We start from the raw sequence: 60,571 nt of genomic DNA on the forward strand, positions 1-60,571 counted from the left end.
AGAGAAAAATTAACAGCTCCCAGAGGTGGCTTAGAATTCAGGCTTAAATATCACCTTAAGAGAGAAAGGGGAGAGGAGGTCTCTTGGAGAGTAAATGTTTTTTAGGAGAGATGGACTTTTAGAGGAACAGGGTAGAGATTCCATAGTTTGACAGAACGTGTCTGGGTGTGGTGTTCACTTCGACTCTTGAAACTGCCAGAGAGGGGATTTACTGCAGCTGAGTTCCTTTTGGAGAGTCTGTCTTTAGGCCAATAAGGGAATTCAGAGAAAGCTTCTCCCTGTATTTGCTGTTTTTCAAGTGCCTGCGGCTCAAAATAACCAAAAAAAACCTACAGCAGCTTATGTGGAGTGGCATGACCTGAAGCCGACAGCGTATTTTAGGCCGGTAAATTCTGCTACCCAGCCCTAGAAGTTCATGACAGCAGAAGTTGGTTGCTGCTGTGAGCAAGCACGGCATATACGAGTCAGCAAGTATTTGTTAAATATTTACCTTTCCTGTAACATATACACATATTACATGTATAATCAGGACTTTAATTTCAAAAGGTTAAGCTCTAGATGACTGAAATTCTGCGGTATAAACTCTTAGCATCTGAAAGAAAAAAAAAAAATGTGTCCAAGGAATGCAAACGCCCTTGGACAAGTAACATGGAGCAGGGGCAGCCAGCCACTCTCATCCAGGGCTCCCAAGGAGAGGCACCTTCCCCGCTGACGATGACAACTAATAACACTAGCACATTTCAAAGCAAGGACGTGTTCGCGCGAGTGGGAAACCTGGGGGCCCCCGGGAGCATGCCGTGGACCCCACCTGACACGAGCCCAACCAGGACCTCCAAGGAAGGGCGCCGGCTCGGAGGCCCTCTGGCCCGCGTCTCTATGGTAAGAGCGAGGAAACAGGAAGTGGCCGCGGGAGGGGAGGGGCGGGGCCGGGCCGGGCCGGGCCGGGGGCGGGGTCTCCACCGCCTCCTCCGCTGCGGGCCGAGGAGAGATGGCGGCCGCCGACGGTGTCGGAGAGTCTGCGCAGGGTGGCGAGCCCAGTCAGCCGGAGCCGCCGCCGCCCCAGCCGCCCCAGGAAGAGGCGGTGGCGTCCCCTATGGACGACGGGTTCCTGAGCCTGGACTCGCCCACCTATGTCCTGTACAGGTAACACCCACAGCCAGGCCGCGGCACCGAGACCTGGCCGGCACGCGGAGTGCAGCGGGCGCGGCTCGGGCCAAGGCTCGCGCGGCTTCGGGGTCCGGCTGCCGGGGCGCGGCGGATGGGACCCGCGCCGTCACTTCGCCGGACCGTGGAGGTTCGGCGCCTCACCGCGCCGGCCTGCTGACTGTCCGAGCCGAAGGGCTTGGGTGCAGTTGGACAGCCCAGCAGGAAATAATTTAAATGAGGTCCACACATGCTCACTTTGGAAACGGGGCTTCCCTTGGGTGTTCTGCAGGAACGGAGGGAACTAACATAAGACCTTTAAGGACCGGGACGTTTTCATTCAGCGTTTTCTTTCATGGTTTTAGCGCCTAGCCTCAGACAGGCTCCAAGTTAAGCTGTGAGGATGATTGTACGAGCGCTGTGCAGTAAGGTAGTGCAGGGTACTGCTCTAACTTTCTTGCTTTTCCCCACTTTTGCCAACACCCAGTCCCGTCCCCTTTAGTTCTTTGCTTTCTATTGGTACTACTGATTCCTCAGCTCCATTTCAGCCTGTAGAGATGGTCCTTAGCTTTCCTATGTCTTTTTTTTTCTCCTGTAGTTCTACGCAAACCCATGAGATGGCTGATTTGCCTAGATTTTATGAATGCACGGAAGCCACTATCCACATTTTGTTATTGGAGTTAACGTTTCAGTGATTTCAGTTGGTTGAGGTGGCCCCATAGTGCTCACACCTCCTTTCTGAACTGTGTAATCCCTTTCCTAGCCTGTGCCTGATTTCCCTGTGTGTCTTTGCTTTTCTCATGCCGCTCCCCAAGCTAGATCTCATACCTAAGATAATTGTTTCCCCCCTGGATTTCTCCTTAAATATAATGGACACAATTTTAGGATTTGTCTAAATACCACAGAATCTTTGCTGTCAATAGCTGATCAGTGCTGAGACTTGAAAAGGGGGTAAGAGGAAAAGAATGAAAGTAAAAGAGTGGTTAAAACAAATTTCTGGAGTTCCCATCGTGGCTCAGTGGTTAGTGAATCTGACTAGGAACCATTAGGTTGCAGGTTTGATCCTTGGACTCACTCAGTGAGTTAAGGATCTGGCGTTGCCATGAGCTGTGGGTGTAGGTCGAAGACGCGGCTCGGATCTGGCTTGGCTGTGGCTGTGGCTGTGGCTCTGGCGTAGGCCGGCAGCTACAGCTCCAATTCGACCGCTAGTCTGGGAACCTCCATTTGCCGCTGGTGCAGCCCTAGAAAAAAGACACACACACACACGCAAAAAAAGCAAAACCAAAAAAAACCCCCCAAATTTCTCACACTGGGCAGTTCATACCGCAGTGTCTCTAGGCACGCATTGTTGCCCCTGTAATGTTATTTCAGCATTGATAGTAATGATTAGGATTCATTGAATACTTACATTCATTGTATCCAATATTTATAACATATAGCATATATATTTAAGCATACAGTAATATAGTATACTTAATGCATTTAATGTGTAATATGATAACTGTGTTAATGTATATTATAGTATATTTACTATGTACTCTATGCTTACTATTATGCACATTTTAAGTGCTTAACATATCTCACTTCTCCAAACGCCTTTTAGGTTTGGTTAATAATAGATCATCTCCATTTTATAAATGAGGAAATTGAGGCCCAGAGAGGTTAAGTAACTTTCTCAAGGTTACACAGCTGAAGTTAAATGGTAGAGCCAGTATTCCACAGATTCCAGAGCCTGCTCTCCACTGACCACCTGGACCACTGGTCAGCACACAGTAAACTGTATTAGGAGTTCCCATGTGGCTTAGCAGGTTAAGAACCTGACATAGTATCCATGAGGATACAGGTTCAAACCCTGGCCTCACTCAGTGGGTTAAAGATCCAACATTGCCATAAGATGTGACATAGGTCACAGATGTGGCTCAGGTCCCGTGTTGCTGTGGCTGTGATGTAGGCCTGCAGCTGCAGCTCTGATACAACACCTAGCCCAGGAGCTTCCATATGCTATGAGTATGGCCCTAAAAAATTCTTTTAAATAAATAAATAAACTGTATAGTAAACTATATTTTTATTTATTTATTTATTTATGTTTATGGCCACGGCCATGGCATATGGAATTCTTGTGCCAGGAATGGAATCCTAGCTAGAGTTGCAACCTATGCCATTGCTGCTGTGGGATCCTTAATGCAGTGTGCCACAGCAGGAACTCCTACCTTTATTTTCATTTTTATTTATTTGTTTTTCTAACTGAATGAATTTTATCACATTTATAGTTGTACAACAGTTGTCACAATCCAATTTTATAGCATTTCCATCCCCCCCCAACCTGTCTCCTTTTGAAACCATAAGTTTTTCAAAGTCTGTGAGTCAGTATCTAGTCTAGAAAGTTTATTGTATCCTTTTTTTTTAGATTCCACATATAATGGAATATGATGTTGGCCTCTCACTGTCTGACTAACTTCACTTAGCATTATAATTTCTAAGTCCATCCATGTTGTGCAAATGCCATCATCTCATTCCTTTTCATAGCTGAGTAGTATTCCATTGTGTATATGTACCACATCTTTATGTCCTCTGTCGATGGGCATTTAGGTTCTTTCCATGTCTTGGCTGTTGTATATAATGCTGCAATGAACATGGAGTACATGTCTCTTTTTGAGTCATGGTTTTCTCAGGATAGATGCCCAGGAATGGGATTGCTGGAACAAATGGTAATTCTGTTTTTAGTTTTTTGAGGAATCTCCATACTGTTTTCCATAGCAGTTGTACCAATTTACATTCCCACCAACAGTGTGGTAGGGTTCCCTTTTCTCCACACCCTCTCCAGCATTTATTGTTTGCAGACTTTTTGATGATGGCCATTCTGGGTGGTGTAAGGTGGTACCTCATAGTAGTTTTGATTTGCATTTCTCTGTATATCTTCTTTGGAGAATTTCCTGTTTAGATCTTATGCCCATTTTTTTGCGGGAGTGGGGGAAGGTGTCTTTTTGGGGCCGCACCCACGGCCCATGGAAGTTCCCAGGCTAGGGGTTGAATTGGAGCTGTAGCTGCTAGCCTATGCCACAGTAATGCCAAATCCAAGACATGTCTGTGACCTACACCACAGCTCATGGCAATGCCAGATCCTTAACCCACTGAGTGAGGCCAGGGATGGAACCTGTGTCCTCATGGATCCTAGTCAGATTCATTTCCACTGAGCCACGAGGGGAACTCCTTATGCCCCCTTTTTTATGGAGCTATGTTTATTTTTAAATATCATTTTCTAGTTATATGGATTATTCAAATTAAAAAATTGTCATTCCGATTTTTTAAAATACTGACGGACTCCAAAGAGTCATGTTAGACCAATGAATTTGATTGATTTCTAATTTAAAACTATTGTGTATTTGCTAACAAAACCTGCATTTGCATTTATGTAAAAATTTTAAATTTGAAAACTCTTTATTTATTGACTTGAAAAATTACTCATTTCAGTTTTATTTTGTTTTTAAGAGTATAATACAAAGTGGCAAAATTTGTTCATGAAGAATGTAACCATGATTACCTTATTTGTAAGTTAAAGTGTAATTGTTGCCATTTTTTAAAATGTGAGATTTCTTTTTTTTTCTTACATGCTTGAGTATAATCCCTGAAAATTTATGTATTTTCAGGGACAGAGCAGAATGGGCCGATATAGATCCAGTGCCACAGAACGATGGTCCCAATCCAGTGGTCCAGATCATTTATAGTGAAAAATGTAAGTGTGTTTTTTTATTAGGCAAAGGCCTGTAAGTCAAACTTAGTGGCAGAGTTGAAATTCAGAACTTTGTGGTTAGATAGATGATAGATTTTGTCTAATAAAGATGTAAATAACTTAAACTAAGCTAATCTTGTGATTTTTCGTCTTTTTTGTGATTAAAAACTTTATTTTGTGGAAAGAATAGACATATTCTAAGTGTAAATAATGAATGTTACATTATTACATATAATAGCTACTATATGATTGTGCTTTTCATTTACTATTTAATCTATACATAAGGTACAACATAAATGATTTACTTTTATATATCGAATAAACTTTGTTGAAATGTGAGCATTTTGGAATATATTTTAGCTATGAAATGTTAGGCTCAGTTGGAATACATTACTGATACTAAAATGAGTGGATTATTTTCTTTGACAAAGTATTCTTTCTTATTGAATGTGAAAATGCTTTGTAAATTGAAGGCCATGCAAATGTTAATTGTTAGTTGTTCTTCTCAGAAAGGGTAAATGGAATGCTAGTTTTATAGTTTTATGTATATATATATATTTTTTTTTCTCCTTAAGACTCTGTTATCCAATATCATTCCTCTTTTACAAAAAGCATTTATTGTTTTTTTTTTTCCTTGATTATGAGATAGTGCCCTGAAATGTTGGAAAAGAAAGAATAATGATGTAAGGGTTTGCCTTATCAAATGTGAAAATGTACTAATTAACATGCGGAACTTGTACAAAAATAAATAGATTAAGTAGATTAATACGGAATCTAAATATAGATAACTGATATAGGTGGGGACTTAGTATTTGATAAAAAGGACATTTCATACCTGTATGAAAAATATGGATTAATCAAATAATGGTTTTGTAACAGTTGGCATAACGAAGTTATATTCCTATCTCCTATCTTATATAAAAATATGTTACAGATGAATTAAAGTTCTAAAACCAAACTGTAAACATACTAGGAGCAAATAAAGTAACAGTCCCTCTTAGGGTAAAGAAATCATTAGGCAAGATGTGAAACTCAGAACTGATTGAGGAAAAGATCAGAAGGGATCACTGCATAAACTGGAAAATTTCCAAACTTAAACATGAAGAGATAACTCACTAGAAGAAACAGAAATATCTATAAAGAGATGTTAACCTCACTGGTGATCAGAGTTATGAAAACCACAGCTTTTCCTGATTCATGAGGTGTACCTTAGGAAAACTGACACAATCATACATTTCTTTCAGTTAAAAGTAATAAAACCATTTTTTGCTGGGTTAAAAAAAAAATCACCATTTAAAATTCTTACATATATCATTATTAGAAACCACAAAGGAAAAGAGAGAAATAGGACCCACCAGTCAAAAATTGATAAATGAATATATTAAAATTCAAAATTTGTGCAACAGAAGGCACCATGAATAAGTTAAAAGGCAACCAGCAGCGTGGGAGAAGATGCGTAAAACAGAGGATTGATAATTTAGAACCTTAAAAGGAATTCCTACAGAAGGTTAAGGAAATAGGCAGACTAATAAAAATGGACAAAGGGGGAGTTCCCTTGTGGCTCAGTGGGTTAAGGCTCTGGCATTGCCACAAGCTGTGGTGTAGGTCACAGATGCGGTTTGGACCTGGCATTGCCGTGGCTGTGGTGTAGGCTGGGAGCTGCAGCTCCAATTTGATCTTTGGCCCTGAAATTTGCACATGCTGCAGGTGCAGCCATACAAAAGACAGACAAAGGTATGAACTGGTAGTTATTTCATTGGACATTAAATGGGGAAGTCCATTATCACTAGGAATGAAGGATAATTTTAAACTTTTTTATGAGATCAGATATGGAGACACCTGAACAGAGCCATGTATCTCAGATGATAGTTTCACATGTTTAGGCACTTTGGAAAGCAGTATCACATATATATTTAATGGAAACTAGAAAATGCTCCTATCTTATAACATTAAAGTACTATTTCTAATGATATATTCTGGGTTTTCTCTGGCTTATGGCATCAGAAGACATGTACTAGGAGGCTAGGAGCACAGACCTCAGAGCCAGACCACCTGGTTCAAATTCTTTTTTTTATTTTTTTTGCTCTTTAGGGCCTCACCTTCAGCATATGGGGGTTCCCAGACTAGGGGTCAAATCAGAGCTACAGCTACCGGCCTGCATCATAGCCGCAGCAAGCCAGCTCTGAGCCACGTCTGTGACCTACACCACAGCCCACGGCAACGCTGGATCCTTAACCCACTGACTGAGGCCAGGGATCGAACCCACAACCTCATGGTTTCTGGTTTCTGCTGCACCACAGCAGGAACTCCTGGTTCGGATTCTTACATTTCACTGGCTTTGTAAACTTGGACAAGTTATTTAACCTCTCAGTACCTCTTTTCTCCTGTATATAACTACTTTACAGAGCAAGTGAATTAGACACGTAAAATGATAGAACAGTGACTGGCTCATAGAAGGCACTACATGTTTTAGCATTTTTTGAAAAACCAAAGTTTTAGAAACCACCTATATATTTGTGTTTTGGAGAATAACTGAATGTGTAGTTGTCTTATATTTGTATGTGTATAACCAATGAGAGGATCGAGATCTGTTATACTAGGTTCAGATTTCAGAAACAATATGAATAAAGAAAGGCACCTAAGTTTTAGAAATTTTAAGTATGACCGTATATTAAATTTTTAATTTTTTAATTAAAAATATTTCAATAGCAAAAAATTTTAATATCAGAAAAATCTAATATAAAATTCTGTTTACATAATCTTCAATTCATTTACGATCCTGTCAGGGTAAAATGTATAGCCCTGAGACTGAGTATCCTAATCCCATTTGTAGAAATCTGTAAAGAAATAGCATTGACACGTAAATTATGTCACCTCCACCATATGGAAAAGTGAAAAAGAGTGACTGATGTGGATGTGTATATCTGCGCATGGAAAGATGTATCACCGAGGGGGAAATGCCCAAATGAAATGCAGAATGAGTAACCAACTTCATTAAAAAATAAACAAGGGAGGGAGTTCCCATTGTGGCTCAGTGGTAAAGAACCTGAGTAGTTCATGAGGACTCAGGTTAGATCCCTGGCCTTGCTCAGTGGGTTAAGGATCCAGCGTTGCCATGAGCTGTGGTATAGGTCACAAATGGGGCTGCGATCCCACGTTGCTGGGGGTGTGATAGAGGCCAGCAGCTGCAGCTTTGATTCCACCTGTAGCCTGGGAACTTCCATATGTTGTGAGTGCAGCCCTAAAAATACAAATAAATAAACAAGAGGGTCCCATGTGGCTCAGTGGGTTAAGAATCTGCAGCTGCTTGGGTTCTATCCCTGATCTGGCTCAGTGGATTAAAAGGATCTGGTCTTGCTGCACCTGGGTCGCAAATGTGGCTCTGGATTCAGTCTCTGGCCTGGGAACTTCCGTATGACCTGAGTGTAGCCATAAAATTAAACAAACAAGAACAAAATTACATTTGTCTGCTTAGAAAAATGTGTGGAAAGACACATCAACTGGTAACAGCCATTAGGCACCAATGTAGATCTGGGGCATTGGGGAGCAAGCAGCATTGGAGTAGGGGGAACTTCATGTACTTTTATATGGTTTGCAATATTTACCTAGAACATATATTTCTTTTTAATTATAAATATTTTTTAGGGGCATTTTCTTGAGGCACAGCAGCTTAAAGATCTGGCATTGTCACTGCTGTAGCTTGGATCACTGCAGTGTGCGGATTGGGTCCGTGACCTTGGAACTTCATGTGCCGCAAGTGCAGCCAAAAAATTTAAAAACAAAAATCAAAATAAGATTCTCATCATCCAGAGCTAACCACTGTGAACATTTGGTGTATAGCCTTCCACTCCTGTGCAAATATTTCTACAGGGTTAGGTTTATGCTTTGTACCTGTGCAGGTGTATGTATGTTTTACATTTGTAGGTGTGTGTGTCACATAAAATGACATGTGTATACACCGTATATAGCATCAACATATTATAAGTATTTTGGACACACTTTATTTGATGTTTAGGAGTTCCTGTCGTGGCTCAGTGGTTAACCAATCCGACTAGGAACCATGAGGTTGTGGGTTTGATCCCTGGCCTTGCTCAGTGGGTTAAGGAGTCGGCGTTGCCGTGAGCTGTGGTGTAGATCGCAGACGCGGCTCAGATCCCTCATTGCTTGGCTCTGTGGCTATAGCTAAGGCTGGTGGCTATAGCTCCGATTAGACCCCTAGCCTGGTAACCTCCATATGTCCCGGGAGTGGCCCAAGAAAATGACAAAAAGACCAAGATAAATAAAGTATTTGGTGCTTAATCTTAATGACTGTACAGTATTCTATAATTATTTACCATATATGTTGTTTCTAAGTTTCACTCTGGCAATAAATTCAACTTTTTAAAGGTAGTATTTAGAAGTAGGTGACCTTTGTATGTTTAGAATTTGAAAGAGTTATAATTATTCCTGCTCTCCTCTGATAATCTTATGTCTGGGGTTGACCTGGAGTTGACCTGGAGTCGGGCATCAACCCCTGTATGTGCATTGAGCTTGGTCACACTTTATTGTGGCCGTGAACTAAAGCCTTAACAGGGGAGCAGTCATAGGCATTGGATTTTCCTCCTTTTGCTTAGTGTTATCAATCCTGTAGGAGTTCCCCTCATGGCTCAGTGGGAACAAATCAGACTAGCATCCATGACGATACAGGTTCAATCCCTGGCTTCGCCCAGTGGGTTAAGGATCTGGTGTTGCTGTGAGCTGTCGTGTAGGTTGCAGACTCGGCTCAGATCCCACATTGTTGTGGCTGTGGTGTAGGCTGGCAGCTGCAGCTCAGTTCAACCCTTAGCCTGGGAACCTCCATATGCTACAGGCGAGGCCCTAAAAAAGCAAAAAAAAAAAAGTACCGTATACGTGCAGTAAGATATCCTCCTCATAGAAGATAACATTTTGAATTATAATGCTTGGTGGTTTCAACAAGAAAGACAGTGCTAATGTTGCCGTGTGCTCTTGCTCCAGTTAGAGATGTCTACGATTACTTCCGGGCCGTCCTGCAGCGCGATGAGAGAAGCGAGCGGGCGTTTAAACTGACCAGAGATGCCATTGAGTTAAATGCAGCCAATTACACAGTATGGTGAGTAAATAATACACACTGTTACTATTCCCTGTCCAAATGTCTCAGGTTTCAGTTTGAATGGATTTTCTTTTTCCTGACTTTAATTTTTATCAAAATAATAGTTCCCCTATGAGTTTCAAAGTCAGAGGCCAAATGAAAAATGGCCATCTCTGCCCTGTTCCTTCTCACTGGAGTCCCACTTCCCGGAGGCAGTAACTCCCAGGAGATTTTTTCTTAAAATAGCTTCTATATTCTAAATAACATGCTTGGTTGTTTTAATGTCTTCATTTTAGGCATTATCACTTCTGTGGAAGATACAGAGGTGACTCTCTTGTCTCCACCTCAGTTTCTAGTTAAATCAGTAATCAGTTCGTGGTTCCTGCTGACCTACATTTCATAGTATAATTATGTTTCCTTTAACAGATTACCCATTTTGTTGTCTTTTTACCTGTAAGTAATTTGTCTCCCACCCTCTGCTTTTATAAAATGCCTCCTTAGTGGTGAACATAGCAGCTAACCCTTTGTCCTTCTAGGCAGATTTGGGCAGGCGCCTGCATTCAGTCTATAGCTCTTTTCCTGTGTTTGGTCCCTGCTTCCAGATCCCACATCTTTTTCTTGATTTACCCTCTCATTTTAATAGACCACATCCCTGAGTAGAGGGAAACTTTCAAAAAGATGTATGGGAAAATGTTTTTGAGATTTTGTGTATTTAAAAGTGTCTTTAGTCTCTTTGCAACTTTATTACTAGAACTCTAGATTGGAAATCATTTTCCTTCAGATTTTTTAAACCTTCTTTTAGTCTCTATTGAAAAGATTCCCATTCCTTCATTTTAGTCTTTTCTTTAGCTTCGGGGAATTTTATGTTCCTTTAATAATGTGTTTTCTTGGAGTTCCTGTCGTGGCTCAATGGAAATGAATCTGACTGGCGTCCATTAGGATGCAGGTTTGATCCCTGGCCTCGCTCAGTGGGTTAAGGATCCAAGTTGCCGTGAGCTGTGGTATAGGTCACAGATGTCGCTCGGATCTAACATTGCTGTGGCTGTGGTGTAGGCCAGCAGCTACAGCTCCAATTCGACCCCTAGCCTGGGAACTTCCATACACTGTGGGTGCAGCCCTAAAGAGATGATACTAATAATAATAGTGTTCTCTTACCAGACTGCCTTTGCATTGCATGTTGTACTTTTGAGATTGCCTTTTCTTATTTTCACCTCATCTTACATACTTGTAAAATATTTCCTCAGTTTTGTCTTTTTTAAAAAAAATTTAAAAAAAATTTTATTATAGTTTATTTACAATGTTCTGTCAACTTCTGCTGTACAGCAAAGTGACCCAGTCGTATACACACACACACACACACACACACACACACATTCTTTTTCTCACATTATCCTCCATCCTGTTCCATCACAAATCGCTAGATAATAGTTGCCTGTGCTATACTCAGTTTTATCTTCTGGCTCTTCTCTCTGCACCCATTTTTAATTTACAAGAGCTGGTTTTTTGCTCTCTGACTATTCTTTTTTCATAGCATCTTGTCTTTTATTTCATGGGTGTGACATGTCTTCATTTTTCTGTTTATTTCCTTTGGTCTCCTTCTTTCTTGTAGACATTTTTCTCACTTGATTGGTAATCCTTGGCTCTCCTTTAGTACTTAAAGTGGAAGCAGGAAAAACCTGATTGGCATCTATGCATGTTGCAGACTTGACACTCAGAGGGCTTTACGGTGAAGTGAGTGAGTAGAGGTGTGGCTGTTTTGTGTGAAATCTCCATGCCAGGATTTCTAGGTCTTTCCTCTTGGCTAGTTTGTTTCTCTGAAGAAGAGCTGTCTGGTTATCGTCTGAGGAGTGTACACTTGGTTGCCGCAATTGTGGGTCCGTTCTGCAGGGGAAGACAGGGGTAGGGTACAGTGTCTCAAATGTTTAGTATAGCAACGTTTTACATTTCCAAGTTTCCAGCCCTAAGCTCGCTCCACTTTCTTCTCTATCTGGTATTTCTTTCTGCTTCGGATTTTTCCAGAAAACGAAGGCACTTGTCTGTTGCCTGGTTTTTAGGAAAACCCCAGGCCTTCTCCTGGGTATTTTCTTCACTTCCACACAGTGCACTTCACTTCTGGCCCTTCCAGTTGCCAAATGTGTGTGGGTTTTCCCCCTTCCAAGCAGTTCTCTGTGAGCTCCATTCTGTCACTGTCTACCTGGAGAGGGCATCATGTGCCACAGGTGAAGGCTCATCCCATAAGCCCACCCCCACCCCAGTGCTGATCGTAAGTCCCCAGCTGCTGACTGGTGGGCTGTGAATGTGTGGTTCCACAGAACCCAGGGAGGCACTCACTTAGGTTTAGCACTTCATTAAAGGACATGGTAAAAGGACAGATGCACAACCAGATGAAGAGATGCGTAGGGTGAGGTCTGGGCAGGTCCTGAGTACAGGAGCCTCTGTCCCTGAGAAGCTGGGGTGCATCACCCTCCCAGTACATGGATGTGTTCATCCACCTGGAAGCTCTCTGAATCCCCTGCTGTGGGGAATTTATGGAGGCTTCCTCATAGGCACCATCCATTGTCAACTCCATCTGCAGCCCTTCTGCCCTGTCTGGAAGATGCAAGGGGAACTGAACATTCCATGCTTCTGATGAAAGCGTGGTCTTTCTGGTGACCAGGAGCCATCTGGGAGCCTACCCAGAGTCACCTCAGTGAAACAAGAGATGCCGAATGCTCTTACCACTTGGAAATGTGCTGGGGAAACACACACACGTACACACGAACGTGCACACACACACTCTCCCCAGGTCAGGAGAGGTCACCTCTCTGCCCATGGGTCTGTGCCAGGGAGAAACACACACTCCCCAGGTCAGGAAAGGTCACCTCTCTGCCCAGGGCTCTGTGCCACTTACACAGACACACCCAAACAGACACACACACACAGACACACACACACACATCCAGGTCAGGAAATGTCACCTCTCTGCTCAGGGTATGGGGAGGGGTCTTGGCTGCTAAGGACTCTTTCTAGACCTTATAGCATTTTCAGCCACAGCCTTGACTCTGAGTTTTGGAAATAACCTGACACCTTTGATTTCTAAACCTTTCTTTCTCATTTGACAGGTTTTTCACTCTTTCTGTTTTTCTAAGTCACTCAAAACTATCAGCGTACCGTTTTCCATAATCTTGTAGACCTCTTCTAACTGCTGTGGTATTCTTTTGTCCTGGTGGATTTATACTGGTTTTTCTTTCTTTCTTTTTTCTTTTGTTTGTTTGTCTTCATATGTCTTATGAACTGCCATATGGAAGTTCCCAGGCTAGGGATCAAATTGGAGCTGTGGCTGCTGGCCTACACCACAGCCACAGCAACACCAAATCTGAGCTGCATCTTCAATCTACACCACAGCCACAGCAACGACGGATCCTTAACCACTGAGTGAGTCCAGGGATTGAACCCTTGAGTCCTCATGGATACTAGTAAGGTTCGTTAACCACTGAGCCACAAAGGGAACTCCTTCCTTTTTCTTTTTCCTTTCTTTCTTACTTTTTTTTTTTTTTTTTTTTTTGGTAACTTCAGCATACAAAAGTAAGTTTCCAGGCCAAGGATCAAACCTGAGCCACAGCAGTGGCAAGGCCAGATCCTTAATCTGCTAGGCCACTAGGGAACTCCCCATTTTTATTTCTTTACTGTTGTTTTAGTAGTATTTCATTAGCGAGTGAAGATAAGCTATTTATTTAACCCACCATGTTTATTTGGAATTGTTAATGTGATATTGCATCACTTTTATGTCTTTAATTTGCACATTCTTAACTTGTAAGAAATTCCTGACCGTATAAGGCTCGAAATAACTTAGAATGCATTTGAGGAAGTTCCTTGTGCTGCAGATGTGCCGCAGGCTTAAATTGTGACGTGGGCTTGATCCCTAGCCAAGGAACTTCCACATGCTGCAAATGTAGCCAAAAAAGAAAAAAGCAAAGGCAGTATTCCTGAAATTAGCTGCTTGTATATGTATTGCTCTGTGAAGCCTAATTTTCTTTAATCCTAATAGAGAAATACTGTTATTTCCTCTATTTAGCATTTCATTTTAAAAGATAACTTTTAAAGTAATTTTTGTTGTCTCTTATTATATATTAACATGGAAATTTTTGAAATTTTGAAGTAAAAGTAGACCAGAACTAATCATGTCTTTAGGGAAAAGGTTTTTTTTAATGATTTGACTTCATTTATGAAGAAATTAAATAGAAACTTATTTATAAGTAGCATTGTTATGGTGTTTATAAAAGTAAAATATTTTATAGTGTGTGATGAAATTAATTTATTTTATGAATAATGTGTCTAAATGAACAAGCTGTAACATATAGGAAAGATATTTTGTGGGGATTTTTTTCGATTTTTATTTAATTTTCTTTATTATAGTTGATTTAAAAGAGATATTTTGGATCCTTATACAATAGAACACTGGTCTTACCTGAAAATCATCTGTTAGTTATCTTCTGTTCTATCTCACATTTGCTGCCTTTCGCTATTTTTGTTTCAAAATGCTTTATTCTTCCGATCACCAGATAGATGTATGAGTTTTGATAACTATAGTTAGTTAAATTCCTAAGTTATTTGTTATATAGAGTACCTAGCAAGAAAAGGCATCTGACTATGTTGCTGTACTTGGCTTTATTTGGCACGTTGACTGGGCAGTTTACGTGGAGTAATGAGACTGGGTGCTTGCTCTCTGCCATAGGCATTTTCGAAGAGTTCTCCTTAAGTCACTTCAGAAGGATCTGCATGAGGAAATGAACTACATCACAGCAATAATTGAGGAACAGCCCAAAAACTATCAAGTTTGGTAAGGAAGGAAATAAGTCTGTGCTTATAGTACCTGCCAGTGGATGATGATCTATAAGGAATGGTTTTTTAAAAAATAACTTTAGTACTTTAGAGCTAATGTTACCAGTCTTACAGAGTTGTTAGGATAAACTGAGATAACCATGTTTAGTGTTAAAGTGGGTCTTGACCCATAGTTAAGGCTCAAATGTTTGCTGCTACTATTTAAAACCTTGACGTTCGCATATAATACTACTAGAGTCAGGCAAAGTTTGAGTAAAAAATCAGAAACAAATGTTTTCTGTTCACTGTGTTATAAAACAACCTTCTGGTATTTTATCTTTTATTCATTTGTTTATTAAAGGTTTTTTTATTGATGCTGGGATTCAAAGATGAATGAGACACTGGAAGACTTCTGAAAAAAATCTTTCCCTCTAGGGTCTTCCTCTTGCCTTCTGGCCATGCCCATGGCATGTGGAAGTTCACAGGCCAGGGACTGTACCCCAGCCACAGCAGACAACACCTGGTCCTTAACCCACTAAACCACCAGGGAACTCCCTAAAAATTCATCTCAGAGACTATTAAGAAGGCAAGATTGGAGTTTACCTGGTGGCTCAGCAGGTTAAGGATCCAGAATTGTCACTGTTGTGGCTTGGTCACTTCTGTGGCTGGGGTACAATCCCTGGCCTGTGAACTTCCACATGTAGCCAGTGCAACCAAAGAGGGGGCTCAGGAGATGAATTTTTAGATTGTCCATACATGTAAAATAGGTCATCCATTAAGCATTAAATCTTTTTGCTTTTCCCCATCACCCCTCTTCACTTTTAGTATAATGAATACTAATGGATTTTTTAAAAAACAACTGCATTGAGGAATTCCTATCGTGGCCTGGCAGAAATGAATATGACTAGGAACCATGAGGTTGCGGGTTAGATCCCTGGCCTCGCTCAGTGGTTTAAGGGACCGGCCTTGCCGTGAGCTGTGGTGTAGGTCACAGACGCAGCTCAGATCTGGCTTTGCTGTGGCTCTGGCATAAGCTGGCAGCTGTAGCTTCGATTAGCCCCCTAGCCTGGGAACCTCCATATGCCTCGGGTGCAGCCCTAAAAAAATAAAAATAAAAACAGCTGCATTGAGATATAAGTCACATACTACATACTATTGACCCATTCGAGGTATTTATATGTGCAACCATCACCGCAATGGATTTTAGAGCATTTTTACTAAGAGATTTTTATAAATATTTCAGCTGAAGAAAATTATAAAAACAGAACCCAATAAAAAATTCTTAGAAGTATTTTCCAAGTACAGACACTCCTCTTTTGACAAACTTGCAATTTGTCACAGCTACTTGCCAGTGTAGAAGGGAGTTCAGTTCTGCCCATGAGCTGATGGAAAGAGCAGTTGCTTAAATGTGGCACCGTGGACTTCAGGGAAACTGGCAGCTAGCTTAACCACTTAATAAAGCAGTATTCCATTTCCCATAATCTCATTAGGCCATCTGGGAATGTTGACAGTTCTTTGATGGGATATTATGGTTGTCCTGAGAGATTTAGCTTGAGGTAAACCTTTAAGCCCAAAGTACCTTGTCTCATTTTACACATATCACTGTTCATTCCTCAGCTGTCACCTCGTCCTCTGAAACTGTCTCTCTTGGTGTTTCTTCTAAGTTCCCTTTTCTTTCCAGTAGAGTGAGGGGTGCACATCTGTCCTCAAGTGTCCCTCCATGTCATCCAGTACGGTACATGCAGCTGGTACTTTAGGTTTGGGGTAAATTAACGTGGAACTTCTGCACTTCCTTTCCCCGCCTGTAGGCATCACAGGCGCGTGCTGGTGGAGTGGCTGAAAGACCCATCTCAGGAGCTTGAGTTTATTGCCGACATTCTCAGTCAGGATGCCAAGAATTACCATGCCTGGCAGCATCGGCAGTGGGTCATCCAGGTATTGATTCTCCTGCTGCAGTGCTTCTCAGACTTTTATTTCAACTGAATGAAGGAACCTAAATTACTATTAAATTATAAGTATACTTAAACTGAAGCACACATAGTTCATTACACACAATATATCAGGATTAAGAACTAGTAAGACGAGTTCCCATTGTGGCTCAGAGGTAACCAACCTGACTAGTATCCATGAGGATGCAGGTTCCATCCCTGGCCTCCCTCAGTGGGTTAAGGAGCCAGTGTTGCCGTTAGCTGTGATGTAGGTCACAGGCAAGGCTCGGATCCCTCGTTCCTGTGGCTGTGGCGTAGGCTAGCGGCTATAGCTCCAATTCCACCCCTATCCTGGAAACCTCCATATGCCGCAGGTGCAGCCCTAAAAAGAAAAAAAAAAAAAAAAACCTAGCAAGATATTTCATTAAAACCTGACAGCTCTCATGTTATTAACCTTTATAATTTCTTTGGGTATGCTGGTGAGTAATTTCATATTAGTGAAGAATAATAGTGACTTTAATGAGGGCATTATAACATATTGAGGTTTTGCATGCATGAACTTTGGAATATGATTTTACAGTAACTATTGTATATTTTATTTCTGCTCACTTGTTAAAATTTTATGCTAAGTCCTAAATAGAAGAGAATAGTTACAACTCCCACTCTGGGCATTTTATTTATTCCAGCAAACAATTGTAGTGTTGTGTCCTGTGAATTTTTTCCAGTGATTGCTACTTTCTGCACTATTCATTATACCAAGAGTATATCACCAAAACAATTGTTTTTGCTTAAAAATTTAAAGTTTTCAAAGTCTGACTAAAGGAATACATTTTCTAAAGTCATTTAGTTTTTTTTTTAAATAAACTTCTAGTTTTTTGATGGTATCAAATAAGCAATATAGTAGCTTTTTCATAGTTAATGTCCCTAATTTTGCAGCATTGGGACCATTCTTCTCTTTTTTCAAATTGTCTTTATTGGTTTTCTTCTCACCATAATTTATTTTACTTTATTTTTTTCTTTTCATTTTTTGGCTGCTCTGTGGCATATGGAGTTCCCAGGCCAGGGATCAGATCCAGGCTGCAGTTGAGACCCAAGCCACAGCTCTGGCAACACCAGATCCTTACCCCGCTGTGACAGGCCAGGGATCAAAAGTGCATCCGGTGCTCCCAAAATGCCACTGACCTTAGAGCACCACAGCAAGAACTCCTCGCCATAATTTTTTTTAATTAAAACAATTTCGTAGGCATTCTCGCCATGGCTCAGCAGAAACAAATCTAACTGGCATCCATGAGGACAAAGGTTCGATCCCTGGCCTCAGTGGGTTAAGGATCCGGCATTGCCGTGATGTGTGGTATAGGTCACAGACTCTGGCTTGGATCCCACAATGCTGTGGCTGTGGTGTAGGCTGGCAGCTAGAGCTGTGATTCATCCCCTAGCCTGGGAATTGCCATGTGTTGTGGGTTTGGCCCTAAAAGAACAACAACAAAAAAAAAACTATAAAAAAACTTTGTGATGTAAAAATTTATATCAAAATCCAGGTGTATATATATTTTCTACATGTATTTTAATATAATTTTATCATATATACTTCTCTTTAATATGTGTAATAACATCAAATCACATCAAATTAACATATAATACTATAGTTAATCAATGATTTATTACTAAGTTTCATGTTTTTTTCTACATTTTTCCCATAAACCATGCATGAGCCTTTAGTTGGATTTACTGTTTTTCTTTTGATTTAGTTCTTTCCAATAGTTTTTGGGTATCTAAGTTGGTATCTAAGTTGTTTTCCACAAGGTGGTACTGAATTACAGCCACTCTGACTGCCACCTCAGCCGCCTTCTTAGTTTTCCCTTCCTCATCACCATTGCCCTGTCTCCAGTGACTTTCCTTCCCCTCTGTTTCCATTTCCTGCAGCTGTCACTCCTCTCCTCCAAATACATGAAGAGCCCATATCTAAAGTTCTGCCTACTTAGCTTCGCTCAGGACTTATCTATTTGATTTGATTTGATTTATTTATTGTCTTTTTAGGGCTGCACCCACAGCTCATGGAAGGTCCCAGGCTAGGGATCAAATCAGAGCTTCAGCTGCATGTCTCTCCCACAGCCATGGCAACGCCAGATCCAAGCCATGTCTGTGACCTACACCACAGCTCGCAGCAACGCCTGATCCTTAACCCACTGAGCAAAAGCCAAGGATCGATCCTGCGTCTTTATGGATAACTGGTCGGTTTTGTTACTGCTGAGCCACAAGGGAACTTCTATTTATTTCTGTTACTTATAAATAACAGGACATTTCTAGTTGGATGTTTTACTTTTTATTCTCTTTTAGGAATTTAAACTTTGGGATAATGAGCTACAGTATGTAGACCAGCTTCTCAAAGAGGATGTGAGAAATAACTCTGTCTGGAACCAAAGATACTTCGTAATTTCGAACACCACTGGCTACAATGATCCTGCTGTTTTGGAGAGAGAAGTCCAGTTAGTAATCGTCACTTGTTCACACACTAAGAGACTACCTGTAGATCAGGACTGCCCCGACCCTGCCCTCATGGAACTAGTAGGACAGAATACTTAGATGACACCTATAATGATAAGTTTACAAATAACAGAGAATATAGTACATGTTGACTTTGTAGTGTCTTAAGTCTCTGGAAATGTTGTTGCTACTATAGATTGAGAAGAAATCAGATTTCAGAAGCTCCATTTTCAAACTACCTCATTAAATTTTAGATAACAGCCACCAGATGCCACATGACTCTAGTGCTGGGTTTGAGGCCTAGTGAATCTTTGTTGTCCTGTGCCTTGTGAGATGTGTAGCCACATTCTCGGCCTTTATGCCTCGTGTGTTGGGAGTAAGCCCCACCCCGGTTGTGACAAAACTGTCCCCAGACATTCCCAAAGCATTGCAAAATCACCCCAAGTTGAAAACTAGTCTCGCATACAAAATGCTGTTATGAGATCTAGAAATTTCTGAGTTGGCCTGAATTTCTGTATAAATTTTTACATGGTATCGATAAGCCTCTTCTCTGCCTCAGTCTACTTTGCCTCAGTGTCTTTTTAAAATTTGAATGTGTTTATTGTTTTTATAGCCTGATGAGATCATGGTCATATTTTAATTGTGAAAGCTGTTTTAGCAGCTCGGAGGAGGAGCTGATTTTACCATACATCTGCCTCTCTCCCTTGCCCTTCTTCTTGGGTCAGGGCCGCTGGCTCTGATTTTTATCTGTTCTATTTATGGTTTAAATTAAAAAAAAAAAGTCTATAACTCTACAATTCATTGTCCTACAATAGCTCTCTTCTCCAGCCTTCTTTCTTTCCTTCTTTTTTTTTTTAGGGCCGCACCCACGGCATATGGAAGTTCCCAGGCTAGGGGTCAATGGCCTACGCCACAGCCACGGCAACATGGGATACGAGCCTTGCCTGTGACCTACACCACAGCTCACGGCAACTCGGATCCTTAATCCACTGAGCGAGGCTAGGGATCAAAACCGCATCCTCATGGATACTAGTCGGGTTCGTTACTGCTGAGCCATGGTGGGAACTCCCCAGGCTTCTTTCTTTATGATTTTCACAATGCTGAATGAGTTTATCATTACTTTCTGTGGAAAAATAAAAGCATTGCAACAAAACTAAGATCACCAAACTCGAGTTAGCGACTTACTCATTTGAGCAAGCAAAGTTCTACAGTTAACAATTCCTTTGGAATTTTTTGTGATTGGATCTGAATTATATTTAATAACCTGTTTAAGAGGAAGAGAAAGTTAGGGAATGTTCACTTGGAATGGGAATCACATCATAGTTTACTAGGAATCTTGTTTTATTTTACTTTTTATTATTATTATTATTATTATTATTTTTTTTTTTTTGCAGCAGATGGAAGTTCCCAGGCTAGGGGTCGAATTGGAGCTGCATCTGCTGGCCTGTGCTGCAGCCACAGCAACCCCAGATCTGAGCCGTGTGTTAGACCTACACCACAGCTCACAGCAAGGCCAGATCCTTAACCCACTAAGTGGGCCAGGGATCAAACCCAAGTCCTAGTCAGGTTATTACCACTGAGCCACAACGGGAGCTCTATAGTCTTATTTTAAAATATAAGAATTATACACCTATGTTGGTTTCTTGTTTTTATTGTCTATATAATATCCATGCCATCTGTTTTTTATCAGTGTTTCCAAGATAATTTAGTTCTCCTTTTTCAGTGACCAATGATTTTTCAGGCATAAGTAGATCTCAGACTTTTTCCCTAAGATTTCTTTAGTGAAAGAAGGAGTCTCCTTGTTTCAGCTGATACTTCCTTCAGAAGGAAAGCCTCATTTTAAGGAAATCTCCCACATCCACTTCTTTTCCACTTGTGAACTAGGCCTTCCTGTTACTGTGTAAGTAAGTGACCATTGCGGCCTGGAGGGAGTCTCTAATATAGACATATCCTGGGGGATGCCAAAGCCGCAGGGAGAGATAAGGAAAGCACAGAGCCAAGTCATGCCATAGTCACATGAAAACTTTCTCATTATTGCTCTGCTTTTTCAAAATTAAACATGTTTTACTTGTGGTCTTTTCTTACAGGTACACTCTAGAAATGATCAAACTAGTACCACATAATGAAAGTGCATGGAACTATTTGAAAGGGTAAGAGGTTGTTTTTGCTTTTTTTTTTTTTTTTTTTTTTTTTGCTAACCTTTTACAACATGTGGAATATGTTCCATAATCAAATTCCAAAAAAAATCCATTTTTCTGGATCTAAGAGCAGAAGTGTAACAGTGTTACGATAACACCCAATAACCATGCTCTCTCTCCTTTTCTTTATCTCCCGAGCATGTACTGGCACAGGTTTTAGAGTAGTCCATTAAACAGTAATAGTTATAATTGTATTTATGAACCCTTAGTCTTTATGTCACAGGACAGAATCCACACACTAGTTTCTGCTCAGCTCAGGGTCTTCGGAAGGCAAGACCAATTATTTACAAGCAGATTGGACAGATGCATAGCCCCCTTCTTGTTTCCGTTTCTTGACATCTCCTGTTACAAGTGTTACTCCTTAAGTCAGCAAGGTTTTACTTGCCTGGCCTGTGACATCACTAGACTCCTTGTCAAACTGAAAGGTCTCCAAGGAAGCTAGGCCCAAAGAATACCAAGTATGGAGCTCAGCCACATTTGGAGCTTTGTCAGAGGCTGGGGCTTGTACTATCTGCAGAGCTTAAGGGATAAGGAAACATCTCAAGAAGGAACAGAAACATCTCTCTTGGTTTTTGTCTTCGCTTTTTAACTTTTCCTTAATTTTGTGTTACAGTTTGAGTTATAAGTGATTACTTTTAAACTTCATTATTCTTTTAAACCAATTTTACTCAGCTATTAATTATCCATGATAAAGCTCACTTTTTTTTTTTTCTTTTTAGGGCTACACCTGCAGCATATGGAAGTTCCCAGGCTAGGGGTCAAATCGGAGCTGTAGCTGCCGGCCTCTGCCACAGCCACGGCAACACCAGATCCAAGCCGAGTCTGCCAGATCCGACCTGTATCACAGCTCACAGCAACGCCAGATCCTTAACCCATTGAGTGAAGCCAGAGATTGAACCTGTATCCTCATGGATCCTAGTCAGGTTCTTAACCTACTGAGTCATAACAGGAACTCCACGGAGTCATTTTCTCTTGATCTTTCTTTTTTTGTTTGTTTGTTTTCTTTTTAAGGGCTGTACCTATGGCATATGGAGGTTCCCAGGCTAGGGGTCTAATCAGAGCTGTAGCCACCAGCCTACGCCACAGCCACAGCAATGCAGGATCCAAGCCACCTCTGCAACCTACACCACAGCTCACAGCAATGCTGAATCCTTAACTCACTGAGCAAGGCCAGGGATCGAACCCAGGTCCTCATGGATGCTAGTCAGATTCGTTAACCGCTGAGCCACAACGGGAACTCTCTTCCCTCTCTTGATCATTCTACTCTTTCTATTCCTCCTTCTCAAAACTGAGAATCCCTTTTTTTTTTTTTAATTTTAGGATTTTGCAGGATCGTGGTCTTTCCAAATATCCTAATCTCTTAAATCAATTACTTGATTTACAACCAAGTCACAGTTCCCCTTACCTAATTGCCTTTCTCGTGGATATCTATGAAGACATGCTAGAAAACCAATGTGACAACAAGGAGGACATTCTTAATAAAGCATTAGAGGTAAGTGGTGGGACTCAGCCCTTTTCTTTCTGGTGCCTCCAAGCTGGTCCTGCCCAGTGGCACCAGTATTTAGTCGCCTTTTCACCTGTTACTCCAAAATCCATGCAGGGCTTTTCTGCTGTCGAGGGCAACACCCATCACTGGTGCATGTGTGATAGACAGACTCCACTGTCTATTGCATTTGAACATGACCTGAGTTAAGTGTATTAGCCCAGAAGTATCTGCCTTAGAGATTGAATTAAACATTTCCTCTAATGAAGTTTTGTTTTTCCTTTTCAGTTATGTGAAATCCTAGCTAAAGAAAAGGACACTATAAGAAAGGAATATTGGAGATACATTGGAAGATCTCTTCAGAGCAAACACAGCACAGAGAGTGACCCACCTACAGATGTACAGCAATAACACCATCTAGAAGAACTTGATGGGATGCTTCTATTTTTTTAAGTGACTCTAATGCAGGAGTTAAGAACTAGAGTGATCATTCCCTTGGCCTGTGGTGTAAAACATGCGTCCCACAGGTACTGCTTTTTAACACGAACTAGGTGTGATGCTTTTTGGGTGCTGCTGCGTTTCAGACTAGTTTAAGTAATTGGACTCTTTCTAAGCAAAGTAATTCTTTGGGAGGAGGGAGAAGAAACAAGGTCCTATAAAGGAACTTCTGTAGTCTTATCAACATTTACTCTAATTCCCTAGCACCACCTCCTCCCTAAGTCGTGTATGTGTCAGGATCGGCAGCCTCAAGGATTGCACGAAACTTGAGTGTAAAGGATAGGAGGTAACTGAGAGCAGTTGTTCCTTTAGAGCTGCTGCATACGCCACACTCACAGTATCTCACCATCACTGTAACCAACTAATGCCAAAAGAATGGTTTTGTAATAAAATTATAAATGTATCCTAAAATAATGCCATAGTAGTTTGATCTTTTAAGTACCATTTAACCAAATACAAAGGATTTCTTGACTTAGAAAAGCAGTTGAGGGGAGTTCCCCTCATGGCGCAGCAGAAACGAATCCAACTAGGAACCATGCATGAGGCTGTGGGTTCGATCCCTGGCCTTGCGCAGTGGGTTAAGGATCTGGCATTGCCGTGATCGGTGGTATAGGTCACAGACGAGTCTTGGATCTGGCGTTGCTGTGGCTCTGGCAGCTACAGCTCCGATTAGACCCCTAGCCTGGGAACCTCCATATGTGGCAGGTGTGGCCCTAAAAAGCAAAAAAAAAAAAAAATTAAAAAAAGAAAAGCAGTTGAGGAAGAAAATGTTGCTACACTGTGCACAATTCGGCAGCACACATACTAAAATTGGAACGATATAGAGAAGATTAGCATGGCCCCTGTGCAAGGATGACACACAAATTCGTGAAGCATTCCATGTTTTTAAAAAAAGAAAAAAGAAAATGTTGCTATAAAACTGAAGAAACAGAGTTCCTGTCATGGCTCAGCGGTTAACGAATCTCACTAACATCCGTTAGGATGCAGGTTCAGTCCCAGGCCTTGCTCAGTGGGTTAAGGATCTGGTGTTGCTGTGAGCTGTGGTGTAGGTTGCAGATGTGGCTCAGATCCTGTGTTGCTGTGGCTGTGGTGTAGGCCAGCAGCTACAGTTCCAATTTGACCCCTAGCCTGGGAACCTCCATTTGCCACTGGTGCTGCCCTAAAAAGAAAAAAAAAAAAACTGAAGAAACAAGGTGATTATGTTAAAAGAAATGTAGTTGAAATTGTAGTGAATTGGTCAGTTCTTGACCACAAGCACAAAATCCATTCAATGTGGTTTAAACCCACAGGGTTTATTGAGGTATACAGATAACTCGAAGAATAAGTAATTACCTGATCTCCCAGAAATACATCCCAAAACCCGACTGCAGAACTGTACCATTGTGATGCTGTTGCCTGTGCTGGAAGCAGGAACTGCTGAGTGAGGCTGCTGGCCCCGGGACTGACCAGCTCCACCACATCCCCTGCAGGGACACCTGCTTTCCACCACATGTGATGCGGTGCCAAATTAAAGGCTCACCTTAGTGCCGTTGATTGGAAAGGACCTAAAGGACATCTCAAACCCCTAACTGCAAAGGCATCTGGGAAATGTAGTTTATAGCTTTCTGCTTCCATGAACTCAGGAGGACATGCTAGAAAGGAGCTGAAGGTTGAACGAGCCAGTTCTCTGTGCCTGCATATCAAGTCTCCCCATCAATAAAGAATTTTTGTTTAATGTTCAAAGCACCAAACTACAGCTAAAGAAATTATGTAGAGTAGAATTGTCATCTCAAGAAGTCAGTAAATGACAACATTTTAATAATTCCTGGAGAAAATAGACTTTGTGGGGATTATTTTTAACATTTTACATGTCAGCTTTTGTTTTTGGACTCCAGAAATTTCTGATGTTATGTTTGAAATTTTCATAAAATGTCATCCCTATGTAGACATTTTCAAAGGTGTCATAAGGAACAAAAATTATATAGAAAAGTTCTCCTAAGATGGCTGTGGACTCAACAAAACTCCTAGAGACTCTTTAATAAGCAGCTTAATGGCAGTTTACTAATACACACTGAGAAATGTACGGGCAGCCCAAGCAATTGCATCAGCCTAGCCACGTGGTATTTTCTGCCGAAGTTTAACTAGGTGGTGATGTATTGGTCAAAAGGCTGTTTGGTGAATATGGAATCACGTGAGGCGGCTCCATGATTTAAATGTATCATATTTGATAATCCTAATGAGGACCATCGTCTAATGCACAGCTGGATACACAGTCCTGGCACTGCAGTTTTTTCATTGCACTAACAAAATGTCTTTGGAGGGGGCTTCTAGTTCAAAATTATTTGTCTAATAATACTATCACTGTGTTGCTGTCTGCACTGTTGGTGCATCAGCAATGGGTAAACTACTGGTTCCTTAGCACAAATCAAGGCAGTGGTACTGAATGGTCATTGTATTCGTCACTGCCATGCACTTGCTGAACAATGTACTTGATGAATCAGTAATTATATGTTTTATTCACAGTACTCACTGTCTTTTCAATATTTTGTGTGACTGAATGGACGAATGCCTAAAGCATATCTCTCTGGTTGTCTTGAAGAAAAGCATTTGTGCAATTGTGTAAGTTCCAGACCAAACAGACCACTCTTTGTAGGATGCTGTTTGTACTTGAACAACTGTGTTTGTTGCCAGTGATAAAATTTGAGCTTTCAAGGGAAAATTTTAATCTACCACAGTAAGCTTGACGGCTTCCCAATACCTACAGAACCTTCTGATGAAGTCAAAGTGATGATATTAATGAACTCATTGAATCAATGAATAATTAAATGTGTCAACAGTTAATGGATCTGGATAACTCAACACACCGGTATTTTCCAAATGACCCATCTATGATGTTGTCATGCATGGATAAACAATCCATTCCAGAGGTCCCACCATGGTGCAGAATCCAACTACAGCAACCCAAGTCGCTTTTGGAAGTACTGGTTCCATCCCTGGTCGATTGCAGTGGATTAAAGGATCCAGCGTTACTGCAGCTGTGGTGCAGGTTGCAGCTGTGGCCTGGATTCAATCCCTGACCCAGTAACTTCCATGTACTACAGATACAGCCATAAAATATGAACAAACAGTTCAAATAAAATGGACACTGATAGGGCTGCAGATTCCACATTTCAGCTAACCTTTGAGAAGCTTTCACTTGTGAAATTTTGGTATAGTATCAAGGGATATCTACAACTTCTTAAAGCACTACTAAAATACTCCCTTTCTGACTATTTGTGTGTATGAGTGGATTTTCTTCATACACATCAACCAAAACATCATACTGCAACAGTTTATAAGTACAAGTAGGAGTTGCTGTCGTGGCTCAGTGGAAACACATCTGACTAGCATCCATGAGGATGCGGGTTTGATACCTGGCCTCGCTTAGTGGGTCAGGGATCTGGCGTTGCCATGAGCTGTGGTGTAGGTCACAGACACACCTTGGATCTGGCGTTGCTGTGGCTGTGCTGTAGGTCGGCAGCTACAGCTCCGATTTAACCCCTAGCCTGGGAACTTCCATGTGCTGCCCTAAAAGGAAAAAAAAAAAAAAAAAAAAAAATAGTGGAAGTAGATAAGAGAATCCAGTTACCTTCTATTAAGTCAGACTAAAGAGATTTGCAAAAATGTGAAACTGCCATTTTCCTCACTGGTTTTTGTTATTGTTTGGAAAGTGTACGCTTCATAAAATGTTATTTTTGTTAACATGTAATGAGTTTATGGCTTTATTAATTATTTAGTTTTTAAAATTTCAAATATGTTAAACAGCACTAAATACCACCCATGTAAAGAAAATCTCGAATTAGAAAAGAAAGTAATGGAGTTCCTGTTGTGCAGCAGAGACTAATATCTGACTAGTATCCATGAGGATGAGGGTTCAATCCCTGGCCTCACTCAGTGGGTCAGGGATCTGGCGTTGCCATAAGCTATGGTGTAGGTCACAGATGCAGGTCAGATCCCGCATTGCTGTGGCTGTGGCATAGGCTGGCAGCTGCAGCTCTGATTCGTCCCCTCGCCTGGGAACTTCCATTTGCCAGAGGTGCAGCCCTAAAAAGACCAAAAAAAAAAAAAAAAAAAAAAAAAAGAGAGAGAGTAGTCTATTATATTTACCAATTCTGTTACTTGTCTTTCATTCCCGATGTTTAGAACTTCCTTCTGTCTGAAGAAATTTCTTTCAGCAGTTCTTTTAGATCTGTTCTGCTGGTTGCACATTCTCTTTGTTTACCTCCAGCTGAGAATGTCTTTATTTCACCTTCATTCCTAAAGGATATTTTCACTGGATATAGAATTCTGAGTTTGGGAGTTCCCGTCGTGGCTCAGTGGTTAATGAATCTGACTGGGAACCATGAGGTTGCTCAGGGGGTTAAGGATCTGGTGTTGCCGTGAGTTGTGGTGTAGGTCGCAGACGCAACTCGGATCCCGCATTGCTGTGGCTGTGGCATAGGCCGGCAGCTACAGCTCTGATTAGACCCCTAACCTGGGAACCTCCATATGCCAAGGGTGCAGCCCTAAAAAGACAAAAAAAAAAAAAAAAAAGAATTCTGAGTTTAAAATTCTTTTCCTTCAGCATTTAGGAAGAATAGTTGTTCATCTGTATGTCCCTTCCGATTGCTTGCAAAATTTTTAGTTTCTCTTTAGCTTTTAGCAATTTGATTTTGATGTGCCTGGGCATGTATATCTTTGGATTTTCTCAGCTTCTTGAATCTGTAGTTTTCTTTTTCACTAAACTTGGGGATATTTTCAGTCATTATTTCTTCAAATATTTTGCAGTACTTTATTCCCATGGGAACTTGATGACAAGAATGTTAGTCCTTTTGTTCTTGTTCCACAGGTACCTTTTTTTTTTTCCTTATTGGTCAGATTAGATCATTTCTATAATCTGTCTTCAAATTCACTGATTCTTCTCTGTCATCTCCGTTTTGCTATTGTACCTATATAATGAGTTCTTTGTTTTCGTTATATTTTTCAGTTCTGGAATGTTCCTTTGATTCTTTAAAAAGTCTTCTGTTTATATACAGATACTTTCTATTTTAACTTTTGTATTGATGATGTTTAAAATCATTTTAAAAACTAAATAGAGTACTATCATTCAGGCATCCAGAATGGAGCTAGGTGGCCATTGCGAATGTGTTTTCAGAGATGTTTATGCATTGTTGAGAATTTGAACTTTCTGAATTATATCAAACTCACTAACAGCCATTTTCAAAACAATATGCTACCAGGTGCTAGATGCAACCTTGTAGATTGGAAGGTACCTACCTCTTGCACTTTGCAACTATGTAATCATTTCAAACTTAACCATTCCTTGCTTAATAAGCACCCTTCTTGAGAGAACAATTCCTAATTCCTGACGATTTATGTAACCTTATAGTTTTTTGCCTTTATAAATTTCCCCAATTTTATAGTCTGGCAGAACACAAGTCAAGTGTTTCTTGGATCTGTATCTTCCAGGCTGAAGTCCTAACAAACCCCAAATAAATACCTCTTTTGCTTCTGAAATTTCGATTAACATTGCCTAGAGTGTTCAAAATTGAGCATTTTTGTTATTTTTGGGGGGGGGGTTGTTGCTGGTGTACAGCAGCTTGATGTTGGATCTTGATTCGCAGACCAGGGATTAAACTCAGCCACAGCAGTGAAATTGCAGAGTCCTAACTAATCACTAGATAATTTTTAATGTCTTTGGTTCTATAACCCCACTATCTGTCATCCTGTCATTTGTGACTATCAGTGGTCTTTTCCTAAGCAAATTGAAATTTGGACAATGTTTCACATGCCTAGTAATTTCAAACTGTATTCTGGGATTTTATTTATTTTAAATTTCATATTTATTCATATTTTTCAAAATATACATACAGGAGCTCCCCTTGTGGCTCTACAGAAATGAATCTGACTAGTATCCATGAGGATGAGGGTTCAATCCCTGGCCTCATTCAGTGGGTCAAGGATCTGGCTTTGCCATGAGCTGTGGCACAGGCTGGCAGCTACAGCTTTGATTCAACCCCTAACCTAGGATCTTCCATATGCCCTGGGTGCGGCCCTAAAAAGAAAAGAAAAAAAAAAAGTACATAAAAAAGGAAGATTTACAACAGTAAAGACTGCCTTACATGCAACATAAATTCCAGTGAACTTAGGCTGGGATCACACATGATTATGGATCAATTCAAGTCAATCTTTATTTTATTATTTATTTATTTATTTAGGCTTTTGGGGGGGCCTGCACTGTGGCATATGGAGGTTCCCAGGCAAGGGGTCAAATTGGAGCTGCAGCCGACGGCCTACACCACAGCTCACCGGCAACGTCGGATCCTTAACCCACTGGGTCAGGCTAGAAATAGAACCTGAAACCTCATGGTTCCTAATCGGATTCGTTTCCACTGAGCCACGATGGGAACTCCCTCATCCAGTCTTCTCTAGTCCATTTCTCAGCCACACTTCAGGCTGCAGCCAGATCCCAGGAGACAATGCAAATGGAATTAATGAAACAAACATTTTGAGATCATTTTAAATACACAGTTGAGTTCCCCTCCTGGCACAGTGGAAACGAATCCGACCCACATGAGCATGTGGGTTCCATCCCTGGCCTTGCTCAGTGGGTTAAGGATCCAGCGTTGCCATGAGCTACAGATCCTATTAGACCCCTAGCCTGGGAACCTCCACATGCCACAGGTGCGGCCCTAAAAAGATAAATAAATAAACAGTTGACCCTAATAACACAAGTTTAAACTACACAGTTCCACTTACATGTGGATTTTTTTTTTTCAATACTAAGTACTACAGCGCTACACGATCCACAGTTGGTTGAATCCATGGATACAGAACCACATAATGCGTTATCGCAGATAAGAACGAGGCACCGGGCTCAAACCCAGGCCGGGATGGCGCCCTGAACATGCACTTCTGGCAGGCCCCCTGACGCCGTGAAGCTCTGGCGTCACGTCTGAGGACCATTTGGAAGCAGGGTTCCTCTGACTGGGAGCCTTCTGCAGGGTCTGGCTCTCACAGGTCCTCTCCGCACCCGGCTGCGCCTCCGGACTAAACACATCACCACCCTCAGGCCTTCGGAGAGAAGCCGCCGGGACCGGAGCCAGCCTGTGCGCCCGGGTAGGTTCCGAGTGCGCTCCGACTCCGCTTTTGCGTTCCGGCCGCGGGCCCCCAGGGTGCGCGGCAGGAGGTGGACACCAGGGGCAGCCCTGCGCTGGTCCTGCGGGGCGCGCTTCCGGCCGCGCAGGCGCAGAAGGCCGCGTGCGGGGCCGCTTGATGGGGCCGCAGGTAGAGGCGAGGTCGCCCGGGCAGCCGGCTGCAGGTAGGGGCAGTGGGTCTGGGACAAGAGGGGTGGGCCGGGGAGGGGCATGCTTGGGGGAGGGGGCGGGGGGCCTGAGGGAAGGGGCAGCAGGTAGGCGGGCCCGGGAGCAGCCGGCGAGGGGCAAGGCTCTGCGGCCGGGCTCGGGGGGTGGGGGTGGGGGGCAGCTGGATCGCGTCCAGTCCGGCGGCCCAGCTGGACTTTAGCTGACGGACACTCTGCCAGGACAGGCTTCCATGCCCGCCTCCTGGAGGTCCTTGGCACTGCTGCTGCCTCCGGGTGCAGCTGTGGAATCGTCTGTGGCCCTTCTTTAAAAAGAAGGGTTTAGCAGTTTCCTTTGGTGGTCTCGGCTTCTCCATCCTTGATCTTTACTATAGAACCTTAAGGCTAAGCAGGCATCTGGAATGTTTAATGTACCCGTGCTTTGTTAGCAAAATGGGATTCTACCCTCAGTTGTATTGGGGACACTAATCCATTCTTTTCTGGTTGTATAAAATATTCTCTATTTGGTAAAAACCACCTTTGTTCCATGGGTTTTCTTGTTTTTAAATTAGGCTGTGAATGTGTAGCAGTGGTTCCTACTTTTTCCTGTTACCAATTTTTTCTTACTGTCAGAAATCCTTTGTGTCTGACCCCCACCATTGCTATTTTTAAATTTACAGAAGCAGGAGCTGTGAGTATCATTTTGCTTATTTTCAGCAAGAAAATTCCTTCAGCCATACAGCCTTAACCCTAGACTTGGAAAACCTACTCCAGAAATATGCCTTTAAAAGAGAAAAAAAGGTGTTGGGGTGGGTAACTGATTTCTTTAAGAATTAGGTAGCCTTGGAACTTCCCATTGTGGCTCAGTGATTAAAGAACCCAACTAGGAACCATGAGGTTGCGGATGGCCTGGCCTTGCTCAGTGGGTTAAGAAGCCTGCATTTCCGTGTAGGTCAAAGTCGGGACTCAGATCCAGTGTTGCTGTGGTTGCAGACGCTGCTCAGATCTCACCTTGCTGTGGCTGTGGTGTAGCCCGGTGGCTACAGCTCTGATTGGACCCCTAGTTTGGGAACCTCCCTGTGCCAGGGGTGTGGCCCTAAAAAGACCAAAAAAAAAAAAAAAAAATTAGGCAGTCATGCAGTTCCCATCATGGCTCAGTGGTTAACGAACCCGACTAGTATTCATGAGGACGTGGGTTCAATCCCTAGCCTTGCTCAGTGGGTTAAGGATCTGGTGTTGCCATGAGCTGTGGTGTAGGTCTCAGATGGGGCTCAGATCCAGTGTTGCTGGGGTGGCTATAGCTCCGATTAACCTCTAGCCTGGGAACCTCCATATGCTGCAGGTTTGGCCCTCAAAAGCCAAAAAAAAAAAAAAAAAAAAAAAAGATTGGGCAGTCTTGGAGTTCCCTTTGTGGCTCAGCAGAAACGAACCCAACTAATATCCATGAGGATGTGGGTTCAATACCTGGCCCTGCTCAGTGGGCGGGTTAAGGATCTGGCGTTGCCATGAGCTCTGGTGTAGGTCGAAGATGTGGCTTGGATCTGACTTTGCTGTGGCTGTGGCTGTGGTATATATAGGCTGGCAGCTGCAGCTCTAGTTTGGCCCCTAGCCTGTAAACTTCTGTATGCCACACTTGCAGCCTTAAAGAAAAAGAAAGAAAGAAAGAAAGAATTAGGCACTCTCAGCATCAAGCCCCCATCCCTGCAATGACTGTACTGTGTTCAATTCCATCTAATACCTGAGAGTTGTAAGATTTAGAGGAAGAATATGGATTTAGGGTCAGAAAACTTGGCTCCTCTGTGTACAGTTTACTCACCTCACTCTGACTTAGTTTTATTTTTTTTCCTTTTTTTCCCCTCTTTTGGCTGCCTCAGGGCATATGGAGTTCCCAGGCCCGGGAGCAAATTGGAACTGTAGCCAGTGGCCTACATCACAGCCACAGGAACGTTGAGATCCAAGCCACGTCTGCAACCTACACCACAGCTCATGGCAACGCCAGATCCTTAACCCACTGAGAAAGGTCAGGGATCAAACCTGCCTCCTCATAGATACTAGTCAGATTCCTTTCTGCTGAGCCACGATGGGAGTTCTGGACTTAGGGAAAATTGAAAGGCTAATGAGGCATATAGCTGTAGAGCTGACAAGAAATATGTTAAAGGATTCCTGGGTAATGGTGAGGGTCCAGCACAGATTAGAAAATACGAATTTCTTTTTTTTTTTTTTTTTTTTGTCTTTTTTGGGGGGGCTTCACCTGCAGCATATGGAGGTTCCCAGGCTAGGGGTCGAATTGGAGCTGCAGCTGCGGGCCTACACCACAGCTACAGCAACCTGGGATCTGAGCCACACCTGCGACCTACACCACAGCTCACGGCAATGCGGATCCTTAACCCACTGAGCGAGGCCAAGGATTGACTCCACATCCTCATGGATGCTCATTGGGTTCTTTAGCTGCTGAGCCACAATGAGAATTCCAAGAAAATATGAATTTCTAAAGTCTTACAGAATTTTGAACCTGATATTGGCATCCTTTGAGTGGAAATGGAGAAAGTGATGTACCTCAAAAAATAAATAAATAAATAAACCAAAAAAATAAAAAACATGTAGGCTTCAGGCCTTAGAGGATCTGAATGTATTCCTGATGGTGCAGGGTAGGATCTGTGGAAGGTCAGGGGCAGGGGGTTCAAGTTAAAAGGATTAATCCTGAGGTATGGGCTGGTGGACTCCCTGGAGGAAGTGGTGGATGAGAGCCTCAGGGGACAGGCACCCTGCAGAGATGGAGATTTGGTGGGATTGGGCACCGGAGGGAGGAAGCAGTTTGAGGCCCTGGAGAGAGAAGCTGGGAGTGATCAGGTGACCAGTGCATTTCTACCGAGTCCCTGCTGCACATTGCCCACCGAGGATACAGGTACACACATCAGGCAGGTGGTCCTCTGAGACCTTACAGTTGAAGAAGGAACAGCAAGAAGCATCGTTCTAGAGGCCTCTTGGGGTGTAGACTTTAACCTGAGGGTAGAGAGGGGCTGTCAAATGTTGTAAAGCAGGGAGTGATCAGGCTTGGGCTTTAGAAAGACCCTGTGTATACCAGAGAGAAACTCTTCCACAGGTGCACGAGAGGTGTGCACAAAACCTATTTCCCCAGCTGTGGTGTAGTCAGTCCGAAACAGTGTGAACTGGAGTGTCATGTTATCTCCTTGGATAAACCTCAAAAACAGAATGCCCCGAGCTTTGAAAAAAGCAAGTTGGGGGAATTCCCAGCACAGTGTCTATGAGGATGCAGGTTCGACCCTGGCCTTAACCCTGGTTAAGGATCCGGTGTTGCCGCAAGCTGCAATATAGGTTGAAGGTGCTGTTCAGAGATGATATTCCTGTGGTTATGATGTAGGCTGGCAGCTGCAGCTCTGATTCGACCCCTAGCCCAGGAGCTTCCATGTGCCAAAGGTACAGCTGTAGAAAGAAGAAAAAGCAAGTTGTGAAAGTTCCTGTGTGGTGCAGCTGGTTAAGAATCCAGTGTTGCTGCAGCTGTGGCACAGGCTGCAACTGCAGTGCATGTTTGATGCCTGGCTGGGAAACTTCCACATGCTGCAGGTGTGGCCAAATAATAATAATAGTAATAAAGCAAGTTGTAAAAGGATATGCACTTGGCCCTCTGTATCCACATATCCTGCATCCCTAGATACAGAGGGTGGAAGGTACTGTGCCATTTTGTGTAAGAGACTTAAGCATCTGCAGATGTTGGGATTCATGGCGGGCTTGGAACCAATCCTCTGCAGTTACTGAGAAACGAACAGTACAACACTGCTTGTATGAACCTTGAAAGCATACATGTGTCATGTGTTGTCATTTCTGGCCACACAGCCATGTGATAGAAATAGAAAGCATGCATGGAAGTTATGTTCACCAGTGGTTCTCAAACTTTAGCAGGAATCTGAGTCCTTTGGAAGACTTGTTAAAACAGATTTCTAGGAGTTCCCGTCGTGGCTCAGTGGTTAATGAATCAAAATGCATCCATGAGGACGAAGGTTTGATTCCTGGACTTGCTCAGTGGGTTAAGGATCCAGTGTTGCCATGAGCTGTGGTGTAGGTCGCAGACGTGGCTTGGATCCTGCGTTGCTGTGGCTGTAGTGTAGGCTGGTGGCTACAGCTCCGATTAGACCCCTAGCCTGGGAATCTCCATATGCCATAGGCGCAGTCCTAAAAAGCAAAAAACAAACCAAAAAACAGATTTCTGGGCTCCACCTCAGAGTTTCTGATTTAGTAGGTCTGGGGTGAGGACTCTAGAACTTGCATCTCCCAGGTCCCAGGTAGGGCTGGGCTGCAAGTGCAGGGACCACAGTTTGAGAACCACAGACACACCAGCTTGCCGATGGTGATTTCTTCTAGGGAGGGAACAGAATAGAAGAGAGGGGAGTTCCCATCGTGTCACAGCAGAAACGAATCCAACTAGGAGCCATGAGGTTTCGGGTTTGATCCCTGGCCTTGCTCAGTGGGTTAAGGATTTGGCATTGCCGTGAGCTATGGTGCAGGTCGCACACGTGGCTCGGATCTGGTGTTGCTGTGGCTGTGGTGTACACTGGCAGCTGTAGCTCCAATTAGACCCCTAGCCTGGGAATCTCCATAAGCCTCAGGTGTGGCCGTAAAAAAAAAAAAAAAAAAAAAAGAATAGCAGAGAGGCTCTGAGGGGCGCAAAGGGGCTTCAACTATTACATAACTTTTTTCTCTTTTCCTTTTTTAGGGCCACATCCTCAGCGTATGGAAGTTCCCAGGCTAGGGGTCGAATTGAAGCTGTAGCTGCTGACCTATGTCACAGCCACAGCAACGGCAGATCCTTAACCCACTGAGTGGGACCAGGGATCAAATCCGAGTCCTCGCGGATACTAGTTTGGTTCGTTACCTCTGAGCCACAATGGGAACTCCTAAAATGTTTTCTTTCTTAAAAAAAGTAGGATGCAGTGTTATTTCACACAGCTGAATGGATGCTCATAATCTTATGTTTTAACTTTCTCTGTGCTTGAAACATTTCAGAAAAGAAAAAAGATCCTACTCGCTGTGAAAAATGGATTGGAAAAGAGAAAGCAGTGGGAGAGTGTGTAGGAAAGTGTTGCAGAAGCCCAGGTAGGAGATGTCTAGACCAGGGCTGGGGGTGGAGGTGGCAGAGAGAGGAAGCGGGGTGTGAGCAGATTTGGGAGGGAGGAATCAAGCCACATGGATTTGTGCCTATCACCATGGGGACTTGTGACAGGAGAGAGAAGTCAGTTGTGGGCATCCCAGGTCTTGAGGGGCCAGCTGAGTGAAGTGTAGGAAGGGCCACAGAGCAGATTTGAAGCCATGAGCGTGGACTTGGCCTTCAGAGCCATGTGTGTGGTGAGACCACCTAGAGAGCATGGTATGGAAGGGGGCCCTCGGCACCTGGGGGGATGCCATCGCCTAAGGCAGGCTTGCCGGCTGCTGACCTCCACCCATATTTATGTGGCCCATGAGCTAAGGATGCTTTTCACCTTTTGAACTGTTGGGGGAAAAAATCAAAATGTTTTGATGAAATCGGACTCTTGGCATCCGTGAGCAGTTTAGTTGGAGGACGTCCACGCTCATTTGTGCAGGATGGCCTGGCTGCTTCTGCGCCTGACCACCGAGTGGAATAACCGTGGGGCTGCCTTGTTTGCTCAACATCTCCGCTCCACGCCCGCCCATCTCAGTGCTGTGGTCCTTCGATTCCAGCTTCTGGCCTCTAAACCCAAACATTTATTGTCTGGCCCTTTTCAGAATAAAGTTCACTGGTCACCGACCTCAGGCCTAAGTTGAGACCCTCTTGGTCACTTTAAATGCCGTAGAGGAGAGGCGGCAGTAGTTTTATCCATTTCTTCAAGGTCACCTAAGAATCAGGTGTTGGTGGAAGAAGCTCAGGAGGGTGTGAGGCCTGAGTGGTGAAAGTCGTCGTTGTGTCCATGGCAGCCAAGGGGGAGAGGGCCAGAGAGAAAGATGCGGGCCCGGAATCTCTCTGAGGAAGGTGAGCAGACACCCCCCGGAACAGCGCTGGCTTGCTGGCAGGACGCAGGTGCTGGGGTGAGCAGTGGTGTCATCTGGAGAAAGGAGGGTCTGGGTGAGGCGGGAGCTGTTGAGTGGACCCGGGGTTTCCCGAGGACTTTGTCGTGAAGTGGAGTGAGCACACTGCTTTCTTATTCTTGGGCAAGTACACTGACCCGTAGAAGACTCAACTTCCTGCTCAGCAGGAGTGGTGTCACTGCTGACCTGCGGCCTTATTGCCCTGAGTCACTGGAAGGATAGAGCTGTCACTTACTGAGATTGTGAACACTGTGAAAACAGCAGATTTGAGGGGAAAGAGCAGATGTTGAGTTTGGGAAGTATTTTTTTCAGGTTGACATATATATATATATGTACATATACACACATACATACATACCTACATAACACTTTATCTATCCATCTGTCAGTGGACACTTGGGTTGCTTCCACATCTTGGCTATGGTAAATAGTGTTACTTTGAGCATGGGTGCATATATCTTTTGGAATTAGTGTTTTTGTTTTTTTCAGATATTCACCCAGGAGTGGATTGCTGGATCACACAGTAGTTATGTTCTTAGTTGTTTTTTATTTTTATTTTTATTCATTTGTCTTGTTAGGGCTGCATCTGCAGCATATGGAAGTTCCCAGGCTAGGGGTCAAATCAGAGCTGCAGCTGCTGGTCTCCGCCACAGCCATAGCAACTCGGAATCCAAGCTTCGTCTTTGACCCACACAGCAGCTCATGGCAATGCCACATCCTTAACCCACTGAGCAAGGCTAGGGATCAAACCTGCATCCCCATGAATACTAGTTGGGTTTGTTACCGCTGAGCTACAATGGGAACTCCATAGTCCTAGTTTTTTGAAGAAAAACTATTTTCTACAATAGTTGCACCCATTTGCATTCCCACCAGCTGTGTACAAGGGTTCCCTTTCTTCACATCCTTGCCTCTTGTCTTTTCTTTTCTTTTCTTTTTTTTTTTTTTTTTTTTGTCTTTTGTCTTTTTAGGGCTGCACCTGCTACATATGGAGGTTCCCAGGCTATGGGTCTAATTGGAGTTGTACCTGCTGGCCTAAACCACAGCAACATGGGTTCCGAGATGCATCTGCCACCTCCACCACAGCTCACGGCAACGCTGGATCGTTAACCCGCTGAGCAAGGCCAGGGATCAAACTCGCATCCTCGTGAGTACTAGTTGGGTTTGTTTCTCCTGAGCCACGACGGGAACTCCCAGTCTTAACCTCTTTACAGGCAGCCCTGCTTGGCTTTGAGCCCAATAGAACACAACCTTGTTTCCATCTTTCCTAAGCTCCTCTGTCACCTGAATTCTGCAGTAACTCCTCTTTTTGTCCGGTTGAGACGCTCGTGGTCTCCTCACTGTGATAAGTTAATACACGTGACAGGTTCATCTGGGTGGACGAACAGGCGGACCCACATAGGTGCACAGAATTTCTGGTAGCCTGTGATTGGAGAGAACAGTGTCTTAGTGAGAAAGCAGTTGGCACTGAAGGAAGAGGGTTGCCTGCTTCTTTGTAGTGCCCAGAGCAGGGCATGTGGGGTGCGATGGGGCTTTAGGGAGCAGACGGGCAAGGAGAGGCTGGAAACCGGCTCTGGAGCCCTGACCAGCTGGGGCTGCGCGAGGCCTTACCTACAGCTGCTGCACCATCTGGGGTCAGAGCCTGAGGGGCCTGGCAGGAGGGCCTGGGGAAGGAGGCCCACCTGGATTGTTGCCACTTGTCTGTGTGCAGAGGTACATTTTTTATTTACCAAACCTCCTTTTTGGTCCTTTGCGGCAGAGTGCCTTCAAACCAGCTCACAGGGCTGGCCCTGACTGACCTGGGAGTGGATGGAGACCTGAGCTGGGAGAAGGAAAGCCCCCCTGGAGGGTAAGGCTGCATAGCACGGTGGCCTCCAACCAGAAGGCACTGGGTCCATTCTGTCACTGGTGTCCTGCATGTCACAGCATGGTGGTTAAGCTGGCACACATTCTTGTGTGGTAGTGACACTCTTCCACCGGGTGGTCAACAGCATCTGCCTCGACTGTCCAGGCCCTTCCCCAGCCCCTCCCCTTCCACCCCCACCCCCCAGCAACCAGGCAGTGTGCCTTCACCACAGCCCCAAGCTGCACCAGGGCTGGAGCTGAGACCTTGGGTGGTGGCGAGGGCCCCACCTCCTGGTGTCAGCTCAGGGCAGGGTTTGCCTCAGGTCTCCTGTCTCACCACCATTGTACAGGCTCATGTCTTCTCAGGGTGCTGGTCCCGGGTTCAAGCCAGCCCACCCCAGCCTCTTCCACCCCTGGGGCACTTTCCACACCTTTGCTTCTTAGAAACCTCAGGGGGCTTTTGAGTACCTTCCAGGGAACACCCCCTCTCAGCATTCCAGCTGTCCCCGCCACCCCCACCCCGCCCCAGCTGCCCTCCCACTGCCCTTTTCTGTCCTCTCTTGCCCTGGCTCCACTGGACTAACAAAACAGAACTCGCTTTCATCTAACTAACCCCTCCGTGAAGACACTGTGGGGGAGACAGACATACCAGGACACCTTTGTCCTCCGAGTTGTAATAAACTGCAAGGATTCTGGGAAGTGCTGGCCTCAAGCATTTGGCACAAGGCTGGTGTCAAACCTTCTTTGGTCATCTCAGTGATGCTGGGACCAGGAGGCTGTGTCACCCTCAGCCCTCATGAAATAAGACCACGGCTACTCCTTGTTTCACTGTCTATTTTAGGAGCTCGAGGAGGACGACACCATGGAGACGAGACCCCAGGAAGGCAGGAAGGGCCCCCCTCGCAGGGACGTGCCCCCGGTGGTGGGGCTGCTGCTCTCCATGGCCCTCATGAACGCCCTCCTCTACCTCTGCCTCGACTGGCTCTTCATCTTGCCCCCGCGCTCTGTGGGAGAGCCCAGGCACTGTCCCCATGGCCACTTCAGGATGGGACAGATGAGCAACTGCTCCCCGTGGCTGTCCTGTGAGCAGCTGAGGACGGAAGTGAGGCAGATGAAGCGAGTTGGCGAAGGAGCCGTGAAGAGGGTGAGTTCCAGGCTTACGTCCAGGGTAACGGGTGGGTCCACGGGTTTCTACCCTCCAGCCCAGTCAGCGCACACCTGGGACGTTGTCGAGCTGAAGTCATGCAGAGGAAGGAAAGGCTGGATACGAAAGGAGTGCTTGGCTTGGTTGTTAACAGTAATAGAAAACTAGAAAGAATAACTCTAGGGGAACAGTTCCTGTGGTCCAACCACTTGTAGACTATTCTGTAGCCAACAGGTGTAGCAGCATGAAAAAGATCTTATGGTGATAGATACAAAAGTAAAATAGGAAGTTGTACAATATGCTGTTTTCATCTGCAAGATGATTTATGTAGAAAAATGTGAAAATGATAGAAAGTGTGTTATGGTGAAGGAGGATTTGGGGCAATTTTTTTCATTCTTAATTTTCAAACTCTGTAGTAGTATTATTTGATTAAAATTATTTTTTATTTTAAAAAGAGAAACCAAAGGGACAAATTAAGTTCTCACATAGAAGCTTCCAGAGCCCTGTTTCGTGGGCAGCCTGTGGGCTGTGTTTCCACAGTGGTCACACCTGTGGTAAGTGCACCACTCTAGAAGCCAGTTAAGGCTGGTGAACCAGACAGTCCCTTTGTGAGGACACAGCGAGTGAGGGGAAAGGGCAGGGCGGGGGCAGGGCAGAAAATGCTTGGGCGGGGGATGGAGCTGCAGCTGCTTCTCTAACAAGAAAGGAGCCACCTTGAAGCAGGAGGTCAGTCGGGGGAGAAGGGGGAGGAATCAGTGTCCAGTGAGACCATGAAAGAAGTAACTGGTTCCGTCCGCTCATTGTAGTGGGCGCCCAGCTCGGCAGTGAAGGAACGCAGGCCCAGGAAGCTAGTTGAGGAGGAGGCTTCAGTGAAGACAAGAAGTCGGAGGTCCCGTCGTGGCTCAGGGGAAATGAATCTGACTAGCATCCATGAGGATGCCGGTTCGATCCCAGGCCTCACTCAGTGGGTTAAGGATGGGACGTTGCCATTAGCTGTGGTGTAGGCCGACGGCTGTAGCTCCCATTAGACCCCTAGCCTGGGAACCTCCATATGCCGTGGGTGCGGCCCTAAAAAGACAAAAAATAAATGAATAAATAATAAGATGACAAGAAGCAGATATATAGTGAACTGCGTTAGTGACACTCTGCGAAGACAGCAGAGCAAGGAACGAGCCTCGGGCTTGTTACTCTAGACTGGCAGGATGGCATGAGTGTTTGGGGATGATGTTCCAGTACACAGGATGGGGCCTTGCAGAGGCCCCTAGGTGGAACATGCTGGGTTGTCTGGGGACCAGAGGAAGGGGTCAGAGATGAGGATCTTGCAGGGCTGCGGGCCTCAGGCACCAGGGCAGCCACGTTGACGGAGGGAAGAGGTGGCGGCCTGTGTGCAGAGCAGATCAGCGAGAAGCTTGGTGAGATATGGGGGCTGTCCACACTGGAAGCATCGAGAAGTTGGTGGGCCCTGGTTGCATCTGAAAGGAGGCAGGAGGTAGGTTGGATGGATGTGGGGTGTTGTGGGGGTGACAGAGGTTGGGCGGCAGGGAGGACAGGGGTGGTGTTCCTGTGCAGGGAGGATTCTGTGTGTGGGAGAGGAGGCCAAGCCGAGTCACAGGCAGTGGGCAGTTGTCGGGGTGCGGGGCTATAAATCCAGGCCAGTATTGACAGCTATAGGCTGTGACAAAGTCACCAGGGAGGGTGACTCACAGCCAGTTAGTTTCTGTCCCCTTCAGAGTGAACTCGGGGAGCTGCCCTGTTGTTTTTGTGTTGTTGCACTCAGGGTATTTTTGGAATTATTTTCACAATTGCTTTTTATCCTGAAGGATGTTTTTGAGTAGCTTTAATGATGACAGATTATTGTTTCAGGACAGATTTGATTTTAGGGAATGTCAGGAGATGACATGCATCCCACCAGATTCAACAGAGTGGAATATGGGTAGTTTAGGCAAAGGGTGACTAAAAAGCTGTTACCCTAAGATTTTGTGTCTTGGCTGAAACTTGCCCTCGGACCTGTTTTGAGGGGGCAGTGTCAGCTCCACCCCGCAGAGCCTTGACTGTCCTGCCCCATGGACTTCCCAGGGCCTGCAGGTCCTGATCCTCCACACCGCACTCATTCCACAAACGCGTTTCCCGTCGCTACCCCCCACCCCCATTTGGGCATCCCTCCTCCCTGGCACTCGAGCTGGGGGTGTAGATTCTCAGCAGGAGCTTCTGTAACCAAGTATTCCTCCTAAACACATGCAGGCCGTCCCTCCCCATCCAGTGTGGCTGGTTGCTCATCATTCGGCTCTCAGCATCAGATGTTACCTCTCTGAGGGGCTTTCCCTGACACTCCTCTTGAACCTGCCCCACACGTTGTGGACTCTGTCTAGCATCTCGTTTGTTGTCTCTTATAAATGCAAGCTCCCAAGGGCACAGTCACCAGTTCCCTTTGTGTCCTCAGCATCTAGCCCCATGCCTGGTACCTGAATCCACATAACGTTATATATTAGCTTAACTCTCACGGTGTCCGAGCATACCCCCTTCCCCTGGATGGTTTCTGGTTTGTGTTTGGAATTGCGTCCCATGTCCTCTCCTGCCCCTAGTTTGGACAAGGCCAACTGACCCCTGATTTCCCATTTTCTGTTCTTTAATTATGAAAGCAGTACATTCAGCTCAAATTTTTTTTTTTTTTTTTTTTTTTTTTTTTTTTTTTTTTTTAAGGGCTGCACCCACAGCACATGGAAGTTCCCAGGCTAGGGGTCTAATCGGAGCTGCAGCTGCCAGCCTACACCACAGCCACAGATCCAGGCTGCGTCTGTGACCTACACCACAGCTCATGGCAACGCCGGATCCCTGATCCACTGAGCAAGGCCAGGGATCGAACCCTCATCCTCGTGGATCCTAGTCGGGCTCATTACCACTGAGCAACAAGGGGAGCTCCTCAGCTCGAACATTCAGAAGGAGGTAGAGCAAAGAGTGGAAGTCCCTTTTGCCCCTTCTTCTCTGTCCTGACTTACTCCCTGGGGATGACCGTGAGTGTAGATTTTTAAACCCAAGATGATACTGAAAGGACCAGGCACGTTCTCTGCCTAAGGGCAGCAGCACCCACATCTCAGGGCCACCCACTTCCAGAACCACAGATTTGGGCAACAGTACTCATAAGGAAGAGGAATGGCTGTGATAGAACAGATCCTTCCAGTAGGCGGACGCCCCACCAGGTGGGAGCTGTGACACGATGCACACTTCTGTCATACCTGGTCCCCTGGGGAGCTGGTGGTGGGTCTTGATGCAGCATCCTGGTGCTCAGCAGGTCATATCTCTGGTAGCCGCTTTCTCTTGCATGTTTTGTCCTTTAAGATTAAAGTATGGTACGTTAAGGAGTTCCCACTGTGATACAACAGGGTCTGCAGCACTGGGATGCAAGTTCTATCCCCAGCTCAGCGCAGTGGGTTAAGATCTGGTGTTGCCACGGCTGTGGCTTAGGTTGCAACTGCTGCCAGGATCTGACCCCTGGCCTGGGAATCCATGTGCCAAGGGGTGGCCCAAAAAGAATTTTTAAAAGTATGGTATGTTAAAAAGCCATAACATTTGGGTTGGATCCCATAGAGGGAATGGATTCAGTTCTTTCCTTTATATCGCTCTGTCCTCTGGTTTTGTATAGTCTTAGAAGGGTTCCATGTGATCTGTTTTTTTTGTAGAAGTTTGTCTGGAGCACAGATGCTGCGAGAAGTAACAGCATCCACTGCTCCGTCTCCTCTGCCAGGCCTACCTTGCATCCCTCTTAGTCTTGGGCCCTTCTTCTCCTCTGTGCTCACTGGCCTGGGTGGCCTCATCCAGCCCAGGCCTTCATCCCCTGAATGAATGCTAGGCTTTTCTGTCCCCTGCTTCTACCACATCATGGGTGTTGAAGGGCGTCTCAAGCTAAGTGTGTCACAGACTGTCCCCTCAGCATGCTCCTCTTTCACTCCCCACCTCGCCCAAGGGCAAGCCGTCTGTCCAGGTGCTCACACAACCTGGGGTGGGGGGCGTCCTTGCACCCCACTTTCTTATATCCATGTTCAGCCCATTAGCAAGTTATAGTGTCTCTGCACTTGGGGGGATCTGGAGTTTGATCCCTCCTCAGTTTCTGCCTGTGTGCTCTCCCCATGCAGGCCTCCACAGCTGGTAGCCTCCAGAGTGGGCTGCCTGCTCGCCCACCTGCTCCCTTTGGTCTACGCTCACGCTGCAGCCAGAGTGCTGCTCTTGTTATGATCACATAGTGTGTCTCCTCTGCCCCAGCTCCTCCAGCGCCCTCTGTGTCCCTCTAGTCCTTTCAAACACCGAAGGCCCCTCCCAGCCTCTGCTCCCCTCCACCTGCTCAGTCACTGTGGCCTGAGGACATCCTACCCCAGGGCCTTTACTGTGCTGTCCTCCTCCCCAGGATGTGGTCCCCAGATGCTGCGTGGTGAGCACTTCCCCGGCTAGTGAAAATTTAACCCTTCCCTGCTTAACTTTTCTCCTTCCAGTATACTTCACACAGCCCTGTTTGTTTTCTCCGTTGTCTGCCTTCTGCATGGGAATGTAAATATCACATGGGGAATGATTATTTCAACTTTTTTATTGACATAAGTGCTTGTTAAAGGAACGAAGACAGATTTGACTACTTTTTTTTTTGTCTTTTTGCCTTTTCTAGGGCCGCTCCCGCGGCATATGGAGGTTCCCAGGCTAGGGGTCCAATCGGAGCTGAAGCCGCCGGCCTACGCCAGAGCCACAGCAACGTGGGATCCGAGCCTTGTCTGCAACCTACACCACAGCTCACGGCAACGCCAGATCCTTAACCCACTGAGCAAGGCCAGGGATCGAACCCCCAACCTCATGGTTTCTAGTCAGATTCATTAACCACTGAGTCACGACGGGGACTCCCAGATTTGTCTACTTAACAGCGAAATACTATTTTACCATTAAAGGCCACGTAAACTAAGCTAATTATTTTCTAAGAGTTGTCTTTCTAATAAAGGATCACATGTATAATAAAGAATATATAAAGACCCCCTAGAAATTAATAAGCACAAAGCAAACAACCCTAGAGAAAACTGTATGAAGGACAGTGAAGACTTTGCACAGCAGACAAGCAGGAATGCCCAGAAGGTGAAAAGCACTGCCTCGTTAGTAACTGGGGGAAATACTGAAAGGGGTTTTTCATCCATTAGACTGGCACAGATGACCAAGATCGTAGCCTAGTGTGGGTCCGGCTGAAGAACATAGGACTCATGCATGACTGGTGAAGTACAGGTTGGCCTCGACGGGAAGGGCACTGATGGTACATCGTCCTCAGTCACAAAAATACCTTCAGGTGTGCATGGGAATGTACATAGAAGGCTCTTCGTTGGAGCGTTGTTGTTAATAAATAAGTGGGAAATAATTGAAATGTCCATCAAGCCTTTAAAAATAGATCACTTAACATTAAATGTCTATGCAAAATTATAGAGCTGTATGGAAAAAAGAACCTAATCCATTCTGACAGCATCTGCTACAGATTTTGTGAATTTTGATTCTATTATACCTAGTTGTTTTTTGTTTGTTTGTTTGTTTGTTTTGTCTTTTTGCCTTTTCTAGGGCTGCTCCTGCGGGGTATGGAGGTTCCCAGACTAGGGGTCTAATCAGAGCTGTAGCCACTGGCCTATACCAGAGCCACAGCAACACGGGATCCGAGCCGTGTCTGCGATCTACACCACAGCTCATGGCAACACCGGATCCTTAACCCACTGAGAAAGGCCAGAGATTGAACCCGCAACTTCATGGTTCCTAGTCGGGTTCGTTAACCACTGCGCCACAACGGGAACTCCCTATTATACCTAGTTTTAAGAAAAGATTATCTGTAAAATCTTACACCTATACTGTGAAATATTATGGGCTTTAAAAAGAATGACCTGGTCTGTATATACATTAGGGAAAGATTTCTGAGGCATCAGTTAAATAAAAAAAGCCAGTTGCAATAAATATATTTGTTGTAATAAACTCAAATGCTGTTTTATAAATGTACATTAATACATGTAAAAGCATAGAAAAATTTCTGGTAGGTTACCAACTGAAGAGTTAACTAGTTTCCTTTGGGATGAGAAGTAAATACAAAAAAAGATCTACACCTTCTGTATTTGAACTTTGAACTCCAAGGCATGTATTCATGGTGGCCAGCAGGTTACGGATCTGGCGTTGTCACTGCTGTGGTGCCGTCTAGAAGGGGGGTCCAAAGGAGTGAAGGATCTCAACAAAAATGACTTTTGTATTGGAATCAGATAACAATTTTAGTGCTGGTGCAAATCTATGAAGAGAATAAAATCTGTCCTATCGAATAAAAATAAAAAGGAGTTCTCTTGTGGCACAGCGGGTTAAGGATCTGGCATGGTCACTGCAGTGGCTTGTGTTGCTCCTCTGGCACAGTTTTGATGCTGCCTGGCCTGGTAACTTCTATATGCCATAGGCGCAGCCCAAAATAATAATAATTAAAAAATACATACTTATGAAACAGAGTGACTATAGCAATCAGAGCAATTTTTTTTTTTTTTTTGGGGGCCGTGCCCGCAGCGTGCCAGAGTTCCCAGGCCAGAGATTGAACCAGCAGCACAGCTGTAACCAGAGCCACAGCAGTAACAACACCAGATCCTTAACCCGCTAAGCCACAAGGGAACTCTTCAACTTGACTTTTTACAGCCGCACGTGTGGCATATGGAAGCTCCTAGGGCCAGGATCAAATTGGAGCTGCAGTTGGGGCCTATGCCACAGCCACGGCAACATGGGATCCAAGCTGCATCTGTAACTACACTGCAGCTTGCAGCAGCACCAGATCCTTAACCCACTGAAGCAAGGCCAGAGATTGAACCTGCATCCTCATAGACACCATGTCGGGTCCTTAACCCACTGAGCTACAACAGGAACTCCTCAAACTGATTTCTTAATAGAAATTTTCCATACTGAAATTTCTCAAATTTGTTTTTTTAGGTCTTAAAGACTTCTCTTTGGAGTAAACGGTCAACGGCAGTTACATGGGTTTTTCTGTCAATGAACCTCTCTTCTCAGGCCCAAAAGAAATCTTCACAGCCCACATCTATCTGATATAGTATTTTTTAGTACTTTGAAAAGTTGTTTTAAAATTAAAAGTAATCTGTATATTCATTTTGGGAAAAGAAAGTTGGAAAATACCAAAAGGTATATATATATTTTTTCAAAAAAGCATACAGAGAGAACCAAAAACACGAGCCTGTTACCTTTGATTTCTGTGTAATTTTGTCTTATTTTGTGCAGTTAAAACAGTAGTGTAAACACACTTTGTATCCTTTTAATTTAGAAAATTATTTTTATCTGTGAAAGAACCCTGTCAGCATCTGTATCACGCTACCCCTATAACCTTCTTTGAGCCGTCCTGTGAAACAACTGCTCCTTGATTTTTAATGGAGGGAAAGGTTCCAGTTATGCTTTTATAAATAACACTAGATTTTTATTCCCAGAACCTTTTTTTTAATGATTTTTTTCCATTATAGTTGATTTACAGTTCCCAGAGCCTTTTATGTATTTCAGATTACTGCCTTACATAGATTGTAGATGTAAATGTTAAGGGCTCTTGATAAATACGCCCGAAGTTGCTTTGGTAACCTTTATTTTAACACCAAAGAAGATGAAGCCAGAGGGACACAGCCCATGGGGTCAGGAGCAGCCCAGGGCAGTGGTATCCTGACCTGGAACCTTGCAGTCTTCTGCCTTCCCTTTGGGGGTTTAAGTAGAGAATAAGAGGTTCTTAATTCTATCCTCACTGATAGTAATGGGCTTCCCAGGCCTTACAGTACTGCTGCTCCCCTGCTAGTTGTGTGCCTGCTGTGTGCCAGGACAGCAGGTCCAGTGTACGTGTAGCATTTCAGCTCCTGCTTTTACAGCTGAAGTCACAGAAAACCACGGACCATGTAAAAATGTGTTCCTTACATAGAGCTGTTCCTTATTGTGGTTTACTCTGCTCCCTTTTAAAGTGAACGATGATGTCATGTGCTGGGCTGGCTGGGCTCATCCCCTGCGTTGGATTTTCCAGTTCTCCATTCACCACTCCCTCCCTGTCCCCTGCTGCACCGCTTTGAAGCTGGGGCCTGTTTGCCACTCAGTGCCTTTGTTCTTGCAGTCCTTGCTCCTGGGAATGCCCCCAGTCTCCACATCACCCTGCAGGCCCCAGTCATCCTGTGGACTGGCTCCCACGATGTTCCTGCCCGCTGTCCGGGTGGCCCTCAGCACCCTGACCGGCCACTGCCCGCCCCCACCCCTGCACTGGCCCTCTGTGCTGACACGGCACTTGTCTTGCCCAGCATCTTGTCCTGCTCTCTCCCTTATTTATTTATTTTTTTTTTTAATTTAAGGCTGCACCTTGCAGCATATGGAAGTTCCCAGGCTAGGGGTTGAATCGGTGTTGCAGCTGCTGGCCTACATCACAGCCACAGCAATACGGAACCCGAGCCGTGTCTGACCTACACCTAAGCTCGTGGCAATGCTGGATCCTTAACTTGCTGAGTGAGGCCAGGGATTAAATTCACAATCTCATGGATAATAGTCAGGCTCATTACCGATGAGCCCCAATGGGAACTCTGTCCTTCTCTTAAGTATCTTTGGAGCAGAGCAAAATCACCTCGAGGACCGGGTCTGTGCCTTGTTAGTGTCTGTATCCTCTGCACCACATCCTGCTCTGAAAGGCATTTGTCAGCCTATGGCCATAACACCCTGAACATGCCTGATCTCATCTGAAAGACATTTGTCACGTTGCTTCCCAGCTTACCAATCAACAAGGGTTCCAGGTTGACATTCTCTGTGGTTTGGTTTTAGGTATTCCTGTCTGAGTGGAAGGAACGCAAGGTGGCTCTCTCTCGGCTCACCAGGTTGGAGATGAAAGACGACTTCCTGCATGGACTGCGGATGCTGAAGTCGCTGCAAAGCAAGCATGTGGTCACGCTGCTTGGCTTTTGTGAGGATGACAGCACCATCCTCACCGAGTATCACCCCTTGGGCTCCCTGAGCAACCTGGAGGAGGCTCTGAGCCTCCCCAGATACCAGAGCATCAACACGTGGCAGCACAGGCTGCAGCTGGCCCTGGACTACGTGGGCATCATCAACTTCCTGCACAACAGCCCTCTGGGCACGCTGGTCATGTGCGACTCCAGCGACCTGCCCAAGACGCTGTCCCAGTACCTGCTGACCGCCAACTTCAGCATCGTGCTGAATGACCTGGACGCCCTGCCCCTGGTAAACCACAGCTCCGGAGCCCTGGTGAAGTGTGGCCACAGGGAGCTCCGAGGGGACTTCGTGGCCCCAGAGCAGCTGTGGCCCTATGGAGAGGACGTGCCTTTTCAGGACGACCTCATGCCCGTGTATGATGAGAAGATTGACATCTGGAAGATTCCAGACGTCTCCAGTTTCCTTCTGGGGCACGTGGAAGGGAGCGACATGGTCCGGTTCCACTTGTTTGACATTCACAAGGCGTGTAAGAGCCAGACGCCTGCAGAGAGACCCACCGCTCAGAACATTCTGGACACTTACCAGAACGTCTTGAATCTGCTCAGAGACACCGCGACTTCTCAGACCAGAGAGATGCTGTAGAATCCAGTACAGTGAGAGCTGGAGTCAAGGAAGGCTGGAGGAGTTACAGCGGCTCCGCTCTGACCTGGGGTCTGTGTTATTCCCGTGTGCTGCTTCCTCTCTGGCCACGTGCTCGTGTGAGCTTCCCTCTCCTGGCCACCTGGGCGACGGCACACTCAGCCCTGTGTAAGCCTGGCTCCAGGCGGAGATGCAGAGAAGCAGTGAACCTGGCTCGATGCTAAAGGAAGTACACAGCAGGCCTAACAACAGAATATGTAAGCCTGTAAGAAATGTGTATAGGGAAGGTTTTTAATGGCAGTGTGTGGAAGAAACACAAGTGATTCTCCAAAGAGTATTTTTTTCCTCATTTTTTTAGACGGGGTGTTTGTGGTGTATTTCACATGATACCAAGGAGGCCACCTCTACCGTTTTAAATGATCTGTGAGGCTCCTGTGCCTTTCACTTCCCAATGAGCTAGCATGCTCTTTGAAATTTTGAATGGATAAGGAATACTTTTTTAAACATTTTATTTTTATTATTATGGGTTTTTGGTTCGTTTGTGTGTTTTTTGTTTTTTGTTTTTTTGCCCCTACCTGTGGGCGTTCCCAGACCAAAAATCCAACCTGAGCCACAGCAGCAACCCAAGCCAGTGTCCTGTCAGCACTGAATCCCTAACCCACCAAGCCACAAGGAATCCCCAGGAATATTTAAAATATCACTTATGAAGGAAATTATATCTGTGTTACTGCTTTGAATGGTGCAGTAACCATTTACCCTTCAGCTGGATTTTCTGAGTCTAAAACTTAATTATTGTGACCATTTTACATCAACAGTGTCACTCATTACTGGAATATGCCTCGCACTTCCATTTGAGTCAAATAATTGAATTCTTCAAAAAACTCTTTCAGGGAGTTCCCACTGTGGCTCAGCAGTAACAAACCCACCTAGTATCCATGAGGATGAGGGTTTGATTCGCTGGCTTGCCTCAGTGGGTTAAGGATCTGGCATTGCCATAAGCTGTGGCGTAAGTCACAGATGGTGCTCAGATCCCAAGTTGCTGTGGCTGTGGCTTAGGCTGGCAACTGCAGCTCCAATTCTACCCCTAGCCTGGGAACTTCCATATGCCGTGGGTATGGCTCTCAAAAGACAATAATAAAAAAAAAAAAGCTCTTTTGGGAGTTCTCTTGTGGCTCAGCAGGTTGAGGATTCAGCATTGTTACTGCTGTGGCTCTGGTTACAGCAGAGGCGCAAGTTTAAACCCTGGCCCAAGAACTCCCAACATGCCATGGGCACAGCAAAGAAACCAAAACAACTCTTGGTTCCTGTCATCCTCGTTGCTTTGGTGTGTATTCATCATCACCAGTAAAGGGGATAAAGCTAAGCTCACACTGAAGGGCAAAGACCCTGTGCAGCCAACTGTTTTCCTGGACTCTGGCAGGCCTCACAGTCACTGGGACGGCGGGGAGCTGGCTCCATGGTCTCTGACCCAGTCTCTCTGGGCGGAATTTGAGACTTTGCATTTCTCTCTGGTGATGCTGATGCTGCTGGTCTGGGGGCCACATTTTGAGAACCACTGTCCTTCCCTGTCAGGGAGGGCAGCCTGGGCAGTAGGACAGGGGGTGGGGTATTGTCAGCATTACCCCTGTGCTCATCCCTCAAGCACAGGGCTTAGGGCTGAGCAGAGAATACGTTTGCCCAGAGTATATGAACTACTTTTTGCTGTAAGAACTCCACCAGAACCCACTAGGATGGCTGTAACTAAAAGGATGGACAATAACAAGTGTTGACCAGGTTGTAAAGAATTGGGACCCTTGTGCACCGCTGGTGGGAATATAAAATGGTGCAGCCGCTTTGGGAAACAGTCCGGCAGTTCTTCAAAAAGTTAAAGATCGAGTTACCATGACCCAGCAATTCCAGCCCACAGTACTTACCCAAGAGAATTGGAAACACATCCACAAAAGAATTGTATACGAATGAATGTTCAAAGCGACACTATTTTAATAGATGAAAGATGAAGATAGCCCAAGTGTCCTTGAGCTGGTGAATGGATGAAGAAAACGTGGTCCATCCATACAATGAGATGTCATTCAGCCATAAACAGGAATGAAGTACTGATAGATGCTCCAACATGGATGAACATGCTAAGTGAAAGAAGCTGCCAGAAAAAGACCACATGTTGGATGGTTCCATCTGTTTGAAACATGCAGAATAGACAGACCCTGGGTAATAGAAAGGGAATTAGTGGTTTCCAGGGGCTGGCAGGAGTTTGGGGTTAAGCATGGGGAGTGCTTGCTAATGGGCACAGGGTTGTTGAAAATGTTCTGAAACTATATGGTGGTGATGGTTTCACAGCTCCAAATGTACTAAATAACACTGAAAAAGGGAAAATTTTGATATGTGAATTATATCTCAATAAAGCTGAAAGCCTCCCCACCTCTGCTGCAAGGCTGTGTATCTCCTGTGACCTTTTCACTTGACATGGTAATTACTGTGTGGAGTCGCTGATTAGGTAATGCCCTGTTCGTGCTGTTATTCTGGTTGGAGGAGTTTTCTTAGTGTTTTGGACTTTGCATTAGGGCGAAACTTGCAGTTTCAAACCAATTTGTTTTTAAATACTGGCAATAGAGCTAAAGTGAATAGCATGGCGTATGGGAAGGGACACTGCCGGGATCAGAAGATCGGAGTTACAGTTCTGCCCCTGCTTCTGACTCGTGTATAGTCTGAGACATACCATTTTCTAACACAAGAGAGTTGGTGAGAGACATTTCCAGCTTCTACTCTGCTTCTGATTTCTTCCTGATGCTTTATTTTGCCAGTGCCAGACACCAAACTGGACCTGGCCCTTCAGATTCAGTCTTCAGCTTCTGCTCAGTACCAACAGGACTGTAAAATCATGAGGAAATTACCTTCTAATTAAAACCTAGATGGTTGCCCACAGTTCAATGAAATAATACATGAATAAAATAAGTTTAACAGAGAGCTAGAATTCATAAAAGAGCCAAATCCTGGAGCTGAATGCTACAATGAAAGTCGTATAAAATGCAATAGAGAACAACAGACTTTGCTAGCAGAAGAATCTCAGTAATACAGTGAAGTTGAAGACATGTCATTTGTTCTTTGTAAGACAGGAAGTTGAAGACAAGCTATTTGAAATTTTCCAGTTGGAGAACAAGGAAAAAGGAATGAAAAAGAGTGAAGAATGCGTATGTGAATTATGGATACCACCAAAAGAGACAATCTGTGCATTATTGGAGTCCCAGAAGAAGAAGAAAGGGAAAGAGGACAAAAAGGTTGTTTTTTAAAAAATAATGGCTCAGAACTCCCCACATCTGGGGAGAGATTTGGACATGTAGGTTCATGAATCTCATAGGTTCCCAAAAACATTGTTGAATTTTTTTTTTTTAGGGCCACACTCACTGCATTTAGAACTTCCCAGGCCAGAGGTCAAATCAGAGCTGTAGCCATAGGCCTATGCCACAGCCACAGTAACGCCAGATCCAAGCTGCATCTGTGACCTACACCACAGCTCATGGCAATGTCAGATCCTTAACCTGTTGAGCAAGGCTAGGGATCAAATATGCATCCTCATGGATATTAGTCAGATTCATTTCTGCTGAGCCACGATGGGAACTCCTGTTGAATTTTTTTGTTTTGAGTCTTCTCTAAGACATTAAAATAAAGCTGACATTCTCTCTAAAGTCAAAGAAAAAATTTTTTTGGCCATGCTGACAACCTGTGGAAGTTCCCAGCCTAGGGATTGAGCCCATGCCACAGTGACTGAAGCCACTGCAGTGACAACACTGGGTCCTCAACCTGCTATTCCACAAGAGAACTCTGAGAATTTGTTTGTCTTGGCCACGTTGGAGGCATACAGCAGTTCCGAGACCACAAAGTGATCCCATGCCACAGGAGTGACCTGAGTCAATGCTGTGGTAATGCCAGATCCTTAACTTACTGTGCCACTAGGGTAACTCCAAACAGAGAATTTTAATGCAAGAAGAGAAAAAAAAAAAAAAGTGTCCTGACACACAAGGGAACCCCTACATGGCTATCAGAGAATTTCTCAGCAGAAATCTTGCAGGCCAGGAGAGAGTGGAGTGATATATTCAAAATATTGAACAAAAAGAACTACCAACCTGGAATACTTTAGAAGTGAAGGAGAGATATAAAGACTTTCCCAGAAAAAAGCTGAGGGAGTTCATCACCACTAGACAAGAAATGCAGAAAGGAGTTCTCCCAGCTGAAGTGAAAGGATGCAAATTAGTGACATGAAAATATAAATCACCCTGGTAAAGATATGTAGGTAGTCAAATTCAAAATATTCTGTTACTGTAATACGGCAGTTTGTTATTCACTTAACTCTTGTATAAAAGTTAAAGGACAAAAGTATTAGAATAACCGTAGCCACAGTATTAATTGATACTCAATATAAAAACATGTAAACTGGAGTTCACTTGTGGCACAGTAGGTCAAGGATTCGGTGATGTTGTTTTTTTGGGGTTTTTTTGTTGTTGTCTATTCCCCAATACATTATTTTTTTTCTACTGTACACCATGGTGACCCAGTTGCACATACATGTACACATTCTTTTTTCTCACATTATCATGCTCCATCATGAATGACTAGACATAGTTCCCAGTACTACACAGCAGGATCTCATTGCTAATCCATCCCATAGGCAATAGTCTGCATCTATTAATCCCAAGCTCCCAATCCATTCCACTCCCTCCACCTCCCCCTGGCAACCACAAGTCTGTTCACCAAGTCCATGATTTTCTTTTCTGTGGAAAGGTTAATTTGTGCCATATGTTAGATTCCAGATATAAGTGATATCATATGGTATTTATCTTTCTGACTTACTTCACTCAGTATGAGAGTCTCTAGTTCCATCCATGTTGCCGCAAATGGCATTATTTTGTTCTTTTTTATGGCTGAGTAGTAAAGAATCTGATGTTGTTACTGCAGCACCTTGGGTTGCTCCTGTGGTGTGTTTGATCCCTGGCCCTGAAACTTCTGCATGCCACAGGTGTGGCAAAAAAAAAAAAAAAAAGTAAACCATGATAACAGAAGTAAAATGGGGAGTTCCCATTGTGGCACAATGGGTTAAGAACCTGACTAGTATCCATGAGGTTGCAGGTTCAATCCCTGGCCTTGCTCAGTGGGTTAAGGATCTGGCATTGCTGTGTCTGGGGCATAGGTTGGTAGCTGCAGTTCCAATTCGACCCCTAGCCCAGGAACTTCCATATGTTGCAGGTGCAGCCCTGAAAAGAAAAAAAATTAAATAAAAATAAAGTAAAATGGGAAAGTGAAGTAGAAGGGTTTTTGAATGTGATCAAATTTAAGGTTACCACCTTTAAAAGACTATAAGATGTTTTATATAAGTACCATGGTAACCACAAAGTAAAAACCTATAGTATATACACAAAGATAAAGAGAAGAAAATCAAAGACTGACTCACTTCCATTTTAAGAACACACATAGGCTCAAAGCAAAGGGATGGAAAATGATATGCTATGCAAATGAAAACCAAAGGAAAGCAGGGGTAGCTATACTTAGACAAAATAGGCTTTCAACTGTGAGGAGAGACAAATTCATTATATAATGATAAAGGGGTCAACCCATCAAGAAGATATAGCAGTTATCAGTGGAGCACCTAAATATTTTAGCAAATGCTTACAGATTGGAAGGGAAAAATAGACAACAATACGATAATAGTTTAGAGCCTTCAATACCCGTTTTTCAACAATGGACAGGTCATCCAGACAGAAAATAAGGAAACGTTGGATTTGAACTACAGTTTAGACCGAATGGACCTTACGGACATATATAGAATATTTCACCCAACAGCAGTAAAATACAGTTTTCCTCAAGTATACATGAAACATTCTCCAGGACAGATTATATGTTAGGCCACAAAACAAATATCAACAAATTTAAGAAGATTGAAATAATACCAACATCCCATCGCATTTTCTCACCATAGTGATATGAAACTAGAAATCAGTAGCAGGGGGATGAAAACAATAAAGAGAAGAACAGAAACGAAAGAAATAGAAGAAATAGAAAACGAATGGACAATAGAGAAAATTCACTATATGTGGAAATTAAACAGCACACTCTTGAACATAAATTTTTTTTTAAAATAGCTTGAGACAAGCAAAAATGAAAACACTAAACCAAAATTTAAAGGATGTAGCAAAAGCAATTCTAAGAGGGAAGTGTATAAATGCCTACATTAAGAAAAAAAGAGACCTTAGAGTTCCCATTGTAGCTCAGTGGTAATGATCCCAACTAGTACCTATGAGGATATGGGTTCAATCTTTGGCCTCACTCAGTGAGTTAAGGATCTGGCATTGCCATGAGCTGTGGTGTAGTTTGCAGAGGCAGCTCAGATCCCGCATTGCTGTGGCTGTGGCCTAGGCCAGCAGCTGCAGCTCCAGTTCTGCCCCTAGACTAGGAACCTCCATATGCCACAGGTAGGGCCTTGAAAACTAAGTAAATAAATAAACAAAAATTTAAAAAGTAAAAAAGAAAGAAAAAGAAAAAAAGAGGATTTCTTATCGTGGCACAGTGGAAACAAATCCGACTAGTAACCATGAGGTTGTGGGTTCCATCCCTGGCCTTGTTCAGTGGGTTAAGGATCCAGTGGTACTGTGAGCTGTGGTGTAAGTCGCAGAGGAAGCTCGGGTCCTGTGTGGCTGTGGCTGCGGCATAGATTGGCAGCTGTAGCTCTGATTGAACCCCTAGCCTGGGACCCTACATATGACGCAGGTGCAGCCCTAAAAAGCAAAAAAAAAAAAAAAAAAAAAAAAGAAAGAAAGAAAGAAAAAAATACATCTCAAAGGACTAGAAAAATAAAAACTAATCCTAAAGTTAGTAGAAGGAAGGAAATAATAAAGATCAGAGGAGAAATAAATGAAATAGAAACCAGAAAATCAATAGAAAAATCAATGAAACTAAGATCTGATTTTTTGGAAAACATAGACAATATTGACAAACCTTTAGCTAGACTAAGAGAGGACTCAAAATCAGAAATGAAAGAGGAGGTATTACAACTGTACGACAGAAATAAAATGCATCATAAGAGATTACTATAAGCAACTGTATGTTAACAAATTTAATACCCTAGAATAAGTGGATAAATCCCTGGACACATATCAGACAGAGTCATGAAGTAATAGAAAGCCTGGAAAGACTAATAGCAAGTAAGGAAATGGAGTCAGTATCAAAAATCTCCCAATAGAGAAAAGCCCAGGACTTGTAGGCTTTACTGGAGAATTCTACAAAATGTATAAAGAATAATTAATACCAATTCTTCTCAAATTTCCAAATTATTGAAGAGGAGGGAAAGCTCCCAAACTCATTGTGTGAGGTAAGCATTACATATACCAAAGCCTTGGTGGACACTACAAGAAAAGAAAACTTCAGGCCAATATCCCTAATGAATATATGAATATGAAGCAAGGATGTTTCATTCAATATATACTAATAAATCAACACCACATAAACAGGGGTAGAAATCACAGAATCATCTCAATAAGTGCAGAACGAGAATTTGACAAAATTCAACATCTTTTCATGATTAAAAACTCTCAACAGGGAGTTCTTGTCAAGGCTCAGTGGTTAATCTAATCTGACTAGGAACCATGAGGTTGCAAGTTTGATCCATGGCCTTGCTCAGTGGGTTAAGGATCCTGTGTTGCTGTGAGCTGTGGTGTAAGTCAAAAATGCAGCTTGGATCCAGCGTTGCTGTGGCTCTGGTGTAGGCTGGCGGCTACAGCTCTGATTAGACCCTAGCCTGGGAACCTCCATATGCCATGGGTTCGGCCCTAGAAAAGACAAAAAACAAACAAACAAACAAAAAAAAAACCCAAAAAACCAAATAAAAACAACAAAAAACTCAACAAAAAGTTATAGAAATAATGTGTATAAACATAATAAAGTTCATATATGAGAAGCTTACAGCTAACACACGCAACAGTGAAAAGCTGAGAGCCTTTTCTCTAACATCAGGACAATAGGAATTCCAACTTTCATCACTTCTATTCACCATAGTACTAGCCAGAACAGTTAGGCAAGAAAAAGAAATAAAAGGTGTCCAAATTCTTAAAGTAAAAATGTTTACAAATGACATGATTCTATATTTAGAAAACTCTAAAGACTACTAAAAAATTGTTAGAACTGGAGTTCCCATCGTGGCGCAGTGGTTAACGAATCCGACAAGGAACCATGAGGTTGCGGGTTCGATCCCTGGCCTTGCTCAGTGGGTTAAGGATCCTGTGTTGCGGTGAGCTATGGCGTAGATCTCAGACGCCGCTTGGATCCCGAGTTGCTGTGGCTGTGGCATAGGCTGGCGGCTACAGCTCCGATTTGACCCCTAGCCTGGGAACCTCCATATGCCGCGAGAGCAGCCCAAGAAATGGCAAGAAGACAAAAAGACAAAAAAAAAAAAATTGTTAGAACTAATACATGAATTCAGTGAAGTTGATGGATACAAAATTAATATTAAAAAAAGTCAGTTGCTTTTCTATCCATTAACAATGAATTATCAGAAATAGAAATTTAAAAAACAATTGCAAAAACAATCCTATAAACAATTCCATCAAAAACCATATTTAGAAATAAATTTAACCAAGAATATGAAAGATCTATGTGCTGAAACTATAAGACATTGATGGAAAAATTGAGGAAGACACAAATGAATGGAAAGATAGACCATGTTCATGGATTGGAAGAATTAATATTGTTAAAATTAAATCCATGCCACCCAAAACAATCTACAGATTCAATACAATCCCTATCAAAATTCCAACAGTATTTTTCACAGAAGTAGGGAAAATAATCCTAAAGTTTGTATACAACCAAAAAAGACCCTAAATAGACAAAGCAATCTTGAGAAAGAAGAACAAAGTCAGAGGCATCACAATTCTTGACTACAAAGTACTCTATTACAGGAGTTCCCTTCATGGCTCATCGGTTAACGAACCTGACTAGGATCCATGAGGATGTGTGTTCGATCCCTGGCCTTGCTCAGTGGGTTAAGGATCCAGTGTTGCCATGATGCCATTTTATTTTGTTTTGTTTTTTGTTTTATTTTATTTTATTTTTTGTCTTTTTAGGGCCGCACCTGTGGCACATGGACGTACAGATGAACAGGAATGCCAAGATTAGTGTTTTTCTTCCAGAGTTTCACATAGTTGGAATCATACAGTGTAGTATATGCCTTTTTGCATCTGCCTTCATTCATTCGGTGTAATGTTTATGAGATTCATCCATGGTTGTTGCTTATATATATTTTGTTAAATTTACTTATGCATTCATTAAAAAAAATCTATTGTAGGAATTCCCGCTGTGGTACAGTGGGTAAGAATCTGACTGTGGTGGCTCAGGCTGCTATGGAAATACAGGTTTGATCCCCAGCCAGGTGCACTGGGTTAAGGATCTGGTATTGCCACATATGTGGTACAGGTCACAGCTGTGGCTCGGATTCGATCTCTGGCCTAGGAAATTCCATATGCCACCACTGCAGCCAAACAAAAAACAATCTATTGTAAGTGCTCTTTTAAAATTTTCGGTGTTCGGAGTTCCCCTTGTGGCACAGTGGAAATGAATCCAACTCGGATCCATGAGGTTGTGGGTTCCATCCCTGGCCTCGCTCAGTGGGTTAAGGATCCTGTGTTGTGGTGAGCTGTGGTGTAGACCGGCAGCAATACCTCCAATTTGACCCCTAGCCTGGGAAACCCCATGTGCCATGGGTTCGGCCCTAGAAAGCAAAAAAAAAAAAAAAAAAAAAAAAAAAAAAAAATTCAAGGTTCAGTTTTATTTATGTCTACATTATAAAAATGCAATTGATTTTTGTATACTGACTTTGAATTTTGTGACCTTGCTAAATTCACTTTTAAGTTCTAGCAGCTATTTTTTTTGTTTATTCCTTAAGATTTTCCACATATAAAATCATGTCATGTGTGAATAAAGCCAATTAGTGTGCTTTTTATTTCTTTTTCTTTCCTTATTGCATTGACAGGGACCTCCAGGACAGTGTTGAGTAGAAGTGCTAGGGCAGATATCCTTGTCTTGTTCCTGATTTTAGGGAGAAAATACTGTCTTTCAAGTGTCATGTTAGCTGTAGGTTTTTCACAGATGCCCTTTGCCAGATTGAGGAAGTTCCTTTTATTCCTAATTTGCTGAGATATGAATAGATGCTGAATTTTCTGCAGTTTTTTTTTTTTTTTCCTGCACATGTTGGTCACATTGGAATCATATGACGTGCTTTGGTCAGTGAAAGGTTTATACAAGTTCTAGGCATCTTGCTGGCAGGAACCAGGGTGGGATTTGCTACATCTCCTGCCCCCTGCTTCAGTAATGGTTAAAACTCCCGCTGAGATGAACCACTTGACATGAAGGTGAGCAAGAAGTGAAATTTGCTGAAATAAGCCACAAGGTATGGAGGCTGTTTAGTGTGCATTATAGCCTAACAGAGAATGTTCCTGCTCTCAGAACAAACTCTTTGCCTTCATGCAGCTTACATTCTAGCACAAGGGAAGCGGATGAACAAACGTATTATAATATCAGGAAGAGATAACGTTTTGAATGAATGAAGGAAACAAAGCAGATACAGCAGTACGCAGAGATAGAGAATGTTTTATTTTATCTTATTTTATTTATCTAATAAAATAAATGTGGAAGTTCCCAGGCTAGGAGTCAAATTGGAGTTGCAGCTGCTGGCCTACATCACAGCCACAACAATGCTGGATCTGAGCCACATCTGTGACCTACACCACAGCTTATGGCAACACCGTATCCTTAACCCACTGAAGGAGGCCAGGGATGGAACATATGTCCTCATGGATACTAGCTGGGTTTGTTACTGCTGAGTCACAGTGGGAACTCCTGAGAATGTTTTAGTTTTAGATGGGGGACTGGGGAAGTCCTCTTTGAGGAAGGTAGCGGGTGAGCTGAGACCTGAATGACGCGAGGAAAGGACCATGAGGCGCCTGGGGGAAGGGTGTTCCAGGTAGAGGGACCAGCCATGCACAGTCCTAAGATGAAGTCCAGGTTCTCCTGGGCATGGAGGATTGTGACAGAGCTGAAAGAGCCATCCTCAAAGAGGAGACAGAGAAGAGCACATCTGTCAGTTTCTTCTGCTCTGCACCATCTCCCTCCATCCTTGCCTACATACAAGCAGGCCAAGAAGTGCAGTAGTGGCACCGGGATAGACCCAGCCGGCTTTGTCATGCACTAGGATAGACCCAGCTGGCTTCGTTAAGCAAGGATGGAGGCAAGTGGTCTGGTGGGAGGTTGTTGAAGCTGG

At 43.9% G+C, this 60,571-nt stretch overlaps 1 protein-coding gene, 1 long non-coding RNA gene and 1 other non-coding gene across 18 annotated transcripts; all 3 read left to right on the forward strand.

Moving 5' to 3' along the window:
* Positions 1–980: 980 nt before the first annotated feature.
* On the forward strand, positions 981–23,764 carry FNTA (farnesyltransferase, CAAX box, subunit alpha). The gene is made up of 9 exons (XM_021077538.2): positions 981–1,143; positions 4,791–4,876; positions 9,869–9,983; positions 14,677–14,781; positions 16,571–16,697; positions 19,028–19,176; positions 21,262–21,324; positions 22,693–22,864; positions 23,144–23,764. The coding sequence occupies exons 1-9, from the start codon at positions 989–991 to the stop codon at positions 23,264–23,266; spliced, it is 1,095 nt and encodes a 364-aa protein (XP_020933197.1). The 5' UTR covers positions 981–988; the 3' UTR covers positions 23,267–23,764.
* A 369-nt stretch (positions 23,765–24,133) lies between these two features.
* On the forward strand, positions 24,134–24,240 carry LOC146395148 (U6 spliceosomal RNA). The gene has a single exon (XR_014832971.1). It is a non-coding gene; the product is annotated as a U6 spliceosomal RNA (small nuclear RNA).
* Positions 24,241–30,136: 5,896 nt separating this feature from the next.
* Positions 30,137–51,693, forward strand: LOC102161156 (protein O-mannose kinase). Of its 16 annotated transcripts, none has more exons than XR_002339907.2 (6): positions 30,137–30,469; positions 35,673–35,762; positions 36,515–36,654; positions 38,467–38,556; positions 39,394–39,696; positions 48,511–51,693. It is a non-coding gene; the product is annotated as a protein O-mannose kinase (long non-coding RNA). The 16 variants fall into 16 exon arrangements; XR_014832749.1 differs by having other exon boundaries at positions 30,159–30,469; positions 36,411–36,654; XR_014832750.1 differs by having other exon boundaries at positions 30,165–30,469; positions 36,515–36,710.
* Positions 51,694–60,571: the final 8,878 nt, after the last annotated feature.

This window comes from Sus scrofa, chromosome 17 (genome assembly GCF_054392235.1).
Source record: "Sus scrofa isolate SSC_HxYL_T2T_F1_AM1 chromosome 17, Sscrofa_HxYL_maternal_Yorkshire_Landrace_v2.0, whole genome shotgun sequence".
NCBI classification, from domain to species: domain Eukaryota; kingdom Metazoa; phylum Chordata; class Mammalia; order Artiodactyla; family Suidae; genus Sus; species Sus scrofa.

What these genes read in the sequence shown, in the direction of transcription:
- FNTA (XM_021077538.2), top strand. Translation starts at nt 989, where the DNA reads ATGGCGGCCGCCGACGGTGTCGGAGAGTCTGCGCAGGGTGGCGAGCCC. An exon ending in GCAGCCAATTACACAGTATG is followed by an intron (nt 9,984 to 14,676) that starts GTGAGTAAATAA and finishes TCTCTGCCATAG; the next exon opens with GCATTTTCGAAGAGTTCTCC. An exon ending in ATCGGCAGTGGGTCATCCAG is followed by an intron (nt 16,698 to 19,027) that starts GTATTGATTCTC and finishes ATTCTCTTTTAG; the next exon opens with GAATTTAAACTTTGGGATAA.